Raw genomic sequence first — 72089 nt, forward strand, 5'->3', positions numbered from 1 at the left:
ACTTTTTAATTCATTAAAACTGCATCCACACCGGGTCATTTTTATGTAGATCTAACTGAAGCTCCATAGAAAACCAAAATGAATATTCTTCAAAAGCTCTTTGACCAGTTACTTCATCGATGAGTTTAGAAACTAGAGAAAACTGTCAGCTCCTAAAGCCTAATTTCACAGTACTTACAATAGACTTAAGAGATTACACTGAAAATTGTGTCGCTGACAAAGTGAATACAAGAACAGAGCAATAAATATTTGAACTGTATTGATACTAAAGAGCTACGGAACAGGCACAAGTAGTTTGCATTAGTTTAGTCTTTCAAGGAAGCATTGCAATCACTGTTTTAAGGAAAAGGTGGCTCACTTTAATAACCACAGGCATTGGTCACTATTTAACAAGACATTCTAAAAAAGTAATCACAATTTGCCCGATAGTAGTTTACAAGTGGATGGTATACATTAAGATACAGAGGTAGAAGTTCACTTTTACAATGCTTCACTAATACAGATTACCAAATTATTCAAGGCACAAAATTGTTCGCTTTACAAAAAATACTGTAAAAATGTCATTTGCTGTTCTACAATGTGAGTACAACTCAAAAAAAAAAATCTTTACACCCTTCCATATTCCGCATGTAGAGTTGCTTCAGGCGTTACTCTATTTTTCCTTTGCTAATAATTGGCATATGACCAGCACTTACATAAACAGTTTGTATCTCAGCTGAGTTGCTTTGTCTTTTAGGCACAAGTCCAGTTACAGAAATTTAATACAACAGCTTCCACGGGGGAGTGGGAGAACTCTGCCAGAAGTAAGAATGAGGAGGAAGAAAAGAAACATATAGTCCATAATATTAGATTGGACTCTGACATATAGAGGGAAACAGAACAGAGCATATTTCAAATCAAGTGACTTGAAAAAAGTCAGTTTAAATCACTGACTGCATTCCTAGAAAACCAGATGCCCAGTACAAGTTTGCTCTGAGAGTATTTGAGACATTCACTTGCCTTTGAATCGGCAGAGATTTACAAATTTCTTTTTATCTTTGTTTAAATAGAACACACACAATTGCTACAAAAGAGAATTACACCACAATTTGGCCATGTGTCCTTTAGAGAGCTTGGGTGAACAAGTGAAGAGATGCATTCAGCAACTGTCCTTGAATTTGCTAAAAGGTCATGAGCAGTAGCTTAAATCCCAAGATTTCCCTCCCTCCCCCTTCCCAAATAAAATAGGGAAAGACAAACAATTTCTGAAACATTGCATCTTCTAGTTGGAGGCAGCTCTTACAAACCTTGGCAGGCTGAGGAAGAGATATCACACAGTGCATCCCTACAAGAAGTAGTATGACTAGTTTACTGTACATACAGTGATATTCTAAAGGACAATGGTGGCAGCTACGTTGTAAATTCACTTTGCTTACCTATCACATTTTCCGAGTACTCTAGTCAGTTTTATTTACAGTATATAAAAAGCCATTGATTTTTAGAGTTCAATACACAGGTTTAGGACCCAAGAGAATGCCACAGTAAGATGTTGACATTTGCATCTGTTAGATGCAAGTGCACTTCGCAATTCAGTCATGTAATGTTATCGTATTCACCTCTAAATGTTAGTCCATCCAAAAGAGTGTTAAATTCCATTTTTTGCTTCATTGTTGTTTGTAGCCTGTTTCCTTTGAGCAATGAAAGGGTACATACACTTGTCTGCTCCCAAAAACCGGTACATGCATACAACTGCTTCAAAGGGCAGAATACTGTGAAAAAGAGATTATAAAACTGTTAGAAGGCAGCATAAAACAAAACCTCTGCTTACACTATGTACTTGGTCTCCTTAAAAGCAACATATTGGCTATTGGAGAGGCTTCCTAATAGACTTAAAGGATTTTTATTTCACAGGGATACTTACAGAGAAAATTGAAATTCTAGAGTCCCAACCATACAGGCAAGCAGAAAGGAGGAAGAAGCTACTTATTCACATGCCTCCAGCTTAGACCAGATTTCCTGCTGCTTCTTCACAAGCAGTGTAATAGCTTGTTTTAAAGGGAGCAGGGGGTGCAAGGGCATCACAGAAGGCCTACTAAAAGCAAAGCATCTGCTCAAAGCCACATCAGCAGAGGTCATCAGACATTTAAGATATTCTTTAATGTGGGATTAGTGTTAGTTAATGCCATTCTTTGATCACCAGATGTCTAACTTATATTCTAAACTCAGTCATCCATCCTCAAAAAGAGAGGTCTGAAGTAAAGACACCAATTTCCTTTTTCCCCCTCCAGATAAAATTCCAAGAGGTGACTATGTGATGGATACCTGGCTACAGACCCTCCCCTCCTTCTCACATCCACAAAATATTACTTTTATTTCAAGTATAGTACTCAGGGGCTCTAGTGAAGGGCTAAGATGGGATTTCCTCAGCCCCTGGAAATAGTGGCAGACACTCATTCAGTGGAAAGCAATGCAGAGAATCTAGCCAATAGGAGTAACGACCACCGAAGCACTGAGAAGTAGATGTCCTCCCTGACAGTAGTACTGCTTGTGCAGTAGCCACTGGAGGGCCTTTGATCTAAGTGCTGCTGCCTGGGGCGTGGATTATGCAGAAGCTTTGATCTCCCTGTTGGAAGCTGAAGTGTTGAACGCAAGACAGCCCAAAGGGCCTTTGATGTGACTGTTGCTGCATAAGGCACTGCTTGTGCAGGGAGCACTGAAGCACCCTCTGAGCTTCTGGTTGAAGAAGCTAGTTCTAAAGATGCTGACAGTGGCCTTGATTTGTTGACAGAAGAGACACATACATACTCTCTTCCAGGAAAGAGGTGAGCGTTAAAGGCTCCTCTAGTCTTTAGTGACTGTCCACCATGACAGACTTCAGGCAGAGGAGACCCACTGCCTTGTAAGTGGAATAAAAATCACCACGGTTCTCAGTTTCAGAAGGAAAATAAGACAATGCTATATTTTAAAGGTTCCTCCTACACACTACAGATTTTTTAAAAAAACACAGACAGCTGTGAAGCTGTTCTCTATAAACTAGAACACAAGTGATGTCGCATCAGTGGAATTGAGCCAACTACTGTATTACCCTGCATCATTGAAATGTCAGCCTGGTTACAGATTAAACAGAGTTCCCATCCAAAACCTGTAGTACGTTAGACAGGACAAAGGAGGTAATTCATTTAAATAGCCCTTCCTCCAAACTTCAACTCTGAAAATTGGTTCTGAATGTGCAGATTTTCAGTTTATCTACCATATCTGTGCAAGTCCTAGAGAATCTGCAGGCAGGGCCTCCTACACACTGGTTCCAGAGACAAATAGCTAGAGGTTCCTTTGGTGGAAGTTGCTCATGCCCCATTCCTAGAGGAACCCAAACAATGGAAAGAAAAGTTGAAAAGAAAATAGCAATCTAAGAATGAAAGATACCAGAAGGGTAAAACAAAGATGCATAATACGCAGGATCTCAATTTTATGGAGCTTCCCAAGCCAGCAACCTACACTCATGCAAGCCAAGAGAGACTTATGAATTCTAACAAAACAGCACCTATGACCTGTGTGGGTGGGAGAGTGTTTACATCCAGAAAGTGGACAAGCTCATGCATTTTATTAGTATTCTGTGAAGCATACTGCCAACGAACTGGCATTTCAGCTCTTACCTTTTCATGAAGGTGACCATATACATGAGGCGAGGTGTGCAGATCATTGGCTGGTCTGTAAGGATAGCTCTCATAGCCTGCTTCACACAGTATTCTGGTTTCAAGGGTGGAAGGAAAGGCTCAATTTCTTTTCTGAAATATTCGATTAAGACAGATAAGATACACAAAGGACCGCAGACCTCAGTGAAGAGTTCATTAACTCACTTTCTTTGGAATGCCTCAGCAGGGACAAAGACTTCAATTTTTTTACATTCACTGTTCAGTTACAAAGACTATAGCTCAAAACTTGTGTTGCCTAAGTACAAAAGGACAGAAGATACTCACTGAATACAGAAAGTCCGTTTTTTGAGTCAGGATTACACATCACACTAACATATATTAAAGCAGAGAAAATACTTATTTTAATATGTTTATGGTAGCTACCTTCAAGTACTTTTATGACAGATACAGGGCAGAAGAATTTTACTCACCTGATCCTGCACCCTCTGAACATTCCTGTATCTACAAGATAAGGGCAAACTAAAGTTGTTTTGATTCCGTCCTTTTCAGCAGCTTTCAATTCATGGCTCAAAGACTCATGGAAACCTACAGCTCCAAATTTGCTGGCACAATAATCCTGTGTTGGCAATGAACAAGGCAAAAAAGAAGGCAACTTAAAAAGGACAGAGATGAATCATGTTCAAAGCCAAAGCATATCTGAGGTGATTCTGCACAGATTTTCAAAGCAACCACAAAAGACACCCACCAAATAGAGCATCACATCAACTCATTTATCATTTTACTTTTGAGGCAATTAGCACAGAATCATGAAAGCAGGAAATCTAAATGTAGGAGGGTATTACCTCGGATTCAAGTCTTTGAATCAGGCAGGCTCACATGGCAAGTTACTTCAATTATCAGTTTGCGTAATATTAAATATTACAACAAAGGACTGAGATACCTAATACTACCTTGGGTCAGATTGGAAAAAGCTTGGAAAGTTGGCAGGGCATAGGTGTAAAAATCTTAAATGCTTTATTTTTAAGGTTAGTTTCAACGGAAGAGATAATAGAGATGAATGTATTATTTAATTTTCAGAAGAGGATATTGCTTGTATATCTCATAAAAATACTAAGTTAAGCAACATTAAAAAATAATTGCATAGACAGCACTAGCATTCGAGTTTTCCGTTGGATGTGTCCACCTCTGCTGGTGGTCACACCCACAGTCTAGGAAATTCTTTGTAGTTTTCTCAAGATAGTAAATACTCTAAAAAGCCTGGAGTTACACCAGCTTCATTCATTTCTGTTATGAAACACTGCAGTTTGAAGTCCTGGATTGAGCCTTACCTATATGCAAAGAAGCCTATGCTTATGGGGCAATACAACCATTATTCCGTTAGATACATTAATTCATTTTCACTAACTGAATGCTTTTTGTTCACACTTGTTTGTGCTAATGACCCAAAAAGCAAGATAATAGACTAATCCTAACCTAGTTTTATCTACCAAACAAGTCTCACAAACTGGTGTTCTCAAACAGCTGCTAGCAACTAGACAACCTAATGTTTATAACTGGGAGCCTAGTAAAGCAGGTGAGACCTATATTCTGGAATGAAGGTTGGCAACCATTTCCTCACAGAAACAGGAAATAGAAAACATTTCTTTTGAAAATCCTTGCCTTTCGCTTCAAGCTTAGCACTGAAGATCTTGACAGGAGTAGGTAAGGGGCCCCTTTTAGGTTCCTAAATTTATCAGGTAATTCAAAGATCATTCAGCATTCTGAAATCCTTAGCAGTCCCAGGCTTTCACTCTAAGTGGCAAGTCCACCCGCAAAGCAGGTGAATACGGTGGCTGCCTAAGTCCTGCAGATCCCACTCACAGGGAGCCATGCGTTGATATGATACTGAGCACCATAGCTTCCAAGGATCTTTAAAGGTCTGACTTTATTTTCTCTAGCTGATAATACAAAAAAACTTATCCTAAGCAAGAAGTGCCAAATTTATTGTTAATTATAGTCTACCAAACCTCCACTCCAGCAGTACTGAACAATCCCAAGGAACTTGCAACTGTCACAATGTGTCCATGATTCATTTCCAGCATCTTGGGAAGGAATGCTTTAGTGGTCTACAAAGGAAAAAAAAAAAAAAACAAACAAAAAAACCAAAACACCACACTATGAACATACTACATTAGCAATAAGTGTTCAAAACCTCTCTCTCTGTTTATTATCAAGAATTTAGAAGTAAGATCACTGTATGGGTTTTGAACTTCTGAGTTTGTCAAAAATCTACAGCTTGTTTGTGAATTCAGACAGCAAGGCAGCAAGGATTATATCTCCAGAAATCCTAAGGTTAAAGGATCAATTGAGCTCAGACATGTTTATTTTTCTGCAAGAGACTAGTTATCAGAAGGAGATAATTTGATCCTAAAATGGAAGTCACATTTTTTTTTTTAAGATAGAAAAAGGAATGCAAAGTGTTTAATTACACCATCCAGCACATCTGTGTTAAGACCAGTGCCAATTATCAGTTCTAATTATTGACAGCATGTTTTGGAAGTTAGATATGGTTAGTTTTATTCAATTAACTTATCATCTTGGGCATTTTACATTAAAAGAAATAGTGGAGGCAGAGTTTTTGCTGATGTTACTTTTTACATATTAAATACAGTCAACATCTACTAGTCTAAATTACTTTCCATTTTTATTAGTAGCCATAAGCATTGCTCTAACTGAAAAGACAAGATACACATTTCTATTATCAATTCCTTATTTTAAGAGTTTTAAAATAAAACAAAACAAATAAAATAAACCAAAAGCAAGTCTCAAGGCGAAACTTTGATTCTAACCTCCAATTTTTATGCTTTGATTGTAACAAAGTTTGTTTCTGTTTAAAAACCCAAGTCAGAGTTAACACCTTTAAAAAATTAAGTTTTAAGCAATAAATTGAAGGCATTTGCTAGATCACCTCTGCTAGAATACCTACTTTTGTCATATCTGTTTTCTAAAGCTGACTCAACGCTTTCCTTTTTTAAATAAGTATTAAGCAGAGCACCATATATGCTAAAAAAAAAAATCAATGAAGTAGTAAAATGGTATATGTAGTTACTTCAGCTTATAGGTTGTCAGTGCACTATATGAGATCACTTTTAAATTGCCAAAGAACTTCAGACAATGCTTTTTAATCACAAACATGCCTAGTTAATATATAAATCTATTCATGACGGAGCTATTATTCTATTCTAATTCACTCAGAACCACGAATCCTTAATCCTAAATGTGTAATCCTCTCAGAAACCTTGTCTTCCCATGTAATTTGGACAGAAACTCAGAGCATGCAAATGTCCTTTAAGTATTTGCTACTTGCTTAATTGTTGGTCTGAGTCGTGTCAGCTACATTCTTAAAAAGACGTGCAAGCTACAGCTGAATCCATCTAATTCCATTCTTATGCTGTCTGCATTTTCCAATCACAGACGTCAGGACAGTTTTGCTCTAATGATTTTCACATGTTCTTGTACAACATTTTTGCCTGCAGGTGCTAAATGACTAATCCAGACCTCCTAACACCACACAAAAGAGTGTTTTCACTGGACAGCTGGCAGATGATCGAAGATTAACAGACCTCATGACTCCTTGCCTTTTCTACTGTTGATTCATACAACTCCTAGATTCTGTCATAACTGCCTAACAAAGCTAATTATAAAAAATAATCTGAGAGCAAGCTGCCTTGCATTTGTTTCTTTCCTCATGGCAGGGATCTCTAAACCTATTATATAGAGGCTCGGACAAGAATTTAGTTCTCTGTTAAACTAATCTGTGCCAGGCACACAAAGTTTCAGCCTCTCTTCCCATGTTGCATGGCAACAAAGCCCCGTCATCACAGGGCAGCGCCGTCTGAGAAGGTAAGAGGCTTCGCTCGGATAGCACTGAAGTTTTACAGTGTGTTATTTATCTGCAGCCTGCCTTACACACCCCAACACCAACGATGTGTACACTAGTCCTGGTCCTCCACGCCATCCCTGTAAGAGACCCATGCTCCCAACTCAGTCCTGCTAACAATTTACTCCCCTCCAGAGCATTAGTCAGCTCCATCAGCAGTTTCCACTTACGTCTTGGTTATCTGTCCACATCACATCGGAATGACTGATTGCCACCTCACATTGCCAGAAAGCTTGATAATGCAGACTGAAGCTCTGGCTGAAAACCACTGCAACTACAGAAATGAAGGGGCACTCGCCTTGGAGTTTGTCTTGGGGGAGAGAAGTAGTAATAGATTTTTTTTGCCTACCATCTTCAAGGCATGAATCAATGTTTTCTTCCAAGAGATAAACAACAGGCAAGTGCACTAAGCTTAGCTGGACTGTCTTTTATATTGGCTTTACTATAACACTGTTTTGTTTTGAGTATGATGAACTATAGCTAGGTGTCCATAAATGTCTATATTTATCTATGGCTGAAGAAGAGTAGAATTTTCACAAGTATATATATAGACACGGGAAATAACCAGAGCAACTGCAGAGCAGTAAATTTCAGAAAGCCCAGTCTTATCCACACTACACTCCTTCAAAGCATAAAGATTACAAAGACCGAGCTTGTGGCTAAAGTAACCCTTTTTCACTCAAGAGGAAATTGGCACATGACGAATAAACCCGGTTAAGGTCACTTTTGGGTGACGTCTTCGGCAATTCAAGTGCAGACTGAACAACTCCCGGCAGCAGAACTACAGTCACTTCACGTAAGTCATCTCTTAAAAGGCCATTTACGGCCACATAGGAAAAAACACAGCTACTCTGGTCTGAAGACAATTAGTAATTCATGGAAATCTTTGCGTGAGACCTCAGTGTTCTGAAACAACCTGTTTATAGCAGGTCCCTGTTCTTTGTCACGGGACATTATCCCGCAAATCCGTTCAAAACCTGAAGCTGAGGCAGTCCATAAAGATAGCACAACTATCACATGTACAAAACTTAGCAGTCAACTATCAACATCTCAGCTAAATGGATGACAGAGAAAGTCATCTCGGTTGCTGCCATCCTCCAGCCATCTGCTACAGCTGGGAGTCAGTACTTGAAAACAAGCACTGTCAGAGGCAGACACACCCTATGGGGGGACGCATTTCCAGTCTCCGAGTAAAGGCTTGCCCACTACTCCTCCCAACCTCCTCTTGCTGGGAAAAACAATCCCAAAGTGAAGTTATTCTCTTTCGTGGTATAAGCAATCCCCAAATAAATCAGTGTTCTTACTGAGCTCCTGGCACAGCCCACTTCCTTGATCAAAGCAGCTTCCTCCATACTCTGGTCCCCAGTCTTTCTGCTTGTTACATAAACCAGATCAACCTAGTTTCTCGTTTCTAGTTTCTTTCAGCTTCAGCTACATCTGCCTACCAGACCTGAAGTCTTCTGTGTGCTTGCTGTGCTGCTGAGAAACCAGTTAAGAGTTTGACCGGTTCAGGGGCAAGATGCCTCCTGGGTGGCCTTCCCATCTGGAGTTTGTCTGAACAGGTAGCACAGCCCACATTAGTCTTCTGAGACGATGAGTGGACATGCTAATCCTCCATTAAAAAAAAAAAAAGTATTAGAAGGTACCAAGCAAGATGTGGTATTGTCCATGACATTAGAGGTCATGAACCAGACCCCCAAAATAATTCAAATCAACTCAAGTGATTTAATCAAACTATCTGCTTCTGGTTTGATTCTTTAGGTTTCAATTTTACCTCTCACAGCTGCAGAGGAAGACATTTAACCAAAACATTTAAGTACTTAAAGTCAGAGCTGGGTCTTTTATTAATGACAAACATAATACACTTTTCAACACTGAGGAGAAACCAGTAAGTAGAATATAGTGGATGAAAGGAATTGTGTTGTGATGCATCAGGGTGAAGAATCAGGGAAGTCATGCAGTGTTCAACATCAAGAAATTTAAGTTAAGCACCCTCTTCACTCAGAAGTCACTTTTTCTTTCTTTCTTTCCCTTTTTTTTTTAGAAAAAACGAAAAGCCCCAAAAGCATAATGCAAACATGCATTTTCTAACCTGCAGTATAGTTTAGATACAGCAACTAGGTAGGATAGATAGAACACATGAAGCTGTTCTGAACAGAGTAGAGCTAGTTTTTCAAGCTAGTTTAATCTTTAAGTTTTTTGGAGCCTAGAGATCAATTCCTAATCTTCTAAGCGTTTTCCTCTATGCTTCTGAATATACCAGTAAGAACAAACTATTCCCAGTAACCAAACATCTATTTCATGTGCACACAGCTTTAATGACTTACTTCTCACAAGTGTGAAACTGAACAAGCATTTACATGTCACTTCATAGCTTTCGTAATCTGTTCTCAACATTTTGGTTTACGGCAAATTAACTTCTAACAGTCTAGCACTTCTTCCCTCCCCTTCCCCAAATTCTTTCGTTCCATTCTTAATGAAACAAAACTCAAAAGATTGTGCAACACAAAGAACAGCACAGCTGCAATGTCAAGACAAATTAGTCTAAATACAGCAAATGAGAATATGAAGAAATACTGTGTTTGGGAAAGTGATTTTTTTAATTAAATTTTGGATTAATTATTCTTAAAGTAGAAATCATGCATCCACAGAAAACAATGTTAGCTGTACGCAGCTCAAGACAATGGATACTGAATGCAGAAAGCACACCAAGGTGGAAAAGTACGTGCTACCTTGTATTTAGAGATTTGTCTTTATGTCAAAAAAAGAAATAAAGCAGGTACCAACACGTAAGGTCCTTTAAGTTTCTATTTTTTAGTACAGTAATTTTTTTCATACTTTTTGCCTTCCGTCAATCTTCAACAGCCCTTTTAAACTATTTTGATGGCATAAACAAGCTGCTTTACTGTAAGGCAGAAATTCCTTTATGCCAAAGGAATAGCTCATTTTCCATATAGCCCCTTCAGGTAAGAAGGATAGAGCACGGTTATTTTTCTGGGGCTGATCAAAACAGGTGAGTTTTTACATTGCTATAGTTATCCACAACAGCGGTGTACTGGTATAACAGGTAAGACATTTCCTCCCAAGCCACAGCTATTCCTGACTGCCAGACAGCTGCGTAACAGTGCAAACAAGTGCAACATTTGGGTAAACGCATTGTTTCATCTTCATGTTAAACACTATTCGGCCATACCCAAGAAGCAAAATTGGTGCGATTAGTCAAGGACTCATCCAGACGACTCTGGGAACTAAGGTACCAGAGATTGTAAAAGACTGCTGCCATGCATGTTAGCTAATCCTGTAACTACTACCATGAAGCAACAGAGCCAGTGACAAGAAAATGTTGTTCCAAGTTTTTGTCTAAAATACACTTTATATCCTCTCTCCGCCTCAGCATGGACTTCAGACTTCTTTTCTTCCCATTCTTCTTCACAGACCACAGCAGGACATACTGGAGGTTCTCCTACTCCTGCGCAGGACAGCACATGGCCACTCACTCCACCACGGAATGAAATCCAGAGATTTCCACATGCCCCAATTTCTCTTTCCGTTCCAGTAACTGAGAAGGAATGCATGAAGGTCTGACAAAATAGCACCTCTGACTCTTCTGCAGACAGGCTGTGGCAGCCTTGCCTTAAAGTAGGTTTGTCCAAACTGGGTAGTGTAGCACTAATGCACTACTGTATATTAAAAGGGAAAGAGAGGTGCCTGAAAGGCAGAAAAAAAACACGGCAAGCTTATCAGTAAATATACTGAAGTTATTTTCAGCTACAGCCATACAGCCCAGCTTATTTCAATAGATAATCACTTTAAATACATTTTATAAACACAGAGTAAAACTTCACTTACAGGATTACAGTGAAAGCCATCGCCAAATAGTTTTACAAGAGGCCTTGAAAGTATAACCTAGAACTGTGTAAATTCTCAAAGGAGAATTTATTCAAGTTAGAGACTATAATATCCAAAATGCCTTCTCATGCACCAAAGCATGCAGTTACAAGCCTGGATTTAACCCCTTGTTTTCCTTCTAGCTTTTTTATTTGGTTCCAATGAGAACTGAGAGTAATTACTTGTCATTTGCACTATCATCTCAATCATTTTTCCCATATTATCTCCACATCCTTCTTAAATTCCATTATACAAGCTTCTCTGAAATATTAGGTTAAGGTGAGATTATTAGCTGTGCTAAGACTACATGAAAATACCAAGTCCCGAGATGAACACTAGAGAGACCGCACAGCACAAGCGACATGGCTCTGCCAGTAACGGGCTGAATACAGAAGGTAGACGGAAGTCTGTAACTACTGTTGACCTTGCTAACATAAGGGACCAAAGCTGTGATTTAAAGGAGCTCAGATGTCTCTGCTGACTGTTTTCAACAAGTGCGGGGCCCCTTCTGGATAATTAGCCACTGTCTAAGTAAATATTTGAATAGCTGTGGAAATCAGTGCTATTTTTGATCTTCAGTTTCTATTCTCAAGAAATGATAATGAAAAATACGCCAGAATTACCCAGTCTTCCTAAAATAATGAATTAAAAAAGAAAGTCTCAGATTTCTCTGGATTGTTGATGGGTCTACCCAGATCCTTTCGGAGCACAAAGGAACAGGAGATACACATGACGTCCTCAAGCCAACCTTCCATAGACAGCTGTATTAAAAGCATGAAAGGAAACTATTTAAGGATTGCCCTCAAGTGTGCCTTGAACAGGCCCTGTGTTCAAAACAAAAAAGCTAGACCTTCCAATATTTCATTTCTAAAGGAGTCCCTTAGTTATTTAGCTCCTGGCAGGCAACACAACCTTCAATTTCTCACTAAAGCTTTATTTGTCCTTCACATAAAAACCCACTGTTTTGGGGCCATGGGAATTCCTTTAATATTGAACTGCAACAGCAGTTAATGCTTAACATACATGCACAGTAATAATGTTACAGTTGCCTTGCAACCAGAAGCTCATGAAAGAACAAGATAGACTTAAACAGGAGTCTATAATGATGACGAGTAACAAGGAAGCAAAACCACACCACACCCCCCCCAATACTTTGGATATCCAGCATTTGCGGACAGAGTGAAACTACAGATAAGATCTACCCAGGTTAAGAGGTGAAGGTAACAAAATAAAGTAAATACCCTGAAGAATTAAGTCACAATGAAAAACACCATCAGTTAATTCAAAACTGTATTTGATTTACAGAGAAATAAGCATCTTTTTTCCTCTCTCCAACTCTGCATGAAATACTGCTTTGAAGTACATGAAGTCTTAGCTTAGTAAAAATATAAGCTATTACTTGAATCATTTGGTTTTTAACTCATTATTAATTCGTTTTATAATTAACGTTCCTGTTTTCTCCACCCTCATGACTGACCCATACACATAAAATCCCCTGCTTCTCAACAGACATACTTAATCAGCTGAGAAGCACCAAAGTTGTACAAAACTAGGTTACATCTTATTTACTGAAGTTTGTAAGTAGGTTTGTTAGTAGTAACAAACGTCTGTCATGCTATTTGCTGAAGAACAAGTATGCTACAGTCCATATTTACATTACTACCTTGTTTAGCATTTCTAGTATTTAGGGTCCAGTTACAAAATTTCTTCAATTTTCAAATCCCATAGTCACTATTTCCTGTGAATGGTTCAGTTATTGTAGTGATTCCTCTTACATGGAGTCAACTCATGTTGAGTATATCAGAAGAAAGCTGAAACTGAATTAAGTAGTTTCCTTGTTCAGAACTTAGTGCCACAAAGCTGTTTACAATGGGTAAACAGTAAAGATAAGATAAGTAATGCTATTCAAACAAACAAAAAAAAATCACAGGAAACTAATACCACTAGTTATCTCTCAAACATTAATCATTGATTTCCATTCTTTACTATTAGAACTAATTATGCCATGCCTAGGGCGACTGAACATTGCCTGGCTAAATTGCCTTTTGTACAGTTTGTTAACAAGGCTTAGTTGAAAAAGGGTTGTGTCTACAGACAGTGGGATATGAAAAGTTCTTAGGGAAGGACATTGCTACAGAAACTTTTGTTATTGTTGCCTTATCATGTCACTACATTGTCTCCCCCTCCCCTTTCTTTTAAGGGCTTTATTTCCTGTGATCTTACCCCAAATTGGGTACCTAAGACTGGAGTAGAAAAAAACCTTTGTTCTCCCTAGTCTGAAGTGTAGGTTAAGTACTCAAGAATGCTACCTAAATAATACAATTCCTGCTTCAGAAACTTTCTTCTTGAGACCCAAGGTGGAAAAGGTATCATTACCTAAGGTTTACAGTGGTCTGCTGCTAATCAAACTCCCAGCTCTCTTACCTAAAGCTTTTCTGCATCCCCCACCATTGCATGACTGTAGATTTTGAGTGCACCTTTATCTAGGGCAGGGTTTTACATATAACGCAGCCAAAGATGGCCCTGATTTCTCCTTAAGAACACTTCACTTCTGCTTAGAGAGGCCACTACTTTATATGCTTTTTGGGCGTGAAGAAGTTCAGGTATTCAAGCTGAATTACCCTTGTTATTTCTATACCAGCAAGTGGAAGTTAGAGCCTTTATGTTATTGGTATGCAGTCTCCGCCTTTCTGCTCTTGAGAACTTTTATATTCTTTCTTCCCAAGAGGAAACAGATTTTAGGTTTACATGCTTTTAAAATTATTTCCACCCTCAGATGTCAGGCCTGTTCTGTAAAGTGTCTGATATTTCTAACAACTATACGCCACCGATTATTTCTGTGGAAGCATCTACCTGCCTTAATGGACATGCTTGTATATATACTACCATACATGCACACAACTTGTCTACTTTCATCTGTACTTGCAGATATTGCTTTGTTGATGTATAACGGCTTCATATATATGCAGCAGTATATAACATTGTTTAAATCACTAATTGTATATTTATACCTCTTCCCTCCATTTTTTTGCAAATCTTTGATTTCATATGGCTATGAAAAATGAAGCACGTTCACGCAGGTTGCCCAGAGAGGCTGTGGAAAGCTCCATCCTTCGAGATATTCAAAAGCTGTTTGGACACAGTCCTGGGCCACCGGCTCTAGGTGGCCCTGCTTGAGGAGGGGGTCCTCTCCCACCTCAAACATTCTGTGATTCTCCACTTAAGTCAAGTATACCAACTCCCTGCTCAGCAGCCCATTCCTCTTCCTCTCACAGAGGAAGAAGTTCATAAGCCAGCAGAGACCTTGCACTCTTTGTCCCTATGTTAACTGCAAATTTATCAACACAGAATCTTTACTAACTGGAAAGAATGCCGATTCCTCTGCCATATCTGTCCTGTATCTTCCCTGCAGGAGCTCTTGCCTGTAATAAGTTATCCTGCTCTGTCTGAAACAGTGTCTGTTCTACTTCCATTTCTCCCTCTCCTTTGGTCTCAAGTCCTTTCAGCTGGAGAGAGGATCCAATGAAGCAGTGCAGAGCACCTAGACGAATTTCTTGTGGAATTAACATATTTTCAGCTGAATCCAGAACATACACACACCATACTGTTTCCAAAAATTAATGATGTCCCCCGGCTAGTAGATGCCCTCCAGTAACTACACTCCCTTGCCAGCTTCTTAAGGGTATTCTGAGCCCTCACAGACAATTCTGCCTGCTTTGAATTTTAATGGCTTTTAAAGCTCGGACAGAGCGGTCACATTGAATTCTCGACAGCTAGCAATGAACAGGGAGAAGGACAGTATCTCTGCTTAAGCAGTGTAGAAGTGCAGAACATAAGTTGCCAATGATGTTCGTTGTGGATTTCAAATGCCAAACTAATCTAAAAGCTGAGAAGGATTAGTAGTAGGTAAGATGACATGGTAAGAGGGCTGTTGGAGGCCCCGCTATGTGTTTAGTCTGCCTGACACTGCAAACCAAGGAAGATACAAGTCTAGACTGAAGTGGAACTTGGGAACAAATGTATACGTGCAGACTTCTGCAGCCGGCACAAATTTAAGGCATAACCAAGCATGAGAACTGAAGCTTTCAAAGCATTTATGCTCAAAAGCTGACCTCTCCCCTCCCGCCCAAAGGCATCTTATTAGACAAGTTGATAGTTATTCTCCACAAATATTAATCTCATTATACTCTCAGACTATCATAGCTACCAAACCACAATTACTATTCAATTTAAAGCAAGTATTACATGGTTGGCAGCAGCCACTGAAAAGTAACATGCAGTTTAAAGAAGGTGAATCCTTCTGCTCAGATCTACCATGTCAGCATTTGAGCTTTCCATATACCCAAGACTAACACAGAGCTCCAACATGGCTGTGACAGCCCAGTTACACTCCTGTAAATTCAGGAACTTAAGTTACAGTCCCAGTAGGTAGCACCACCAACCTCTTATTCTTCCCAGGCAGATCTGTCAGTAAAGACAACCTAACGTGCATTTATTCAAATGTCAAATTTGAAATTACTTTAGTGTTTGCTGGTCAAGTGATGTAAGAAGTTAACACTTGGCTACTCCTTTCCACAAAAGCTGGTTTAAGCTCTGTTGAAGTTGAGCGACTAGAAATTCTACTTTGTTTATATACTGACAAATGGCTGTGTCAAAGGATTTGTAGTGTTTCAGAGCTATGTTGACATTAGTGTAACAAACACATTAGTCCCTCACCTTCATTAGCACAAGTTTGCAGCAAATGTCCAACCATTTGGAGAGCAGTTATTTATTGCCAGCTATTTGATAATCTTGACAAAAATGAAAACATGTCCCTATGAGTCAGTGAAAAATCCACACAACAAATTCATTTTACAACATCTATTAGATAAGAGCTCAGAATATTCTATTCAGTGAACAAGAACAGAATCCAACTTCTAAATACACATTTTTCTCCAGCTTGCCATAAGCTTAGTCATCCTCTGGAATATTTAGTAAAACTTGGTATTTTAGTCTGCATGTTTCCAAAAAGTTACTAGAGAACAGTACTGTCAGAACTACTTATGGAAAATATGAAGTCATCATTCATGTTTTATGATTTATGTAACAGAATACACTTTCAAGAATGGCTAAACAGAAAAAGACTGTCTCACATTTTATAGATACCTTAAGGCCAGTACCTCCATAGAACTGCAATTGCTATAGTACTTGCATGCAGATGAAAGCTGAATCACTTTACTCATCCTCTCCAAATCAGTCACTAAGTCACTGTTTTGAATCAATTACTTTATAAAAAGGAAAGTGATTATGCCACAACTGAGTATCTCACAAGAGGAATAAGATTAGAAGGAAAGTTTCCCTTTTCATGTTAACAGTCTTACTTAGTGGAAACAGAAAAATAAAGAAGATATTATAGTTGAATGGAAATTTAGCTTCAAAGTTTGCTGAGGAAACAATAAGACCCTAGAAGGCTCCAACTTACTATGAAGTAACTCACTGAATGAGAAGTAAAAAAACAGAAGGTGTTCCTGTTTCATACTTCTCCCCACCCTCCCAAAAAAAGTCTGCAGAAAATAAATAGTCTTAGCAGGTAAACTTTTGCTTCATAAGCCAACAAAAGCTAAAATGACAAAAAAACTCCAGCCAATACAGTGACCAAAACAGTGGCTAATAAAATTTTCAAAGATTCTACTTGCACAGGCATTTTAACTACACACCAACAAACTACTCACTTTCTTGGGGGTGAGTGTTCAAAGACAGAGAGATACTTTCTTCCTTTGCTTGCCTGTGGAAACTATGCTCGTTTCCCACAAGCTGAAACATGGCTCTGGCTTGTTTTTTCCACATTCAAACAGCGTTAGTACAACTGATTTCCAGAGAAGTCAAACAGCGTGGTAGGCATAGAAATCATTGCTCTCGATGGTACATAACAGCAAACATAGTATCGGTGCAAGGCAAATAAGCTAGAGTTGTTAACACAGCGTTATCTGATGTGTTCAGAAAACTAACTTACCTTTATCTAAGGGTTTTTAATAGTGTATAATTAAAATACTGCAATCTCTTTAGAAGTCGAGTTGTTACATTCAGACTGTTATGCCAGTGGCAGACTTGCTATAGCTTGGAACCATTTATGACTATTTAACTATTTAGAGCCTGTAAATCCTATTCCAGAAACTGTCACCAAGAATGAGGTTTCATTAGATAGCCACAGAGGTCCTGTTCACAGCTACATGGTTTTATCCTATTCCTCCTCGCCCTTTCCCCAACACACACCCCCCACACACTCCCCACACTGCAAGTCTGAAATGTTGACGAGGTGATTCTAGTCTCTAAATAGAAAAACTAATCAACTTGGCCAAGCAAATTAACAGCTTTCCCCTCCTGCCCTCTGGACAGGTTAGTGAGCTGAACCGGCTCACCCAAGGATCAGATAAATACCAAAACTAGTGCAAGGTAAGATGCAGATTCAAGGGGTGGTCCTACGTGACAGCTTACCACCACTAAGCTGCCTTGTGGTTTCATCCCAAGTCAACAGAAATTTTGGACAACTTACTTTTAAGCATACGCTCACGCACTTTTCTAAACCAATGCTGAAAGGGGAGTGCTCGAGAAGCTGTCACACAAGTTCAAACAGATGGCAGAAGTGACCAGCACCAGGGCACATTTAGGTGCAGAATTCAACAGCCAAACAAACTTGAATTTCAAAAGGCTCACACCAAGTCAGCCACCTCGGCTCCGCAGCTGTTCCAGCATTCCTTGGCCTACCATGCCCTCACATCCCAGTTGTGGTAACTCACTCGTGTCAAGTGTTAATTTGACTGACATATAAATCATTATACTAATATAATTATTTACAAGAACAAAGTGTTCATTTAGAAGTGTAAGCACAGATGTAAATCTCTCCCCCATTTGTGACATATCTTCTTTCAAACTAAACCCTCAGAAACTGAGATTCTACCAATCTCTATGCCTACTCACCTACATTGTAACTGCATTTTGAAAGACACTTTCTTTTTTTTAACAGACCAAGAAGCCTAAGACCACAGGTAAAAACATATAGCATCGCCCATAAATCAGCTTCAGTTTGCCTTTGCAAAAAGACCTCTACCATTTTTCACAAAGACAGACAGGTATCAGTAACTCAGTTTTACCATCAGTGTGAATAGCCAGAAATCCTCGAAGGTCAAGGGAGCAAGGTTTATCAAGAGAACGATGCTCTGGTTTTTACATAGAGAAGACTGTGGAAAGGTTTAGTACTAAAGATACATAAGAAAAACCTTCCCTCCTCCCAAAAAAAAGCCAGAAGTGAAATCAAAGCATGAGAAGCATTGGGAAAGAATAACAACTTTGCAGCTGATAAAGATAAAAGTAGAAAAGATTTTAAAAGTGCAGTGCTAAAATGGCAGAGATGGTGCTAGAAAACATAACATTCATCTTTCTTCAACCTGTCTAGTCAGAGTAATTGATGACACTGAGAGCTACAGAAAAGGATCGCTCACCCACACAGATCAGTTAAGACAAGTCTTAGGCAGTGATGGAAACGCTGGGTTAGCAGGACACTTAGCCATATAGTAATTAGGATTGCTTTTCTCCACAGTTGAGCACATGAACATGCCCGTCTTCTAGAAGTCTGCTATAGTTGCTTGGTTATTACAGAAAGTTAATAACATAATGAGATCTCATTAACTTAGACGCTTTTCATAAAATAAAAGCAGATGTTACTTGTAGATAGAAGAATCTCAAACTTTAAAGTCCATTGCTCTCCTAACCTCCACAGACACCATCTTTTAGACTGAGCATGTCACTGAAACAGTGAAGAGCCACTCTCTCCACTTCTGCTGAGGTTAGGCACTATGCTGGCAAAGACTATCGTTCCATTCAAGGTTTTACTGTCTCCCCAAATCCTTCACAAGTAAGAGCATAATATCAGACCAAAGTCAGTGCAGAAGTTTTTGCTTATTCAGCCGACCTATCTCATTCCATAAGAAGCAGGCATTTAATCATCGCACTGATCGCTCATCCAGGACCATTCCTTCAGAGCAGATTAGCAATCCTGAAAGCATTCATACAGTTTGCTGACAAGTCTCCAACCCTCAGAAAACGTCACAGGAGACTGAAGAGTGAGATTACCACAAATGCCTTACCTCTGCAAGCTATACTGCAAATCCAGCTTTATTTTAGATGGCTGTAGAATTGCAAGCCACTAATAATTGATACTTCAAATACGTTTCAAATTGTTTGAGAAGTCTTGACGTGGTCTCTTCAGGACAACTTTCCCTTTCCTTAACAGAACATTCACATTGCTTTTCTGTGAAATATATTACTGTTTTCACCTAAACTCTTCAAACTTCATATAGTTTAGTGCATGGAAGTAACTGGATGATCGCACCTTACACTACCATCTTAGACACCGATCTACAGGCAACAAACAATCCATGGTTCACAATCTGAGAATCTCTATTTTCTGTCATTTGAGAGTCTAAGATCCACGCACCTTTCAAATGGCGCAGCAAATTAATTTCCAAAGTATGTTTGAGAGAAGCTGTCGCAAAAGCTCGGGTGTAACTGAAGCAGTTTAAGGAAAACATGCTGAATGGTCATTTGAGATTTGTTAGCTGATTGGGATGAAAATCAAATACTTTACTTTATTAAAGAGAAGGAAGGGAAATGTATGAATTCAGCTGCTGTTTGAACAAAAGAGGTCAGCATTCTCTACCACACAAGGAAGATGCTCTAGCACAGAAAGTGTATGTAGGAAGGTTGGTGCTGCGAGTAACACCTTCAAAGAATCTTCGATATGATTTTCCAGCTGCCCTGGTGGAAGTGTTGCTAATTAAACAAGTCAAGAGTGCTATAAGTTGTTTTGTTCAGACTCCTTGATATGTAACTGCTCATTTATCATCAAGATACAGTAGACAATGGAGAACCATGACTGAATAGCCTCAATAAACCTCAGGGACTAGATTGAGTAACTCGTGGAACTACTACAGTTCAGTGGGCAGCACTCTGAAATCCCAATTATAGGTGCTTAAATTGATATGATTCCTACACAAGGCAAATGAAGGGGTGTTTTGCATAAGACTAAGACCCACCTACCACCCCATCCCAAAGTGCTTAATTATGCTTGCTGACTCTTCAGATGAGTACGTTGTTTGAAGAGTCATTTTTATCCTCACCCATGTCTACTCTGAAACTGATACAAGATTGCTTCTACAGCCAAAGCTTAGACATCCAGGTTCCTAACTAAGTGGTTTGGGTTGGTGCCCCTCTCCCCCATGCAAAAGGATCAGAAAACTGAAAAACTTTCAATGATTTTTTTGAAAATGATCACTACAACTAAAACATGACTACAAGGCTAGATTACAGATACACACAGATTGCAAGATACAGGTTACAAAATTAAAGATTGCACGCTGGTAACAACTTGACACAATGCTAGACAAGGTCCTAGTAGACCATAAAACAAATCTGTGAGGAAAGCTCTGAGCCAGTAGTCTTGTGCCCACTCAAGCGCCAGAAACACATATCCACCCATTTATTTTCTAAAACTTTTGTTAAGTACATTCCTTTATAAAATGGGAAAGTGCAGTTTTCTAGAGCATGCATCTGGAAGATAGTGTTTTCTCAATTGATAAATTCCCTCTATTTTCTTGAGAAATGAACCCAAGAACATATGAACTGCAGAACCATACCAAAGCACTTATAAGTTTTAAGTACGACTAATATGACTACTTCCGAGGCTAAGTGTATGACTGCTTTTTCCTTCATATTCACTACCCAGCATGCTACCACAGTATATGAAACACATGTGCTGTCCAGGGTAATTTACTGGTGGCATGTAGTTGGAATCATTTTGCAAGGGAAGAGTTAGTTTTGATGACACTCTTTGGATCACATGCACATGTTTTTCTTGAACTTGATCCAACTCATTTTTCAAAGAAAAAAAGTCAGGAACTTGTAGATTAAACTTTTTAAGTAAACTTAGGCATCTTGGGAAACATTATCATGAAATTAAAAAAAAAAAATTAAAGCAGCTAGTTCCACTCATCCAAAATGCTAAATATAGCTAGCTGGCCAATATTCAGTGGAATATTGTGTCTATATTTGATCATAGATACTGGAATCGTAGAGATGAAGACAAAAATCAAACTGTTATGCCAACAGGCCACAAGACTCAGCATGATATAGTTTCAAATAATGTAACTTAAGCTGTCTTTTCTTCTGTAGACAGTGTGCACACTAAATGCAATACTTCCATATTTAAACTAAACAAACTATAGGCGTGAGCTTTATTTAACACCAGGGAGCTTAAAAAGACTAGAATAACAATACGTAACTATTGATACATTATAGACAATTATAAGCCACTCTTATTTTCCAAGGCTGTAGCAATCCTGTCAGTTTAATTAGACTGACAACTACAGCAGCTGCATAAAGAGGTATTTGATTTAGTAACTCTGCATTAACTGTCTTTCCAAGGCAGATTTCAGTTTTAGAAGTTTTAGACTATTTATGAATGCCCTAATTACTTGAGTAGTATTTATCTCTTCCTGTATCAATGTCAGGCCACCTAAAAGATTTGTTTAATTCCTACAAAGACAACTATACCTGCATAACTTAAAAATCAAGTAGTTTGTAAGTGAATGAACATAACTACTCTAGTTAAGACAGCAGTATACAAGTCGTCAAACTCTGGGCCCTAGTCTCTCACTATGTGGATTTTTTTTTTTTTTTTTAATATAAATATGACAGAGCTGGAGCTGAATGCTTTTGCTTCCCCCTTTCGGTAAGTTGAAGAGAACTCCTCTAGGAGGAGAGCTTTAAGCTGAAAGTTTTGGAGGATCCACATGACAGGGAAACGCAGATCACCGTTCTCTCAGAGCTGAATACTGAAGATCTGCTGTACAGAAGGACCTTTATGCCACAGAACTTCACAGACCCTGATCATTGCCTTGCCCCTGCCCTTCCATAAGTCCCATTCAACAATCAAATCTAGAATGATTTCCCAGGTACTATGCTGATGTACAATATTAATACCTACTTATCCAGCAACAGCATTATTCTTCCAGAAGAGAAAATGTTACGAGTAGGTACAAGAATCTCAGATTGTTCTGAAAGAAGAGTACGTACAGTAGTTTTATTAAATCCAGTTCCACGATCTAAAACACAGGATTTTGATACTTCACTTAAGCTTTATTGTAAAACCACAGGAAAGCCAAACTGTTATTCCTATATTCGCTTAAAACTGATTAAGCAACAGCTTTATCTTATACTGTGATTTAAGATTTTTCAAATCTGAATCCTGACATATCACAAGAAGAAAGCTTCCTAGTCTGTAGAAGTTCAGTTCTAGTAATTGACAAGTGCAGCCAAGTAAGTTATTATTCTTGCAACAGACTGTCAGGAAAGATAGTGTTACACTCCTGCTGCAGTTTTATGCATCTGCAAATTATAGTAAACCAGAGCTGGCTTGTTTCAAACCAGGAATGGATTTTGTCCCTATGTTTTCAATATCAGAAGCATTCAAGTTATCACAGCATGAAATAACAGGTTTTTAATACTGCAGTGGATTTTATGCTGTGGAAATTGCTACATGATGCAGTGGTGACATGTTTATATAGAACACTCATAGGAAGGATTATACAAATCGTGAATGTCAGCAAAATGGAAAGCATCTGTTTAGGCTGTGGCATGCTGCTAAGGCTCTCTTGACTGCCAGTTTGTGATATGGTACACAGTCCAGTTGGAGTCACAACAGCAAACCAGTGACAGACTTTCATGTCACTGCCTACTGCAGAAGTTGGGCAGCCTTCAGATCGTAGCTGCTAACATAAAGCAAGCTGAGATCACCTGCATTCTGCACAGAAAGCGGGCAATCAATCTTATTTCAGATGTTTCAAGGGGACAGTACTAGAGCCCCCATTTTAGGTTTCTATATAGAAGCACACTGAGGCTTGATTAACGATCAAGGGATGAGGAAGAATTTCCCCTGTCACACATTAAAAAAAAACAAAACCCCAACAAAACTCCAGAAAGTACAGACGCTTAACTACTGAAGCAACATTACATGGAAGATCCATGTCTTTTTAAGATCCATTTACAGCTTGTTGGACGAAACACCCTCCAAGAATAGTTAAAAGCCTACATAATGCTCCAGAGTATTAGCTTTGCTTTTGGACCACCAGTTTAGCTGACATGGAAAAGACTAGCTGTATAAAACTTCACACATCTAGACACATTGTTCTATTTAAGTCAGCATTGACTTGCATCAAAAAAGTTGGCTTCAAATCAGCTGATTCAGATGATATCTTATGAATTAAGTACTATTACTTTTAATAGAAGTCCACCCACTGTTGGTCAAGCCAACCTTTTCTGGGATCATGAAGGGGAAGACAAGGAAAAAAGCCTTGCCAACAGCAAAAAAATAAAGAAAAAGCAAAGAAGGACACAGGATCTGCAGGAAGTGTACACATGAACAGATCCTCAATTAAATATAAAGGGTGTTGACTGCTCCTTAGAAGCTTAAGCCAAGATCTCAAGTTCCACAGTTCAGATCTAACTATACCTTCTTGGAGTAATTTTCTTTTTTTTTTTTTTAATTTTAAAGTCACTTCACACTGTAACGTTTAGAGATCAATGAAACTGTTACGGAAACCCAGTCATAGAATACTAGACTCTAAGTTTAGTTGTCTATTACTGTAAGAGACTGGGAACACACAGAGGGTGCTTTAAAAAGGTCTCTGAAACAATGTTATAAATAAGTGTATGACTTGGGCCTGAAGGAAGAACAGCTGGAGAATTTAGGATCCTCCCATATTTTAATTCATAGTGATGTCATAATTTAGAGTTCTTGGAAACTTTGTCAATTCGGCATTTAAACCACATCAATAACAGTCATTAAATCTAGCGCACATCTCTGTTTGCTTAAGCATCAATTTAACTTTTATGAAGGGGAACACACAGAGGTCTTAGTTGTAAGAAGTCATATACGCTTTCTCAGAACCTTTGAAATTGCCTTAAAATATACTTTCAGAGTTTAAAGAGTTTTTAAACACACTATCTTGTGTGCACTGAAGTTTAAGCACTCTCTCTGCAAGCTTTACAATACATTGGAAAAAACACTGCTCTGCCATTAAGTGTTTCACAGTGCAGATTTGAAGGGGCTCCTTTAGGGTTTATGAAACAGCATTTCACTTCCATGTTAAAAATGTTAGGTTTGGAAGGGCCTTCTAAGTTTTGAGGATGAAGCATTTTACAAAATTTTATTATGAAAAGGTAAGACCAGCCAAAGAAGGCTTAAGTTGAAGTATATTTCGGATTGCTTAATCCTTTGATTGTTATGCAAGTGTATTTCATAACCTTATTTGAAGGACCAGAGAACAGTTTTAATACTAACAATGGGCTCAGTCTGACAGCTAATGCTAACCCAAGTGTGCATCATGCCCTCCTTCGACATTCCCATTTATGTAACTCCACACTACCGTGGGTTTAAAAATAAACCACACAGGAAAACAAGGTTTAGATAGACAAAAAGAGTAAGATCACATAGCTTGTTCTCCTTGATTAGTATCCGCTAGTTATGGAGACAATATCACCCCAGAAACCATATTAAAGATTTTCTTACTTCTACTAGCAGCCTCCAGAGAAAGCTATGAGGACAAATACACACGATTCCTGAAAGTGTTCTTGGCTTGATTTCTTGAGAAATCTTTTCCGCCTTTCCTCCCAGCCTTCAAAAGGAACAATTTGCCTCCAAGGCAATTCAAACAACATTTCCAGCAGAGGTTTTAAATATTTTTTCCAGAAATGTGCAAGTTTGCTATTGTAACCATCATTAGAACAGCATCTTAAAGCTGCTAACATGCTGGCAGAAGACTATGGGAGGAACGCTGAGGAGTCATTCATTAACAGTAACAACCTTTAAGCAGATTCAGAGGTTATGCTTGCAAAGGATTTCATATCCAGGGCTAGAGAAAAGGGCAAAAGACTTAGAACTCTGAATTCTAGGAGGATATAGTTGATTTAAAACTATGTCAATAATTTTAATACCCACCATCTCTGTTAAACAGAACAGAAAGTTAAAAATAAGAAATCCACAAAGTGGTGAAAGGGAGCAAGTGTTAAGCAACAGCAGTTAATTTCCCGAAATTAACTGACAAAAAGGGTGGCAGAAAGGAGTTTATAGTTACCCAGAAGTGTGCGTGACAGTTGACCATCATGGTCCTCTCAATAAGCTCATCAGGACACTCCAGAAGATGGTGCCCGGAGACCACACCAGCATTGTTAACCAGGACAGACACCTCGCCAACCTCCTTGCGGACCCTCTCGGCTGTTGAATAGACGTTTTCTCTTTTGCCCACATCACAGGTGTATGTGTAAACCTGCAAGTTGCAATGGGGCAGTGCATCTTTTTCTCCATCTCCACCTACTAAGGAATATAGACAAGAGAACGGGGCAGGGGAAATAAAGTTCTTACTTGTATTTTGACATGCAAACAAGTAGTCAAGTGGAAACAGCGAATGCATTTCCATTACAGTAAAACTTCTATTTACTTTGGTGTCACCACTGTACAGGACTCGTCTATTTACTATTGCTGCCAAAGTGCTTTAAAAAAAGCTGCAGGTTTTAAAGCCGCTGTTGCAGCCCAAGGCTACACGAAGCAGGTCTCCGCTCCCCGCCGCGGAGCCCGGGCACAAGGCCGGCCCGGGCTGGCAGAGGCACTGACGGGGCGTTTGACGCCCCCGCGCCCGGCGGGCTCCAGCCCGGAGCCGCTCTCACATGCCCGCCGCAAGTGCGAGCGGCTCCGGGCTGGAGCCCGCCGAGCAGGCAGCCTCGGCTAACTCCCCCCGGGCCGGGGCAGGGCCGGCGGCCGGGCAGGTGAGAGGCGAGGGGCAGCGCCCGGGGCGGGCGGCGGGGACAGCGCGGGGAGCCCGCCCCGGCAGGCCGCCGCTTACCTCTGGGAGCGGCGGCGGCCGCCTCGGCCATCTCCCGGTAGATGTGGCGCACCATGCCCGCCGTCTCCTCGTTGCTCTGCGTGTTGATGTCCCACAGCACCAGTAGCGCCCGGCGCCGGGCAAACTCCAGGGCGAAGAGGCGGCCCAGGCCGCTGCCCGCCCCGGTGATCAGGCACACCTGCCCCGCCACGCTCTTCTCCTTGGGCCGCACCAGCCACTTGGCCGCGGCCAGCACGAAAGCCCACAGCACTCGGAAAGTCACCACGAAGAGCTCCAGCAGGATGTTCATGCTGCCGGACCCCGACCGCGCGGGGGGACCCCGCGTCCCGGCACGGCCGCCCGCGGAGCTGGAGGGGACGGAGCCTCCCCGCGGTGGAGACGGCTCCTCCTCGCCGCCCGGCTCCCCCACCCGGGGCCGCCCCCGCCCGGGACTTCCCGCTGCGGGCAAGGAGGCAGACTCCGCTCCCGCGGGTCCCGTTGCGCCGCCCGGGGCCGGGCTCCCCCTCTTCGCGCCGCTCGCGCTCGGAGCCGGGCGCCGCCGCGGCCCCGCGCCCTGCCTCAGTCACACACGCCGAGGAAGGAGCCCGGACACGGCGCTGCCCTCCCGCCGCCTCCCCGACCCCCTACGCCCGCGGCCCTGCTACTAGCAGTGAACATCTTGCTCGCTCGGCCCCCTATATAGGGCGGGCCGGGCGGCCGGGCCCCTCCCCCGGGCTCCCCAGCCCTCCCCCGGGCCGGCCCAGCCCGCCCCGCATACCGGCGACCCCCCGCCCCCGGCGCGGCCCCTCCTCGTCCCGCTCGCCGGGGCCGCCCCGCTCCGCCCCGCCGCCGGGGGAGGATCCTGCGGCCGCGCCAGGCCTCGCCCGACGGCAACGGGCCCGGCCGGCGCTCCGCGCCGCTCAGGGGCGGGCGTCCCGGCGGCTCCCAGCGGCCAGGGCTCGGCAGGAACCCGCCTCCGGGCGGGGGGCGCGCGGACTACATGTCCCAGGGTGCGCAGCGCGCCGCCCGCCGGAGCGCCATCTTGAGGCAGCGGCCATGGCGGCGGGCGGCTGGGCAGAGGCTGGGGACGGGCGGCCGCCGGCCGGTGCCGCCGGTTTTGCTGGCCGGAGAGGAGCGGCGTGTAAGGGCGGGCCTGCAGCGGCCCTGGCGATAGCGGAGCGTGGGTTAAAAGAGCTTCGGCCCCTCCGCAGCCATGCGCCGGAGAGCGGCGGCGCTGCGCCTTCTTCCCCGTGCGGCCGCCCGTTTTCCGGAGAGTTGCTGGAGCGCTGTGGCGGCTGCCTCGGGTTCAGCAGAAACGCGAGTTGAAAGGTTTTGGGAGAAAGCGCAGACAACCTCCTCCTTCCGCAGACATTGTAGGCGGTTTATTCGCGTGCTGATTTTTATTGCCCCCTTTTGTAATAGCTTTAATGAGGTCAAGTCATACGAGCTTCTGTACTAGCATAAGGTAATGCCGTTTCACAAAAAACCACCGCTGATGCCGCGCAAACCCCCGGCGTCCGCCCCGGTGCCCCGCAGCGCTGCCCCGCGCCGCTGCCGGCTCACAGCGCGCAACGGGCAAAACCAGCGACCGCCGAGCGCGGCCGCCCCTGCCCCCAGCCCCGCTGCCTGCGCTTCCTTCACACCGGGTAACTCTTTGCTGCTCCCAGCTCCACCAGTTTCCCCGCTCCCCGTGCAGGCGCAACGGCGTGCCGGGGCCGGCACCTCCGTGGGCGACTCTGAGAGCACAGGTAGGCGTTCGCCCGGGCCCTCCTGCTGGAAGCGCCTCGGCCCCCGGGGCTGGGCAGGAGGAGCGCGGTTACGAATCACTGGCGGGGCTCGGCCCTGCTTCCCTCGCCCTCCAGGCTGCCGGGTTGTCGGTGGGAAGGGAGCTGAGGAGGGGGCGGTGGGAGGGGCATTTCCCCCACCTCCGCCTCCATCCCCGCCCCGGTGCTGGGAGCGCGGGGCGGGGGGCGGCCTCCCGTAGGCTTTCGGTGCGGGTTTTAAGGCTGCAGTAGGGGAAATCCTGCCTTACACGCGCTCCCTGGCCGCCCCACCACGGCAGAGCACGTTTCCAGCCTCCCGCGGCGAAAGCTGGGTTTGACGGCAGAGCGGCTCCCGCCCGGCCCGGCACACGGCCGGCCTCCGTCCCGCCGGGCGGAGGGCGGCTCCCGGAACGCTCTTACCTCAGGCACTGACCGGCCGCCCCGGCGCCCGCGCCGCGGTCAGGCACCGCCGCGGACGCCCAAAGCCGGGGTCCTGCCGACGCCCAGGGCCCTGCCTGCGCAGGCAGACGGGTTAAGTCGGCTCTGCGCATGCGCCCGCCCTCTCTCTTCCGGTGCTGATCATGGCGGAGAAGGAGTAAGTGGCCGTCCCGCCCCGGCATAATCCGCCGCCATCGGCGGCCGCGGCGGTGCCTGCTCCCTGCCCCCACCGCCGGGACGCTGCCCACCGCCCCCCGGTCACCACGGCTCCGCCGCGACGCGGGAGGGGGCACAAGTGGCCTGGGGCCGGGAGCGGCGGGAGGGTAGGGCCCAGCGCGGCGGGGATGCAGCCGCCGCCGGTCCTGTCCCTTCCGCAGGCGGCGGTTGCTGCCCCGCCGGCCCTCGGTGAGGTGGGGAGGGAGAGCTGGCCTCCAAGCGCCGCTCGTGGGCGAGGGACCCCGGGCGGCAGAGTTTCTCCTGGCTTGGCGGGCGGTCAGTGCTGCGGAAGGGTGCGCGGCTTGAGCGGGGAGTCGTAGCCGGGTAAGCTTAGGGCAGGAGCTCGCCCGGATAATCATGGCTCTACAAAGACTGGTCTTGCAAGTTTTGTCATGTCTAAGAGTTTAAAATTGTGAGTGAGTTTAAAGTCCTATGAAATAAATTTCAGAATACTGCCAAACTAGTTTTTCTCTTAAAGCACCCGTTGAAATGTTCTAGAAAGAGATGCGCTTGAAACAGATTTCTATTACAAATTGGATGGCAGCAAAGTAGGGTAAAAACTTCTTGGCGCTCAGCTGGTCTCAGTCTTTACGCTTGTGTACATAGGTTGTGTGCAGCTCAACAGCTAGTCTGTCGGATTGCTTTGTCTAGTATAAAAGGTGATTTGTTCAGGCTGCATTGAGGCCTGGTGACAGTGGGAGCAAAGAAGATGCCCCAGTGAACTGGTTCGAGGCAGTGAGGCCTGCATATGTATTGTGCTAAGAGTTTGCATTGATTGTCATGTGTTATCTTAAAAGCCCGGTTTCTTCATATCAGCTAAAAGGGTTTTTTTTTTCTCTTTTCATTTAGAGCAAAGAAGGTGCCATCCGTACCAGAAAGCCTGCTGAAAAAGCGGCAGGCTTATGCAGCTATGAAAGCCAAACGTCAGAAGAAGATGCTGGCTATAAAAAAGGTGAATATTTAGGTCCAGCATGTTGATATTTTCTTAATGTTTTGGACTAAAATAGGCTTTTTTTTTTTTTTTGGTCAATAACAAACCAGTTCTGGGCAGAGTAAGGGCAAAGTGTACAGTTGCCTATAAGATTAAGGTTAGTCTTCTGCAAGGCAAGGGATTGTGGCCTTTGTGAGGGATGCATGATAACATTTTTTAAGGTAAAGTAGCACTGCTGTGTAACAGTCTTCCAGATTCTCTAGAATATCACCGAGAGTGATTCTAAACTCCATGATATGGGCAGATGTTCTTTTAATCTGAGTTATGTGTGGGAAGTTCTAGAATACGCTACGTTACTTGAAGGTGATTTTCATGTGTTAAAAGGCATCATATAATCTTAACGTGATTTTCAACTGATTTCAGTTCCGTAAGGCACAAAGAAAACTCATCTATGCAAGAGCCCAAGCTTACCACAAGGAGTACAGGCACATGTATAGGCAGGAGATCCGTATGGCCAGGATGGCCCGAAAAGCTGGCAATTACTACGTTCCAGCAGAACCAAAACTGGCATTTGTGATCAGGATAAGAGGGTAAGATTGAATACAGATGTAAACAATTTTATGTTCAAAAGCATTGAAATTGGCTTTCCTGTTGCCTGTTTGTTTTGAGGGCTTAAATATGCAAATAAAATCAAGCTGTTCACTGGTGGCTTGGAAAGTTGTTGGCAGTAATGTTGTACGTGCACCGGAGGCTTATTTAATTAAGTGCAAAATCATTATGTTGGCTACGTCTACTGTCTTTAGGAAGCCCTGATTTTTCAGAAGAAGGCAAAGCTACAAATACCTGCAGACAGTTGTTCTGTTTCACCTTAATCTCGACAAAGTTACATGCCAGTATTCCCTAATATAAGCTTTGTTTGAAGTGTTTGCTTTGGTAAAGTGTTACAGAAAACTAGCAAAAGGTGCGATTGGAAGAATTATGTTCAGGAGAGCACAAGGATAGTTCTAAATTGTTTCAGTATAATGCTTATTTCAATTATTTTCATTGAAACAGACCCTTTTTAACTTAATACTGAAATGTATAGAGATAGTAAATAATTTACTAAGCTTTCTTTGTGTAATTGGTAAAATAGTGATGCGTTTCATACGGGAACAATACTGTTGTGGTTTTTTTTAACCTGATACTTAGCATTTTATGGGATGTAGATAACTGAGGCTTTTTTCCTGTGTTCTCTAGTACCAATGGTGTCAGCCCTAAGGTCCGCAAGGTGTTGCAGCTTCTTCGCCTGCGTCAGATTTTTAATGGCACGTTTGTAAAACTCAACAAAGCTTCTATCAACATGTTGCGGATTGTGGAACCCTATATTGCATGGGGGTGAGTGAAATGGCCAGTTTTATCAAATCAGGGTGCAAATGTTGAGTGCCTTCTGCATTTTGATACACTAGACTTGCAGGTTTCCCTTGTGTTCAAAATGTTTTTATATCTTCTGTGTGCTTTCCCTGCTTTGAATGGAAAACATGATTAAGGCACTGCTTTAACTCTTGCTAGGTATGATTACACTGTCATACTCGCATTGAGAACTCGGTCTGAGTAAGGTTTGCTTCTCTGTTGCTTTTGTATTTACAATTGGGACACGCTGAAGTGATCTTAAATTGTTAGGGAAGTTTCATTCGGGGATGTTAACTTGGAAGGTGGCTTGCAAAGACTAATAATTCTTTTTCTTTTTTTTTTCTTTTTTTTACTTGACTGTTTCAGTTATCCCAATCTGAAGTCTGTGCATGAACTGATCTACAAGCGTGGTTATGGCAAGATCAACAAGCAGCGTATTGCTCTTACTGATAATTACCTGATTCAGAAACGCCTTGGTAAATACTGCTTCACTTAACAAAACAAAACAAGAAACCAACTTGTTGCATTTGGGTGATTAATGCTAAGCTGGACAGCTGTCCTTATTTGTCTCTGGAGAATAGTAGTGATTGGTTAATAATCTCTACTTCTGTCTTAATAGCTTAATACAAAACAAGCTGGAAGTAACTTTAGTTATAAAGTATTGAAAACCAGTGTAAAGAATCAAATTTTAGCATTTTAAATTTGTAATTTTAAATGTAAACTCCTTGACTTTTAATAGGTCAGTAGATCTTTCAGTAATGAAAAGGTGCTGCAGCAGGAAAGAAGCTTATCATACCTAGCTTTGAAGTTTCAATTCAATATTAGACATTGCTTCTGTCTTAGACCTTCATGGTCTGGTAAACAGAGTTTTTAAACTTCCTGTCAGAAGAACTGCCAGGAATGAAAGCAAATGCTGATGTGTCTCCCATTTTTGGCACTTGATTTGTGTATCACTTCAAATTTGGCTTTGTCATGTTTGTTCCTTTTCCGGTGCAATAGATAATCAGATTCAGAAGGTACAAGTATTACGCTGTAATCACTTTGCTTTTTAGTGTTGTATTTTACGAGCAGTTAACTCATAACATGTCACTGAAGACTCTGGAAAGGCATTAAGAAAACAGACTGTTGCATTATTCAACAGCATAAGTAGTTCAGTGAATTTCCTGAGCTACACATAGCTAGGGTTTAAGTGTATTTAATCTAGCTTTTCTTCAAAGAACACAGTCTATTTTCCTAAGATTCACTAAGCGGGGTTTGGTTTTTGTTGTTCCTCATCGCTGGCTACAAATATTCAACAGTTGAAACTGATGCCTCTTGCCAGATGTAACAACTAAATAATGTTGAGTTGGCTGCAGCTAATCCATTTTAATTGGGAAAGTCAGTCATTGGGTGTCGTGACAGAGTGGGTGCTTTCTGACTTCCTGAAGTTTATAAAAATGAATAGGTATGACAATAATAACTTGATAATTTTTAGCTTGTCACTAACCAGTGGCTCTGTAGCCCTTCTGAAAACAACGTTTCTGAATTTTAGGAAAGCTTGGCATCATCTGCATGGAAGATGTGATCCATGAAATCTACACTGTTGGCAAGAACTTCAAAGTTGTGAACAACTTCCTCTGGCCCTTCAAATTATCGTCTCCTCGGGGTGGAATGAAGAAGAAAACGATCCACTTCGTGGAAGGTGGGGATGCTGGTAACAGAGAAGATCAGATCAACAGGCTCATAAGGAGAATGAACTAATGGTGAGATATTACCAAAGGTTAATACTATCCACTGTTCTATTTCTGCTATGTAGACTGCTGCCATTATTGATGGAACATTCAGGTTTACTCACTCCTGCCTGGGTGGTATAAAGCTACTTGGACAATAGAGTGTTCTGATTTTGTTTTTGAAGTCTTGCTAAAGCTTAAACATTTGTGAAGAAATTAAATCTTCATTGTAGCTGATACGTTTAAGAAGTGTAAACATTACCAATAACTTATTTTTCATTTACCAATAACTTGTTCTAAAACCTTATTTGTGTTTTATGATGGGAAGCCTTGAGATCTTGGCTAAAATTTTCAGCCCTCGTCAGTGAATTCTTAATATGATCAAAGTCTTGTGATTGCAAGTACAGTGTTTTTTCAGATTGTCAACCTGTTTAGGACTGGGAGAAGGTAAATTATTAATTTGGACCATTTTAATAGTCTAAATTTTCAGCTTGTTCACGCTTCAAAATGATTCAATTTAAGCTTTCATGTTAACATGACCAAGGTGGTAATTTTGAAAGACCAGTTTGCCTGTTTGGATAGTCTATCCTTTAGAAATGGGAAGGTTTATTAACACTTAAAGCAGTTTGCTGAGTCCTGAAGTTAATATCTAGTTCAAACAATCTGTCTTACCATCTATTGTTGTCACTCTGCTGTTCCTGCTTTGATGAGAAGTCTCTGCCATTCAAAGCCAAAACACTTTTTTCAGAGTTCTTGTACTTCCCATTGCTTTTCACACCTTTTTTACACACTATGGTGTTGCCCATATCTTACTTTCAATCAAAGATAAATGCCTTTTTGGTGTGACAGATACGCTGGAATTTAAGAAAACTTCGTTGTGTTAGGATGCTTGGAAAGAGTAACAGGCAAAGACCCAATTTTTTCCCAGACTGATTCCTCCAAAAGCAAGGTTTTTTTGGTTGGTTTTTTTGTTTGTTTGTTTTGGGTTTGATTTGTTTAGTTTTGGTTTTGGTTGTTGTGGTGGGGTTTTTTTTGTTTTGGTTTTGGTTTTTGGTTTTTTTTTTTTTTTAGAAATCAGATGTGCAGTTAGGAATTCCTAACTTCCAGAGGGTTGGTTAATAAAATTGGTGGGTAGTGATGTGATTTTACAGCTTGAAACAGGTGCAGTTACTGTTTGGATGAGGCCTCAGAAATTAAATTTTCTGAAGGGAGGGAATTCTTTTTTTTTTAAAAAAAAAACCTTTTAAAAATGTTTTTCTAGCCAACAAGGCATAGCAAGTTGAGCTCATCGAGGTCTGCTGTCTGTCCAAGGAGCTAAAAGAGATCTATGAAATATCTTTCCATTTGACAGCTTTTTTCTTGAAACTTTCTTGTAGGCTGTTCTTCCTCAATTTCCACTCCCTCAAGCTTTTTGCATGTTGCTTTGTTGTTTCCATCTGTGAAGCAGCAGAGTTTTAAAGCATTGGTTGCGTGGCAGGTGGAAACTTGTGCTTTAGGAAAATACTTGCTTACTGGGGACAGTGTTCTTGTAAAGCTTTTTAACTGAACTATGGGAAGAAGTGGCTAACTTTGAGAAGCAGAATTGCTGTGATGTTTGGTGCCTGGGTGATTTTATGTTACTCATACTAGCATTCTTGTAGAAATTTTGCTGCTGGTGGCACAAACTGTTACAAGTGCAGTACTGGCAGATGTTTCCCTTAAGTTAGTGCATGAGGCTTCATAACCAAGATTGATCAAAACTACTTTCGCTTTATGCTCCTGTCAGGTTTCTGAGCGTAAGATGGAAACTGCTTTTTTTAATTGAAACATTGCAGCTTTTCTGTCAGCGTAGACCCTTTCTCCCCCATCTTCACTGAGAAACATCAGAAGTATACTGGTGGTCTTGAGTTTTCAGGAGCCTTCCTACAGGAGGGAAGCTTCTAGTTCACTATTGCATGGCTATAAATGCCTGTGAGTAGTATATTGGCAGAGAAACTAGAGATACTCAGGTGGTTGCTCATGTTTTTCATTGGACTTTAGCTCAGCATCCCGTGTAAGTAGCAAGACATCAGGGCTTTACTCCATCTTTCAATTTAGGAAGTGACCTTCCAGTTTCTTACTTTATGCTTATAAGCAGTTAGTTGTTCTGCTTGGACTGCAAACAAACATACCTCTGGTGTAAAGCTAAGGTAACTGATTGTTCTCGTCTCCTCCACTTTCTATTCCTGTTATTTTCCTACTGTTCTGAATAAAGTCCATGTTTAAAATACAAGTAATCTACATGTAGAAAATAAAAGAACGTTGCAGTTTCCACTGAGGTAATGGGCAACTAGAGCAGTAGGTTCAGATGAGATATTGGCAGTACTCTTACTGTCATTGTGAAAGGCCATATATCTGAAGATGAGTATACTTTTCTCTATATGTAGATGGTTTCCTGATATTTGTCTTTATTTCTTCTTATTTAAGTGGTAGGCTCAAATAAATCAAAAAAAAAATGACTTCCAGTACCAGTTCCTTCATATAGATTGGGGAGAAAGAGCGTAATACTTGATACTGAATTTTGACAATTCAGCATTGGCAAGATACTGAATTTCATTACCTCTGAAGCAAACTTTACAGGAACTGGTCTCAGGTCTGCTTTTTGCTTTCGTTATGTAAACAGTCCCTGAAATGTGCTGAAAATAGGGTTACTACAGCAAAAGTTAGAATACGCACAATGCCTCAGTATGTCTTTAAATATCACGTTCCCTCCTGCTGTCGTCTTAGACAAATAGGAAAATAGGTACCAATAGTTCAAGGTAGAAATGTTTATCCTGTTAGTTCTGGCACTTGAAATCTGTGTTTTGAGTGAAGACATGTTAATATAGAAGTTAGTTGTTGTGTGCAAGACTATTGAAGTCTTAAATCCAGTGAAATAAAATCAGTATTTTCAGCCCAAATTGTAAACTGTAGAAATGTATTAATTCTTCGGGTGGCCAAAGTAGTTTCAGATCTGCACATGTCTAATGATACTTTTTTTTTTTTCCCCTTTCAGATTCAGATGCCCAGCTGCAATCTTTCAAACTCTGGTCTGTTAATAAAACCATCTTGCACAAAAAGTGTGTCATCTCGGTTGGTCTCTTTTTGTGATCCTCATCTCTAGTGGTGGCGGTTGCTAAGTTAACTTTGGAGTAACCTGTTTCCAAGAGCCATGTATAGTTTGAATTAGCAGTATATAGATAATACTGTTTCGCCTTCATTTGGAGAAATAAAATCTGGAAGGATTCATGTAGGTAACAGATCAGGTTTTGAGTGGCAACAATTATTTATTTTTGTTGTGATTAAAAGTACAGTAAATGACAAACTGAGCTGTATGCCGTTGAGTGGACAGGATTCCTACTTGGTTGTAGTGCACCAGAAAGCTGTGTGAGAAGATTTTTCTATGTAAAGAAGAGGCAAGGGTAAATCAGTTCTTAACATGTTAAGATCCTGATTTTAAGATCATAATAATTACTTCCAGCTCTGAACATCTTCAGGTATTTTTTTACCAAAGGAAAAATGAAATACTTTACAAAATAGCAAATAATTTTCCACATTTCAGGTAATTACTCAGCTTTACATAATTTGTTTGCAGTGTTTTATTTCAGACACTATAGAAGTGGAGACCACAGGATTCATGAGGATATGAACAGTTGTTGCTAATGTGTAGGTCTAGCAGAGTACAGATGAGAAACCCAGGGACTGGAATATGCATAACTCGGCTTGCATTCAAACCCGCTTCTTGTGTTGCGGGCACTTCGCTGAAGGAGCCTTGGCCCGCTGAGACATTTGGTACAACAGATCAACAAGTTGTGTCTGCTATGACTGAAATGCTTTTCTCAGTTACAGGCAAGCTGTATTTACATACTTCACCAATGAAGGATGTCCATTTAAAAATCACTGGCATTGATTTTTTTTTTTCCAATTTGTGCAAAAGCTTATTTCTGCATTTTAGTTTGAATAAAACTTTTTTAACAGTTGGGTCAATCTGTGTTGCCAGATACTTGAACAACTGAGTTCTAAAACTTAAAGTGAAAATGCCCCTGCTGTGAGTCGAGCTCCAAAATCTAGTAACACAGCTTCTTGTGTCTAAATACAAAAGTACCAACGCCTTTGTCCATTTAAACTAGTAACTGCACTAAATCAGAAGAACTTAGTTCCTTACAGCTGTTCAGTGCAAGTAATTAGACTGGAAGTACATGGTTGAAAAGGGTTTAATGAGTGAATGAGGAGAAAACCATAAAAGTACTTCATTTGTTAGGCATCTTTGTAAAGTGATAAGCAGTATGATTTACAAGGAAAAAACGTTTTCATAAAGTTGCTGGATGAAGGGAAAAAATCCTACAGTGAAAATTATAATAATCACTTCGCACTATCAATGGGAAACCTCAGTTCTTGTGTTGAGCTTGTAAGAGAACAACCTGACTCCTTTCAGCTTAAAACTGCACCAATGGGCAATGAAATTCAGATACTGGCGGGAAGTACCTGACAAAAGTTTTGTTGACTTCAGCATCTTTCTTTGTTTCAATTGGTAGATTTCTTCCATTACTTTGCTACAAGTTTTTCAGTTTTTTCCCTTTGACTCGTACATATGTTCTAGTATATGCGTAACGGAAAAGCATTTCATGGATATGATGAAGCCGTACAAATGGATAGCAAACTTTGTATGATAGGTATAGAGAATAAAAGATTAACTCATGAAGTTGATCAGTGCAGTGGGACCTTGTTTGTCTGGTAAGAATGCCCTGTAAGTCCCAAATTGTATTTAAAGGAATACATGCACTAAGTGTTAGTGAGGAGAAAGTTAATTTGGTTTTCATGGTACTCGAGCAACTGATTTTTCTTACCTGCCTCTGAAACGCACTTTCAGATAGCAGCTGCAAAATGTTAATACATAGTGTGGGAACTAACATTAAAGCATAGCTGTGTTTAAGCCGATAATCCTGCATAGTTGGTCACCTTTTATACTAGCATAGCTTTCAGGATTTTTAGTATTGCTCTTCAGGCATGTCCCATAGCAGGCAATTACAGAAAGAGCTCATGATCTGATAGGTAAGGTCAGAATTTGCAGTGGAAATGAGGCACGATCCACTTATTCAATGCATGAGTAGTACATTTTGGAGCATTTATGAGGTAATTTGAGTTAAAAATGTAGCTGATGAAGACAATCACTTGGTCCTTAAACAATAAATAATGAAAATCCTTTGTCAACATTCTATGATAAAGTTCAGGTTTTTGCGAACATGCTGTTACTTTCTCACTGTCCAGAACTGCCAGCTGCTGACACATTCTGGAATAAAATTTCTATGAACTCTTACCCTCTTTCAGAATGACCAACATCTTCCTTTTTTTCCTCAGAACTGAAGCCAGAAGCTTTACCTAATAGCTATTGGAGAAGCGACGGGAGACTGAAACGCTAGCAACTCACAAATTTTTCAGGCATGCTAAGCTTTATAGGCTTTACAGTTAATTGGTATTCCTTTCTTTGCTGGTGTCCAGCTCATACAGCCTGTTTCACTATCACCAAGTGTAAAGTCATACATCTGGAAACAGAATGGGAGCCCATCCCAAGAATCAGTGTTTTGAGAGAAAGTTAGGAGACGTGATGGATAGTCAGCTGAACATGAGCTCCCACTTGGCCAAATGCAATTCTTGGATGCATTAAAAAGGGAATATCAAATGGTATGGGGGAGGTAATACTACTTTTGTTCCAGTAGTGCTTACACTAGTGCCAAATGCAGTATCCAGTTCTTGTGCCAAAAATCAAGCACATGCCTTAATAATACTCGGAGAGCTTACTTTAAAGGCAGACATGGTTACGAAATGAGTCTCTACCTATAATTACCTCCATGGAGAAAAGTAGTTTGATAATAGAGAATTCTTTGATCTAACAAAGCTATAATAGGATGAAATGTCTTGAAATTGAAGCCAGATAAATTTTGGCTTTAAGCAAACAATTTTAATGGAACATAATTAGACACTGGAACACTTAACCAGTGGTGTGCCAGATTCTTTGTCAGTGGTCATTTCTAAATGGAGGTTTGGGTTTTTTTCTTCCTTTAAAGCACATGCTATACTTCTAAGAGATTTGTTGAGGGTAGTCCCAAAGCCTCTCTTACTCAGCAGAAGCTACTAAATGCAGGCTCTTCAGGTACTCGAGGGATACAAGTTAGAGCCTTGTTTTAAGATGTCTGGCCACCCAGAGTGAAGTTCAGAACGGTGGTGGTGGGTGTTACATGCTTCACGAGGGAACTTGGACTAATGCAGCACACAAAGTGGCAAGTCACCTAAACCTTAGCGTAAACGTTGCTCAGGAGAGGGATGGTAGGACCTCACATACTCTTTAATGGGCTTTGCTGCTTCTGCCCATTTGGAATCCAGATCTCACAGCTCTCTCCTGAGGACTGGGACCCATGTGTTTTAGAGAACTAAGCAGGGCTTACTGTCAATTCTGAGTCCCCAGCAAGCAAAGTAGTGTCCCTGCTTCGTACAACAACTGGTTTGCTCACACTGAGGAAACTAGGTGCATGGGTTTTGTTCAAACCATTCCTTCCATCTCCTGGTTTCCAGAAGACCGTCCTTTCCACAGAACTGTAGGTGAGAAAATCTCTGCACGTTGCTCCTTATTGAAGCTGTGCCAAAGTCTAAGGCAGGGAGAAGTTCCTGATTTTAGCTTAGATTAGGAAACTGCAGAGCAGACAGAGATACGAATCTGAAAACGGTCAAGCACAGAGGGAACAAAATTTTAGTCTCCCAAATCCCAGGCTAAATGTTCTGCTCAACTAGTTTCATTAGGTGTAAGTTGTAGTGGGAATTTCTTTGTCTTCAGGGATCTTTAACGTGGTTGTGCCAGTTCTTTTTGTGAAGTTCCCGTTCTTGGCATGCTTGTTTTTTTCTAAAAGCTTTTGTACCATACCAGACTACTCCAGGCATCTAGGATCTTTGCTCTGCCTAAATACAGGTTTAGATCTAAGTAGATCTTACATGGTGCAGTTTTTCGTGACTGAAAAGTGTGAAAAATCAAGTACTGAACTCATGAATTGCAAGTGCTAAGAAAGAACAAAGGTGTTCAGAAACAATTTTCTACACAAAGTTTCCATCATTTTCCAGTCTGTCTGTAGGTGATCACAACAGCCATTTCTAGCCTGATCCGTGAAAACAAGAAGTACTTGTGACCTTGGTTATATTGCAAAGAGCAAATTTTCAAAGTTCAGAGCTGTAAGCAATTTTTACCAAATTATTTTTCTAAAGATAAAAAACTCCATGAAAGCAGGTTTTTATCTGCTAAGTATTTCTTCATATAAACTACTCATTGCCCCAAGTATCTTTCATTATGAAATAAGTAGGTACTTGGTTGGAGGAAAACAATGAGAAATAAGGGAGTGTACAGTCATAGGGCCATGGGGTCTATTCAGGGAAGAAGCCACATGCAAAGTAAAATCTAGGGTAGGGGAGGAAAAGGGAGCAGAGGGAGGTGTAAGCAGCAGTATTACTCTTCGCTTGCTTAGCACTGTTTTGGCAGCGCAGAGAGGCTGTAAATCCAGTTTAACTAGCCAGCATGCCACATGCTCTACATGCTCCCCATCCTGAGTTGCTCTGGCAGTCAGAGGCGTTCTGTACAACTTAACTGGTCCTTGGAGTCTGCCTGCAGCGCTGGCCGTCTCCTGGTGAATGTGTGCTGCCCAGGGCCTGCAGCAGTGCTGTGAAGCGCTACCCATGGCACGTTTCCCCTCCTACCGCACCTTGTTAGGAGCTATGCAAGCATTACCGCACTCTGCCAGATCTGATGGCATCTGTTATCCACAATATTATGCTCTTTTTTTATTGCACAATAAAATTCAATTGAAGTTTTCAAGTCTTGATCACTCTGAATATCTCATGTATAGAACACCACAGTAGTACCTAATAATTTCAGCACAATGTTGTTTAAAGTTTTGATACTAATACTGTGTATCACACATCATTATAACAACGCCTCCAAGATAGACAGAAATAAGATACAGCGAGCCAAGACAAGTAGGAAAATGGGATTCACGGAAGGCTCTAAGCCTCTCTAGTTCTAGTTTGAAAAGCAGGTAGACTCCTTTTTTTTTTCCTTTAGCTTCCTTTGCCAGGTATTATGTAGCACAACCGAATTGTAAGAGAACAAGTCTAACTAAATTGTAATACTGGCACTTTTTTTGTGGCAATCCTAATTTTATAATCTTAACTTCTTTCCTTTAGCCTGAAATTCTTTTTTTTTTTTTTTGCTATTCTCTCCTACTACTGAAATTTTTGTGAAAGGAGAAAGAAAAATTGCGTGGGGCTTTTCTTTATGTAGATGGTCTACTAACATACCCCCCCTTCTGGAGAGAAGACATCAGGATTGAAAGCAGCATAAATAGTGGGTGACAGTTCAGTTGGTTTTAGTTAGGCATAGGAAGTGTTAATTATGTGTTAAGAAGAAATTAAATTAATCATGTAGTAGTGTCTAGCTCTATAACATTCTTTACTCTAGAAGACTAAAGGAACTGGAATGTAAATGTTGCGTTTATTTATAACCCAAAGTGTTGAAGGTGAGGAGGTTTTAGCTCTGACTCGAGTACAGCGTTAACTAGTAGATGAGGTTACTTTCATTATTATTCTGGGTTAGTTCTAATGATTGCTTTGTCAGTTTAGAGCCTGGTGGTCTTCTGAAGCTTCTGCATGATCTTTGCTGTTTTACTTCTTATGACTGTCTCTGAAACTATTGCTCTCAAGTAAGTGTTTTGAGGACATGAAACTTGGTAGACAAAAGTCCTAGAAAAAATCCCACAACACTCCTTTAATCCTTCTATTTGCTTTTACTTACTGTATAAAACTAAAAATTAGCTGGCTCAATGTAGAACGAAGTGAATGACTCCAGAGAATATGTATTTTGAACAGTACTTCCAGGCTAGCTTGTTTCCAATACCTTATGAAGAAGGACTGAGTTAACTGCCTTCTAGCCTCTCTGTCCTAACATCTGGCTTTCTGCTACCACAGTGTTCATTTCCACTCTGTTGGATTGCAATCCCTGGCTTTCCCAAATGAAGGGTAAATGTTTCTAACTACTGTTCTACAGCTTCCATTTCTAAAGCCTTTGTATGACAGCATTCTTCTTAGCAGACTTTGAAGTACTTCACCGCAGATATCAGTACTACGCTCTTTCTGCTGGGAGAACAGGCCTGCATAGACAACATGACTTGCCAAGGTTTACCTGGCAGACTGGTAGCCGAGCCAAGACTTAGCCCGCAGGGACAGGAGGGGAATCTACAGCCTGGAAGGAAGCCTCTGAGCAGTGTCAGGGAGCCGGTGGCTGTGGCTGAGAATGGGATTTGTGCCAGCCGGTGTACTGTGACCAGGGAGGGCTCTTGAAGCCAGGTCGCTGTGATCACAAATGGGGAACTGAGGAACTACCATTAAAACTACCATTATGAAACTGCGATTGCTTTCTCCCTCCCCACAACTCCCCAGCTGAACCATCCTTGCAGGCAGTGTTGGGACTCACTGTCCAAAATCCTGTCCTGGATTTAGTCTTCTCAAACATGAATCCCTGACTCAGGTTTTTAAAGGAACCTGGAAAGGTGAAATAGTCTGTGCTCTTTTTAGCAGGTTAGTCTAGTGCACTTACCTGGGAAGAGGTTGTCTGTGTGTACTCAATAATCTTCTGTGACTGAGATGGGTTCAAATTCACATCTCTCAGTCTGCAGCAAAAATGAACTACACTTTTTAGAAGTTGAGTTTTTCTGAGTAATGGCTCTGCTTTCTTTTGAACTCAGTGTTACATATGGTCTGAGTTATCCTACTGGCTCGAGGATCTTTTGGTCTATAGACATCTATCGTGGATGTTAAATAAATTTAGACTTGATATAAATACAGAGATTCTTTGCCCTGCCAAAATGTTCATTACCCTGGACAGGCACAGTAGGAGAATTTTAGGAGACAATTTTGGCTCCTGTAATCCTGCAGGACTAAGCTTGCAGGTACGCTTTAAATACCAATTCAGGTACCTATCTGCAAAGAGAACTGGGTCCAGAGCCAGGTCTGAGCCAGCAGAGTTTTCAGTTGGAGTGAGGGTTGGGCTGGACCAGCAGAGGGGCAATCTCCTTGGACTACTCCCTCTTAGGTCTGCTCTTTTTCATATATTCAAATGAGCAAGGCCCTCTTTTGAAACTCAGTACTTGCTGCTTTTTGTCTAAACTGGCTTCTTTTCTTCCAGTTTTTACCCCTGGGTTCTGTGAAAACTTAAGCTGTGAAAAAACAGGGAATGGGAATGCAATAATGCTTTAATTTCTATCCCTTCCCTTAACAGGCTTCTTTTCACCAAGCCCATTGATTCTCCACTATACAAGTAATCTAGATTAATAATCAGTTATGTTGGAGATATAGCCAAGACTTGAGATAAATTTGCAGAGTTTTTGTTCTGGATGCTGTACTAGCACTTTCTGCAAGACTGTTGTTGTACTGAGGAAACTATAAAATGAATGGAGCTTGTAAATCAAGTGATGGCACATACGTGTGATCTTTAAAATATAATCTTAGTGAATCATGTTACATTAAAAACATTGATATGTAGTTAGATTTAAATGCACCTTTTGTTAAATGCTTAGATTATTGTTGGTTTTGTTCGTTCCCTTGTGACTTTCTTTTCCTCTTTCACAAAACGTGTGTTCTTGAGCAAAAGGGGCTATTTCTGCCTCAATTATGCTTTTCAGAATGCAAATCTTGATTCTAGTGTTTAGTTTCTTACCATGTTTTCAATCTGAGTCTTCCCGGACCAAGATTTTGCAACGATAATATACTTCTCTTAACTTTTGCTCAGAAGCTGACCTTTTGAAGTGAATATATTTTTTTTTCCCAATGATAAGCTGTCACTTCTGAAAAAACAGTAACGATATTCAATTTTTCTTCCTGTTTTTTATATGACATGTTTTAACAGTATAGGTAAATGTGTGTGGGTAACAATTGTTCTACGTGGGAAATGGAAGGAAATCTGTAGGAAAAGTCTGTGTATCCCTGAAGAAAAGCAGGACTTTTTTCCAGCTGGGAATCAGGATGATGAATTTCTCCCTCCACAGATTATTTTTCCCAAGGACTCCTGTTACTTAACCATCTGCAATGTCTCCTCTTGAAGTGCTGAACTTAAACCTGTGTATTCATAGTACAGAAGTACTATGAGTAGCTTCTGGGTCTTTAAGACCCTCAGGATCCTATCGAGATGCCAAAGTCAATGGTGCTGACAGCTCTATCAGACAGAAAGGCTCCTTCTGTAGTAACACGCTGTGGAAATGTTCCTCCTGGTTAACACCCCTGTACACAGCTACACATAGCTGAAGGCTACAAAGAGGCAGTTGCTCTAGTGTGTTGAAACTGTTTTATTTCAAGCAATTGTGCTTAGATAGATCCAACAATACTACTATTAGTTACATGAAATTTCATTAAAATTGCATCCAGAGCAGGCTTTGGTTGGGAAGAGAAAATAGCCCCCAGTCCAAAAGCTGCCCATTATCCAGCTGGAGCCTTCACAAGTGGAGTACAGTTCCTGTAATCAATTTATGGTTTTGGATGCTGCTGAATACCTAATGATGTATCAGAGCACACGTGGGCATGGTGTGTTGGGTTGACGGTTGGACACGATGATCTTAGAGGTCTTTTCCAACCTTAATGATTCTATGATTCTATGATTCTATGATTCTATGTCAAGCTATAACCTCTGCAGAAAGCTTTGGTCACTTTCTAAGTTCACTTAGACAAAAAGAGGCCCTTTTAAACATGCATGTTTTTGTAGGGTCCACATTCTAGGAATGGCTGGGAAAGACAGGGCACGTGGTTTAGAAACAGTAGTAATCTAAGCATTAAAAATAGTTGTAGGTACTCAACTCCACGTACCTTTTGGTCTCTTACACAAAGCCTGTAGGGACATGGCAGGTGACTGTACCACAGTCAATTTGTAAATGAATCTCTAGATGGAGCCAAAACAGATCTAATGGGTGAGTTTTGCAGACAGAGAAATGACCTTAAGATTTTCTACTGAAGGCCTACAGCTATGAGAAAACATCTAATTCCATAACAGATCTTTATATCCACCTGAATACTACTGAAGTTCCTTACTGATTTTTTTTAGGGTTTAAAGCCTAAAGAATTGCAGTGCTCATAGTCTAAACAATTGCATATCAGGGCATTTTAGTACACATTAATGGCTGATGTAATGCTAGAATCCTTTATCTGCCAGTAAATCTGCACCTGTGCATCCATTACATATACAAAATCAGTATGACAATCTCATTGTGCGTCCTCCAGTATTGGCCTGCACATTAATAATTTTCTAATTGTCAGCATTGGTAAGTGCCAGTCATGCGTGTTCCCTTTTGGTGCTGTATTTATGGTGTGATATCAGGTTTGCCAGTCATTTACTTGCCCACTGTTTCAGAAAAGCATTTACCAGCTATGTTATATGTATAGGCTTAAGAATCCCAACACTCTTGTTGCCTGAAGTGCCTGGTGATAGTTTAGGATAGACCAATGCTTGAAACCCTTCTTCTCCTTGAGAAAAGAAATTGCAGAGTGCAAATATAATACTGAGTAAAAATAACCCTTTATTAGTTTTGTATGTTATTCTTAATTATTTCCGTAATGTAGACCATATCGTAATAAAAAGACTGTTTGAAGTTGCTTTTGCTTTCATTTTTCCCTCATACAACTTCATAGAAAGGCATGGTTTCACAGACTCACAATGGTAACTGCTGTATCTGGAAGAGTAGGAAAGCATCTATGTTAAAACTGACCAAATTAAAACCAATTTTATGAGCTATCAAGTTCCTTTTTGGTAAGAACCTCCTCTATCCTGCTGACTCACTGGACCTGAAGGTAGCTGTACTATGGGACAGCACCTTTCCAGCCAATCCTGTAACAAAACGTAGTGAGTTTGTGCCATACTGTGTTAAGACTAAGAGAAAACTACAGCTTTCAAAAATACAGCTTTCTGCATTGTCCCTGAACAACTGCTTAGGCCACATGATCTCGGGTGGATGCTCCCAGCCTCGCAACTGCTTTCTACCTTGGCAAAAAGACAAGATCCCAGCAGTGACTGTGCTCATAGATACTGCAGGATACCCAGTGAAGCAAGCTGAGAACCATGCGCATTGCCTTGAATGGAACCCAGCTGGCACTAATTCACGGTAACTGCCCCTGTGATTGCAGAGACTACAAGCAACCCTTAGTTGCTCAGTCAAAAGTCCCACACCACCTCATTTTATTTCTGACTTCATTGCATGAGATAACTTTTCAGACAGCAATACTCACATACTGAGTGACCCAGAAACTTTTTGACCCAATTAGTAGATGATCCTTACTCGTAACATGTGACCAACGGAAGAACTGCAAGTGTGTCCATCTCTCTGCGACTCAGTTGCAGCGCAGGAACTGCCTTTGCTCAGTCTGTTGCTGATGAAAGGTGTCCATTAGACACAAAATGGGAAAGCAATTATGGGAACTTTGTCAAGGTAATAAAACCACACTCTGTTTCACTGATTTATTCCTATCGTAGTGACCTGCAAAGAGAGAATGAGGTAGATCTGGTTAATGTATACAGAGAGCGTCTTTGCCATTATTTGCTGTTGAATGTGGATAACTGCACTAGGTGATATGGCAGCTCTAGTTCTATGACAGTATTCGTCTATGATCCCTGGCAAAGCACCAAGAGCCAGATAAACATTCACAGTGAAACGTCAAATAGTAGAACTTTATCTCTAGCCTCAGAGCAACAATGAAATGTGATTTATGTGAACAGAAAAGTGTGCTCTATAGTGACAAGGAGCTAACTTTAAAGTAAATGAGAAATTGGATAACTAATAGAGATGAATCATGAAAAAAAAATAGGTTGGAAGGAAGCTCTTGAAGTCAATCACCTGCTCAAAGTATGGTAATTTCAAAGTCAGGTCAGGTTGCTCAGAGCCTTGTCCCTTGAGTTTTGAAATTTTCCAGGGATGTAGATGCTAGCCTTTCTCCATGATACCCAATTACTCTCATGTAACTCTCATGTAATTTTCCCTCTTGCAGCTTATGGCAGTTGCCTCTTGTTCCTTTTGCTGTGCGCCTCCATGATGATGGAGTCTGGTTCCATTCTCTCTAACCTCCATTTAGGTACTTCAAGATTGCAATTAGAATCCCCTCTCTCTTCTCCTTTAGCTTTCTTTTCTCTGGGATAAACAAACACGTCTCTCATCATGTATGTGCCACCCCTCTGAATACCTTAGTAACGTGCTAGATTTTCTGTTTTGTTGACATATCTTCTTGGGAGGCCCAAAACTGGACACTGTACTCCAGATGTAGCTTCACCAGTGCTAGGTAGAGGGAAATAATCCCTTTCTTCAGTCTACTTGCCATGCTTTAGCTAACATAGTTAGCCTTCACCATTGCAAGGACATACTGGTGGCTCATGCCTACCAGGACCCTCACATCTTTTTTTCTGAAGAAATGCTTCTTAAATCTAGTTTAAAGCTCTTCTCACTAGAATAGCAGGTCTGTTGGCAAATATGCCCTTGCCCCAATTTTTCAGATGGATCCTATCTTTTCTTGGCATTTCTTCAGACTCCCATGGTCATCGAGGCCAAAACCGTCCTGATGACACTGACCAAACAGATACTGAGCTGCATTTCCACTCATGCCTGAACTGTTCCCCTTGATCAGCAGGGTTGAGAGGAATGCCATGTGGAGCTCCATACCCTTTGCCGTTGTCTCCAGAGGACTGCAGTAGTCTCCTCAAGGTCTGCACTAGTAGTATAGTACCATTAGTGCCCATGCGGAAGAGCAGCAAAGCATAACATTCCAAAGACCAAATCACTCAGCAATTTACCCACACTGTCCCAAATCCAGGCCCTGGGCAAGCAGCAACCCTCTTGAGACAGCAGCTCCATGCAACAGATGTGTGCTTCTGTTTCCCACAGAAGGCAATCTCTAAGCGCTATCATCCATTGCTTCCTGTTTTAGCCCTGGTTCCCACCTGTCAGTCAGGCATGGCTGGCCCAGATGCCTCTACCATCAGAGCTTGCTCTTTGTCTTGTCAGGGCCCTGTCATTGCTCCCCAGCTGAACAGCTGCAGTTGGTAAAAGAGCTCTATCTTGCTGTGGAAGTCACAGTATCCATCCCATCTTCTACCAGAAGCATAGCTTATCATAGAATCACAGAATCATGGAATTATTTAGGTTAGAAAAGACCTTTAAGATCATCAAATCCAGCTGTTTTAACCTAGCACTGGCAACTCCACCACCAAACCATGTCCCTAAGCACCACATCTACATGTCTTTTGAATACCTCCAGGGATGGTGACTCAACCACTTCCCTGGGCAGCCTGTTCCAATGCTTAACAACCCTTTCAGTGAAGATTTTTTTCCTAATATCCAATCTAAACCTCCCCTGGTGCAACTTGAGGCCATTTCCTCTTGTCCTATTGCTTGTTACCTAGGAGAAGAGACCAACACCCACCTCGCTACAACCTCATTTCAAGTAGTTGTAGAGAGTGGTAAGGTCTCCCCTGAGCCTCCTTTTCTCCAGACTAAACAACCCCAGTTCCCTCAGCCGCTCCTCATAAGACTTGTGCTCCAGGCCCTTCACCAGCTTCGTTGCCCTTCTCTGGACACGCTCCAGCACCTCAATGTCTTTCTTGTAGTGAGGGGCCCAAAACTGGACACAGTATTCGAGGTGCGGCCTCACCAGTGATGAGTACAGAGGGATGATCACTTCCCTACTCCTGCTGGCCACACTATTTCTGATACAGGCCAGGATGCTATTGGCCTTGGCCACCTGGGCACACTGCTGGCTCATATTCAGCCGGCTGACCAACACCCCCAGGTCCTTTTCCTCTGGGCAGCTTTCCACTCACTCTTCCCCAAGCTTGTAGCGTTGCCTGGGGTTGTTGTGACCCAAGTGCAGGACCCAACACTTGGCGTTGTTGAACCTCATACAGTTGGCCTCGGCCCATCGATCCAGCCCAGATCGCGCTGTAGAGCCTTCCTACCCTCAAGCAGATCAACACTCCCGCCCAACTTGGTGTTGTCTGCAAACTTACTGAGGGAGCACTCGATCCCCTCATCCAGATCAGTGATAAAGATATTAAACAGAACTGGCCCCACTGCTGAATGTGGGGGAACACCACTTGTGAGTGGCCACTAACTGGATTTAACTCCATTCACCACAACTCTTTCGGCTCAGCCAGTTTTTTACCCAGCAAAGAGTATGCCCAACCAAGTCATGAGCAGCCACTTTCTCCAGGAGAATGCTGTGGGAAATGGTGTCAAAGGCTTTACTAAAGTCTAGGTAGACAACATCCACAGCCTTTCCCTCATCCACTAAGTAGGTCACCTGGTCATAGAAGGAGATCAGGTTAGTCAAGCAGGACCTGCCTTTCACAAACCCATGCTGACTGGGTCTGATCACCTGGTTGTCCTGTATATGCTAGGTGATCGTACTCAAGATGATCTGCTCCATAACCTTCCCTGGCACCGAGGTCAGGCTGACAGGCCTGTAGTTCCCCAGATCCTCCTTCCAGCCCTTCTTGAAGATGGGCGTCACATTTGCTAACCTCCAGTCAACTGGGACCTCCCCCATTAGCCAGGATTGCTGATAGCTGATGGAAAGTGGCTTGGTGAGTACTTCTGCTAGCTCCCTCAGTACCCTTGCATGGATCCCATCCGGCCCCATAGACCTGTGTGTGTCTAAAAGTGGTGTAGCAGGTCGCTAACCATTTCCCCTTGGACTATGGGGGCTTCATTCTGCTCCCCATCCCTGTCTTCAAGCTCAGGGAGCTGGGTACCCTGAGAACAACTGGTCTGACTATTCCTCCCTCTGCACAATGTGGGGCTTGGGCTCTTGCTTCTTTTTGCAAAGGTCCTATCTTCTGTTCATCCTCTCTGAGGCTATTGTAGGCTCAGCTCCTCTGTTGTTCCTTCAACTGGTTGCTCACCTGGTGACTTGACCAGGGCCCACTTCCAGCAGGTGACACTGCTGTAGCTCCAGCTGTGTTCTCAGGGAGGAGCACCCAGCACTCTTTGCAGCCTGGGACCTGTATGGCTGCTTCCTCCTTCCAAGTGCTGTCTGGAGGTGGGCCTCTCACAAATGCATCTCATAGCTTCAACTTCCCATACTAGGGAGACAGATCACATGTCACACACATGACTGTAGACAGTCACCTCACAAATATAGGTTGATTGCAACCCCTTTTGAATTGCGTTGGTCTTCATTACATGATTGCATGCAGCGGCTTGCCATTGTGTGTCAAAGGGACCTCAGAATCCTGCTGTGTGGCCTCCTACCTCTTTCCCTGTGTCTTCTCATCCCTCTAGTCTGTTCATAGCCCTTGCCTCTAAGAATGAACCGAGATTGTGTAGGCAAGGACACTTTTGTTTTCAGAATCGCTACAGTGTTTTACTGCTGAAGTTTAATGACAGTAAGTAAAATATGGGTATGCTGGGAGAGAAAAGAGGTGTCAGTTCATACTACTGTGAAGAATTGAATCCCACTGCGTTTAAAGGGTTGCAACTGTATGTTTCCTAATTTTCTATGTGCCTGGCCAGAGATCTCAGGCTATTACTTGCAAAAGCCTTGAGAACTCACAGTAAGAGCAATGGGATCTGCATTTTTGCATATGAAGGGCTATTCATTGCAAGTACTTTGAATAAACCAGATCCAGAATGCCTCAGATTAGGCAACCAAAATCAGCAGGTATTTTGAAATGCACTCTCTGTGTGGAGCAGCCCCTCATCTGCAACAACAGTAAAATAACTTGCTTTGGGAGACACATGCGTGCACTGTAGTGAGGAAAACTCATAAAAGAATTCACAGCTCTGTCTTCAGAACAATATGTAATAAATCAGTTTGAGGGCCACACACTGAGTAACAAAGGGAAAACAGTACTGAATTGTTGTTCATTAAGTGAGCATCGTTCATCTGATGCACCAAGGGAGGCAGGAGTGCTGCTGGATAAAAAGCCTGACTATATAATGACGCTACAGCTTATTCTAAGGGTCAGTGAAGGAAGAACATGAATTCCATGATATAAACTGTAGTATTAGCACATTATGGAGAGCTTAAGCTAGACATAAACTTCATAATCAGGAAAGTTTTTGCCTTTTTGCTGAATGCAGACCAACCTCAGAATACCTCATACCACTTTCTCAATATACAGCACAGCAACACCCTGCACTGTTGCTTTTTTAGCTGTCATTTCAGAGTTACATCACTAATTGTTTAACAGCCTTCCCTGCTCAGCACCATTTCCCCATTCATTTTTCCATCCTTCATGCTTTAAAGACCTTAATTCATCCGAGGAAGATGATGACAGTGATGAAAGCATAACTATTCAAAAGGAGGCAGTAAGATCATCAGACTTGTCAGCTGGAGGAGATGCTGGCTTTCTGGGGGCTAGCATTTGTGGCTTTGTGTCTGTCAAACTTGGTCACTTTTATGAGGCTGAAAGCCTGACCTTAATCTTTTCTGCCTTCTTGCTGCCTATTTCTGAATGGTTACATTTTCATAATTGTCATCATCTTTCTCTAACTTGAGTGAACTTGAGTTATCTATCAAGGATGAAGGATGGAAAAAGGAGGTAATGATGACAGTTAGCAATCTGTGACAGATCGTACTGAAACATCTCAGCTGCCAAAAAGCCAGCATCTCCTCCAGTTGATAATCCTCCTTCTGACTTTTCACCTTCCACACCATATTCGCTATCCTCATGTATTTAAATTGTACTTAAGTCCCTGTATGCATCTTCTTTCTATTACATTCATTCTTATGGGAAAAATTGCTTTGCTGTCTGCTGACTTGCTAATCACTGCACTTTTTAGGAACACAACCTTCACGGATAGAGGGGTAAGGTTGTATCAAAGTACCCAGAAGGATAACTGCTTTGTGACGTTGGAGTAGATGAACATAGTGTTACACTAGTATTTGTCACCAACCTCCTAAGTCTGCTGACACAAGGAAGTAAGTAATCTTTTATAATTTCAGGCAAAGTGGACCCGTGGACCAGTTCAGTTTAATCCATCAGTGAAGGTGGTTTCAGCTAACCTACTTAAATTTGCCAGTGGAGTAGGGAGCATTCTTACACCTACTTTTATAGAATCATAGAATCATTAAGGTTGGAAATGACCTCTAAGATCATCGAGTCCAGCCGTCAACCCAACACTACCATGCCCACTAAACCATGTCTTGCAGGAACCTGTAGAGGTAGTAACCTCCAGATGGTGGGCAGTGATAACCAACTAAGGGCAGTACCACTATAGCTGAAAGTGGACAACTTCCTAAGGATCTATAGCAATGATCCTTTGAAGTTGGCCTTTTCTACTAGTATGAAGCAGAATAAACTATAGCGGGAATAGAAATCCAGTTTAGATTGTGTTTTTTTTTCTTAATGGATTAATAACAGTCCAAAGACAGGAACTGAATGCATTTACCTGCTAATGTCAGGTATCCAGCTCTATGAGTGTTACAAAGACTCATGAATCCAGGTTTCCTTTAGCACTCGAGGTCACAGTGCTGTGGGGTCTCTGCTGGCTCCCTGTCCTAAGGGATAAAGGAATAATATACATTGTAAGTGTCTCCTTCCAAAACAGAGGAATACTTTATTTTGGGACACACAAGTACAAGTAAGAGAAGCCACTTCCCATCATCTTCACACCACATGTTCTTGGAGAACTCAGTATTTTGTAAACATTTTTTTCTCCTATTCATATTTACGCAGGAGAAATGTAATTAGAGGTTAGGATAAAGAAGGCTCTAAGCAAGCAAAACAATCCAGCAAAGCCTTAGAACTAGCTTTAGTAATTCTTGCCGTATTTCTTGTTCCAAGAAATAAGCAACTGATTCTTTACTAATATTGCACCACAGGAAGGGTGCAAGAGCAACAACAGAGATCTTGGGCTGATGTCAGTGTTTTCCATGACAATAGTTTGCTTGAGGTAGTCTTTCTAGCAGTCAGGTCTTATTGCAAGATTTCATCTATTACTGGTGAGAAAGAAAAGAGAACACCCACAGACACTCTTCTGGGAAGTGGGCAAAATGATGGTCTGGTTTTCTTCCAGCAAATAAAAAACCAGCAGCTAGATTTCAGTCTGCTGTAGAGATTTCTCACAGGCAGATTCTCCCTCAGGGGAATCAGGTTAACTCCTTTTGCTTGTTCAGTGTTTTCTTTTAAAAACTGTATTACTTTACACAGGAAATGTTCAGTATTTACAAAATACTCCTAAAAATGGCAAATTTGACATTTTTGTACTGAGACATACAATAACCTCTGAGTATCTAGAGTAATAAGGGCTCCATTACTTCAAATTATGGAGAAAAACTTTGAAAACATGGTATCCAAGAGAGAGGTTATAGATAGTATGACACAGACGCCTCTGAGTAGCTCTGCATGGAGGTGGTTCAAGCTGAGCTGATCTTTTTAGTGTTAGCTCTGGCTTAACATTGCTACTTAGAAGTAGATGTTGTACAGAAGCCCTGCTGGCTCTTCCTTGTGCTTCCCCAGTACTCCAGGGAAGATTTATTAGTTTATGCAGAATCCCACACTAGGGCTGGCTTAGAAATTCACACAATGGAGGTCACAAGTAAATAAGCCTTCTGGAACCTAAAGACCAAGGGAGATGAGCACAGAGGTCTCTTGCAGAGTGACTCTCACCTGAAAGTGAGGATTGATGCTGAGACTGACCTGTTAGAGCCCAATGCAACCAAACTGGACTCATGCAGAACCCTTCTGCACTGATAAAGCCTACCTCTGCAGTATCCTTCTCTGGCTGTGTAAGGAACCAGCTCAAGGGATAGCTACACCAAATCTGTAACCATGATGGTGCTGAAAGCCGAACAACTGTATTAATTTATGTGAGTGCTGCACCAGTAAGCATAGACAGAAACAGGTTGGCTCTTAATGACACCAGCTCTGCATCTGGGACATGGTTAAAATCTGTACCACAAATAACCTCGATAACTGAAGGCTGAGTTCAGTGACGAGTATTGCATATTTTTACGGTGAGCTTTAAAATATTACTGATGTTTCACTGAAGTTCATGCGTGTAAAAGCTACAAAGCCCAAAGAACTCAAGACTTGCATGTCCTAGGAGAGACCAGCAAGTGTCATCTGCAAAAGCAAGACACAGTGAGGTCAGCTTTATACAGATATGGCAAGAAAGAATGAATATATGTGTCACATCACTTCTTAATTATCTTTGAGTAGTCTCTCTGGGTTGTAGATTAACTATACCATAGACAAATGCCAGACTGATTGAAACTACCAGGATTTATTAACTAAGGACGGAACTGTACTAGCATGACTACACTGCTGCTAGGGCAGGTTTTCAACAGGTTAATCCCTGGAGCTCCAGAAACCCACAAACAATATCCTACTATTGCCCCATACTATTCTTTGCAAGAAGTTTCTTTTAACAAGAGGTTATAAAGACAAACTTTACCTAGCTATTGTATATGAACAATACATATCAGTAGATGGAGAGGAAAAAAATAACCCTGACAGAAAACAGTTATGATGGAAGAAAGTGGAAGACAGGCAACAAAGGATAACCAGATAGAGGTGTGTTATTTTGCTTTTTTTTTTTTTAAAGTGTAGGAGGGAAGAAACTGTGAAGCAATGAGAAAGAAACTTCACATTTTTTAAGGCTTTTTCCCTGTAGGATTCAAAAATATTTCAAGTAATATTTGATTCAAATGGAAGCCCAACTGTTCTTAAAAAAAAAAAAAAGGCATTTTTTTCCAATAAAATAATTTTCATTTAAAGCAAACGGAAGTGCTCTAATCTTTAACAGAAAACCCTTATTACGGACACACAAGCTGAAGTCCTTCCCCACACCCATGAAGACCAAACCAAAGCAGCTCAGGATGGTTTGTCATGAGATTGTCACCTAAATACACTTTCCCCAAAGATCCTCCATTTTGGGTATTCCCTCCCTCACATTCTAAACTTGGGAGTGAAAAATTCCAAGTTTCTTTTTTTGGCATATTTTCCTACCTTTCCTCCTTTCACACATGCTGCTCTCTCTTTAATGAGATAAAACACAAGTCTTAAACAGAGTTTAATGTGTTGGTGTCTTTCTAAAGCACTTTCACTGCCTTACTTATTCAACTAAATCTAAATGCTGTTGCCAGTTATTTATTTGGGAATAACTCAAAATAGAATGATTCAGCTTATGCAGCTGGCACAGATTCATGAAAACTGATAGGCTGAACTTGATCAGATTTTTATCAGTTAAAATATATTAAGCTTTTTAAAACAAAAAAAAATGCCTAATATAGGTCAATGCAAAAGCCCATGTAATGACAAGGAAAAGTTATTTTTGGATATTAATGTATTGTCTATCAATTCTAGATTGTCCTTGTTTAGCAAAAAACAGAACAGGCATGCCACAGCACTTACGCATGAACTAGAGCTAGTGCTCTTTAAACAAAAGAATCAGCATGAGAGCACTAAGCATATTCTAAAACTAAAATCATTAAAAACGCTGTTGGAGTCTTAAATATTTAATTTAAGGCTGAATCTAATTCTAGCTTTCAGAGACTCAAGACTGTTTACCAAATAAGGCATCAGATTGCTTAGTTTCTTTGAGATAAGCCATTTATTTCAATATTAATTAACGATAATTCAATCAACCAAAACTTGACATATTCAGAACCAGCTGTTCAGAATTATAGTCCACAATTTTCCAGATTCCAGCAAGAAAGGTAGGAACAAAATTATCTTTTTGTTTTCGATATTGTCTATAATGATTACAGAATAGCAACTACAGGAAAGAACAGTTCTACCTCTCTGAATGAAATATATGAGAAGGAGCATCCTTTTATTGCTGCAACAAAAATGATGTCATGGGCCACATGTTCAAAGACTGGTTACATATTCAAGAGTTTTCTGAACCTGCGAAGGTTCATTCTGTGAAGGTCTGCAAAGTCATACATTCAAACCCCAAAGAAACACTAGCGGAAAACATTAAACAGAATATATTTGACTTGGACTGGAGCATAGCCTAATGTAACTATCTATATTTCAATTGGTGTTTTGGATTTTAGCTGACAGAGAGACTTAGTTAAACTCAGTTAAATGCAAGAAAGAGTTCCCTATGACAACAAGAAAGAGAGAAGAATATGTCTTTCAATTTTAAGACCCTTTGAGCAGCAACTCTATTCGAGTCCTTGGATTCAGACAGACATGTTCTTCAACTACAGTTGTACAAGCTAATAAAATTTTTGGTAAGGTCTCTAAAAACAGAGTCCTGACCAGATAAAGTTGTGACGAACTGTCACAAAACAAGTGTTATTCTCATTTTAACTGAACTAGGCAGAACAATTAGTTATTGAGGAAATACTCCGGGAAAACAGAATAGAGTTCATTATGTATACAACACATTGGCAAGACATCAAAACTAAAATGTCATGAAAACTTATAGCAATCTAGGCAAGTAGAAAAAAAAGTCTTGTCAAAGAACTGATACAAGTAAAATTCAATATGTTAGAGAATGACCATATCCACTTGGAAGATTCACCCTCTTTGAAACAAAACCAGCTGAAAGGACATGAAAACCTTGAGATACGTGAGGCAGTTGATAAAAAATTAAAACAATACAATACAGGTTTTTCAAATTATAAAACCCAGGCCTGGTTAGCCAGTCAATCTCCTTTATTGGCAAAACTTCCCTAAGGCTAATTTTGAGAATCATCCATAAGTATTCCATTTAGCGACATTGCAAGAGGAAAGAAAAATACATAAAAAGAAAAAAATCCCCCAGCTTTAACAGCTGAGTCATGAAGATACTCTCTCAGAGAAGGATAGAACGTTCATAGCCTGATTCCTGAATATGTTTCATTGTAATAATGAGATACAAACAACAGATTGTATGGACATTTATATAACAGTTGGCAAGGTATGACAGCATCATTTATGTAGGATCAGCTTAATTTACATAATTTTACCTGTTCCATTCACTTCCATGACCCATAGATGATGACCTGAAATGGAATAAAGATATACTTTCTGACTTTACAATAGAACAACTATTTTGCAAGCAAAATGTAACTTCCATGCTGGCAAGACCTAATGATTTATTCACCTTCTTTTGATAGTAGTTGACATCTAGTACTTCAGAGAGAAGCAAAAATTTATCTTCCCAACACTAAATTACCTAGCTGCAGATCTTTTTAGTCAGCACATTATCCAGCCACTTCAAAAATTCAGCCTGTGCCTAAATTTGGGATGTCCTTCAGATCTCTGTTCCACAAATTAAGCATTTCATTTTGTACTAATGTGTTAAAAATAATCTAGGTATTTTGTGGAGCGATCCTTTCTTCTAACTTTTTATCTGTAATATTATACATGAATGAAAATGAGACTGATTTACTATGTTTTTCATATTCTTTATGTATCACATCGATGTTCCTTCCTGGGTTCTATAATATAATAATTGTTTACTGTCCTCAGAAATACCACCACATTTCTAAATCATTCATTCAATAAAATTGCTTAGCAAACATGTTTACCATCCACTGATTTGTTATGTAGGCTTGTCTGAATTTAAAAAATGCTGAGCACCTGCAGCTCCTACAGACTTCTTCAGAAATCAGAAGCAAGCTTCATTTTTTTTCCTCCGAAGACTGACATCCACACAGTGAAAGTTGGCATATTTGTTTCCTCACAATTTGGCACTGCGTGTTAAAGGAGATGAAAACATTATCTTCCTAAACAGTTAAATTTAGGGTGAAATCTTTGACAGTTCTTGAAAGGTCTGAATGGCTTTCAAGGCAACTACCACATTTTGTCAAGTTTCAGAGTTGGTTTGCATATTGTGGTATTTTTGTGCAAATCCTGCAGCATCTTCTGCTCAATTGTAGGAGACAGATAAAGAAGTTATAACTAAATAGAATGTTTCTTAAGAAGTTTGCAGATCAAAGATACAACCCAATTATTTGGCAATAAAATAGTTATTTGATATCATCGGTGTGCAACACTTAAGGACTACTTTAGTTTCCAAGCAGCTATCCACAGATAGTGAACATTTAACAAAGGTATTAGTTCATTGTTTTTCTACCCATCTCATCTGAAATACCATCTTGAGCCATAAACATCTACAATATAAATTGGGAAGCATATATCAAATTAAAACTCAGTTCCTCCTCATTTTCAGGCTGAATGGTGTTATATGTAACAAAGAAAATTCACAAGAGGTTTGTTTTTTGTTGTTGGTTTTTTTTTTTTACCTTACATTGCCTGATTATTTACATCTCTTGGTTTGGAGAACTAGACTGCTGCCCTTACAATGGATTTGGATAAAACACTGGAAACATGGAGGGGGAGAAGGGGGAGCGGGGACAGAGCATGCCACTACTAACCAGAAAGTATGGAGAAAGAAAGTATCATTAATAGTTAGAAACGAGATGATGGATGCCACTCAAAAACTACATGCCAGAAATTGCCTTTTTGTGTGTTAAAAGAGTTTGGCAAGTGAGACATTCAAAGACCTGGAAGAAAACCAGGAAATATCAGATTCCTAGTTGTGCACAATGTCAAGTATCACTTCACTAGTTTTCACTGATAAATTCAGAGAAACATTTGACACTCAGACAACTTTTAGACAATTGATGGCTTTTGAGGAGGGCTAGGACAGTATGTGTCCCATGACAGACAGCATGCTGCACAGACAGATGCTAGCAGGGGACTTAAAAATTTCAGTTCCCTCTCACCAACATTTTTGTGCCTGAGTAGGAACTTCATGTAAAAAAGATTGCCTAGTTACTTTGTAGAAAATTAGGCATATAGTTAGGATCAATTCTGAATACTCAGGTTAAGAATATTCCCAAAGCTAGATTTAGGCACAGAAGGTTGCTTGCTCTAATTGATGAAAAGCAGATACATTTGTAGAATTTAGTTTCAAGTTCTACAGACAATTCAAGGCAGAAGAACCTTGCTACCCCCTTAGTTAATTTTAAATTTTTTTTGTGAATATTCTTTTTTTGTGATGATTAAAGTCTTTACTTCCCATTTGAGATTCTAAGAATTCTTCCAGCATGGCTGCAACGTTTTTTTATTGCATTATGCAACCAGCTGTAATCTGTGATTCTATTAGAAAGAGAGTCAAATGTCTATTGTCTGGTCCTTGTACAGTACAATTCTTACCGTTTTTTCCCCCCAAGATTTCTTTGTTTCCATTTTCACTAATACTGTCATCTCCAGAGAAAGCTTCATAAATACAATCTGTCTTACACAGATAAAGTTATGTTGAGTTGTGCTGGTTTCCCCAGATATCTGGGGTATAAAATTAAAAAACAAAAGAAACCTACCTAGCAATTATTCTTCTCAGCACAGTCTTGAAAAACTCAAGACACAGGCCATTTGCAGACTGCCATAAATAGACGGAAGGAACATACATACTACAGAGGGAGCATTCTCTTACCATCTATGCCATCAGTGTGATAACCATAGTTGTGCAAGAGGTAGGGAAGCTCAAAGCTCCAAGCTTACCGCAGAATCACATGTAGTGGATTTTATATGGGAGAAACTATGCCACCCAGTGGAAGTTTAAAATTAAAGAAGAAAAAGTACTGGGGGAGAAGAAGGGGGAAAAGGTTTCCCTGACATTTCAAATTCAGAAATGCAAAAACTATTTAGCTAAACAATTTACCAGCAAAAGATAAAAAAATTATATGAGGAAACGACTATAATACTCATAGCTGAGACCAGACAAAAAAATCTTCATGTTAATTAAGACTTCCTAAAGACATCTAGCTGGAACTTTGAAGTTCAGTCTGCCATTAGCAGACCTGCTGGAATATGGTGCAGCATCTATTAGCCTGGGGTTTCCCTTCCAAGGAAATTACTAGGGGGTAGAGAGAGAGAGGACTAAGTGAGCCTGGTTCATTACACAACACAGAATCAAGGTACAGGTTTAGGGCAAGTCCAGACCCAGTGGGACACAGGCACATCCAGGGCCACCAGACATATCCAATATGATTTGCTAAAAAGAACAGTCTCTATCAATATAAAATATTGATCTAAAATATTAAATATTGGTGTAAAATATAATATATATTTTACATCAATATAAATATTGATATAAAAATACACAGTCTAAAAATACTGAATCTAAAATATTGAATACGAAATCATTATATTTATGAATTACTTACATTGGTAGAGTTTTAAGAAAAAAGTATTGAGTACCATACTGCATAGAAATTTTTGGATTTCAATAGCAAGAAACTCTTAGTTCCTGAAGTAACATTCTAAAGAACTTGTTTCTTTCCTGTCAGCTTGCCCACATTTCTCTTTTCTTTTTCTTTTGTAATTGTTTTGTTCCTTTCCTCATACACAGTTCCATATTCTAATGAAGCCATTTCACAAAGCCTTTACAGGTATTCAGGCGGGGCTTCATTTAAAGGATCTGGGTAATGGTAGTTATCTAAAAGGGAGAGCCCCAAACCAGGAACTATTTATTACATCATACCAAATCAAGTACTTTGCAAAATAGTTATTTCTCATTAGTATGACCTGGAACTTCCTTTTGTTCCTTTAATGGATGACTAATCTTATGCTGAAGTTTAGTATTATGATTTCAAATTAAATCTTAATATTGGAAAACGAAGTTATAGAAAAGCTGACAGAGGTAATTGTATTTCATGAATGAGGCAGCCTACCTAAGTTATCATCTCAACAGAGTAACTGCTGGTTTTGACTGGTGTAGAGTTAATTTTTTCCATAGTAGCTAGGATGGGGCTATGTTTTGGATTTGTGCTGAAAACAGCATTGATAACACAGGGATGTTTCAGTTACTGCTGAGCAGTGCTTACACAGAGCCAAGGCCTTTTCTGCTTCTCACCCCACCCCACCAGCGAGGAGGCTGGGGGTGCACAAGAAGTCGGGAGAGGACACAGCTGGGACAGCTGACCCCAACTGACCAAAGGGATATTCCATACCATATGTCGTCATGCTCAGCATATAAAGCTGGGGGAAGAAGCTGGGGGAAGAAGAAGGAAGAGGGGGGACGTTCAGGGGGCGTTTGTCTTCCCAAGTAACCGTTACGCGTGATGGAGCCCTGCTTTCCTGGACATGGCTGAACACCTGCCTGCCGATGGGAAGCAGTGAATGAATGCCTTGTTTTGCTTTGCTTGCGTGCGTGGCTTTTGCTTTATTTATTAAACTGTCTTTATTTCAAACCCAAATGAGGTTTCTCATTTTCTCTTCTGATTCTCTTCCCCATACCACCGGGGGGAGTGAGTGAGCGGCCATGTGGGGCTTAGTTGCCAGCTGGGGTTAAACCATGACAGTAACTCCCTAGAACCTTGAAGTAAAGACAGAGGACAAGCAAATGCTTTGAAAAAAAGTACTCCTATGAAAATGCAGTTAAAATATTTCCTGCAGACAAAATAAAGAGAGTTAGATTTGAAGCCTCTGTATTTCATTTTCTCCTATCTCTATTGCTTTGCAGTCATCTATGATCACATTAAAAAAGCTTATTTTGCCAAAGCATTTAAAAATCCAACAGTTGACATTTTATTTGAATATATTTTTCATTCATGTGTCACATTCACTACTAGCCTATAAGACACTACTGTCAGTGCCACTTGTTACCCATACAGTTAGCAGAACTGCTATTTGGACATCATGCAACATCCAAAAAGCACCATTTCAGGCTCTTGCTAGTATTTATTTTCTTCTTCATATTCAGAAATACATGTATTCCTCTAATCCTGTCATACCTAATCCTGTCATATTGTAGTGGTGTACTTATTAAAGTATCACAGTGAGTAACCAATAATTTTGCATTTTAATACAAATACCTACACACTCTCCCAAATGTTGCCTACCTCATATGCAAAATGTGAAAGATTAAGTGATGTGTATGTGTATATCTAGAAGGCACACTGAGTGCTAAATACCCTCATTACTGTTATCATGTTTGACATTTAGTTTCTTTTTCTATATAATTTCTAATAGAGATTATCATTTTGATTATTCATATACTCAATCTTGTGAAGAGAACAGTGGGAAAGCTCAATGATAATCTAAAAAAACCTCTTTAAAAAGAAATTTATATTTATACATTTGAGTCTTCTCTTTTACACATTAAATTACATTCAAAGTGAATTTCACAGTATTGAGTCACATAAAAAATATGTATATTCACAGTATATTAAATATATCATCCCTTAAATGAATACACGTAATTATTAGAATCGGGGAAACGATTAGAAACAAGGAAGAAACAATGTCAAAAAGCTTATACCACAAATCGATGGTCATTGCAGTTATTATAGAATTATGTTTTAAATAAGGAGCTGATTAAAGTAAGAGAGACTCTTAAAAATATTATACATACCTTTCTTATCAAGTTTGTGGCAGGGTTCTTCTGGGAGTGAGTACAATCTAGAAATTTTGGGGTTTTTTCTTGGTCCTATAATTGCAAGAACTTCTTGTTCTAAAACAAGAAGTCTTAAAATTAATGTACTGTGTAAGGGCATCATACTTAAACATAAAATACAAACAGAGATGCCTGCCTCTTTGGGTGTAGCTGCACTGTTTCCTCCAGTGCCCATGGCAAAGTAAGAAGTTCCTGTTTTCCTTCCTGTCTAGTTAAGGGATTTCACTCCTGTGCTCCTATGTCTCCTAGGTATGTGCTGAATCTGTAAGACAGTCTTAAGCTTGGTGCCAATTAAAAACCTCCCCAGCATTTTTTGACAATTACTTCATTAATGTATGTCCATGCCATAAACAAAAAATAGTTGCTTCGACTTTCTCAGTTGGGATAAGCTTCATTTCCTTTATTTTTCTGGTGGAGTGCTTAGAAGAGAAAGGATTTTGCATGATGGCCAGTATGACTTCTTATCTATATAAAGTTGCAACCAATTTCCTAGTCAAATTCCAGGCTGGGAAGTTACACTTCAGCAAACTGCAGTGATTTCTGTATTGCTAAACAGAGTGTTAAAGCCAAACCAAAGATGACAGAATTTTCTACGGTATGTTTTGTATTAGCAAACAATGCTCCACCATGGCAATAACAAAAACTATTTTTGTAGGAACTCATCTTTCAAAATACAATTCTATTGTATTTTACACAGATTCTTTTTTCACCTTACCCTTTCCAAAATTTTTCCAACTCTTAGGATGCAGATATACAGCACAGCAAAAGGGAGGTTGACTGGCACTCCTCTGACCCCAGTCTAGAGAATTAAACTCAAGCTATTTGCTATTTCTCTCCCACTTTCCTGCAGCGGCCTGATATCTGATATTCCCTTCCTATATAATAAAATCTTTATTCCCCCGTATGCTATATGACAAATTACTTACTTCCAGTTTTCCATCTCTCCCCTCCACCATGCATGCCTGCAATCCTCCCAGTGCCCAACTTCCAGGATTCTTTTGCACCCACCTGCAGATCTATCATCACAGACACAACTCCCACACAGAGAGAAGCAGTCTTTCTGAAAAAGTGGTATGAGAGGACCAGATTTTTATTTTAACTGCTATAGTGAAGAAAACATGTGGTTGTGCTCTTTTTCACCATTATTCCCTTTCCACCAAAACCAGAATGGATGACTTGTATGGGCACACACTTGTCAGTTATTTCACAGTTTATCTTTATTACAAAGAACAGCTTTGAAGTGTAAACTGTTCTATTGTTTCAGTGGGTGGAAACCGAGACACCGAAGATGAAGTCAACATTAGATTACCTAATGTGTAAAACAAGCACGTAAAAAGAAGAGGTTTTATGAAGACCATAAGAAAGACTAACATATGCACAGGTCCTGAAACACGCACAGGGGAAGGAATGTATAAAGGCGTAGCAAGACAGTGTGTTCTGCTTCAAAGGAATGGGTAATAGTGAACTCAGCCTTGAAAGACATCTAATGAATAGACAACAGGACAGTTGTTTGCCTGCGAATTATCTAAACCCTGAACACTCCTGGTAGAAGCAGTACAAAGGGTGAGAAGGGCTGAGCTCAACTAGTTCGATTTTGTTGGGTAAATATTATGAGCACAACAATGGCTTCTTGTAAAGGAGGGAACTGAATCTCTTTGGATAGTGAAGTTGGTATAGATGATACTGGAGAAGTTATTTTGCTGCTACTTGGAACACACGGGGTCTCATAAATGTATCTTATCTGTTTTTAAAAAGCTAGGAATATTTCTGCCAAGTGGCAGAAAGGACAACAAATTAAAAAACAAGCCCCCTCTTTATAGTAGGATCCGAACTAGTCAAAGGAACATTCTAAGAAATGGCAAAAATAAGGGAAACTCTAGTCTGCTAATTAGACCACTAGATTTCAAGCCAGACCTCAGTCTTGAATTGATGTTAAGACTATGGAAAAGTTTTGTACAAGACAGAAAGCTACTTATGTACTTCACATGAACCTAACTGACATTTTAATGAACTGAGTGATGCTTGCATAAATAATTTAATGTAAAGTATAGTAAGGTTAAAATAAGAAAGGAGCAAAGCTGGCTAAAAAAACTTCTGCTCTCCAACCCTCACCCCTGCTGTTTGCCCCCTCTCCTCCATGACGATCTGACAGAAGTGAGTGCAGTGAATTGGGTCAGGGAACTGATCTGGAAGAAAAATGAGAAAACGCTCTAAAACTAAAAGGCGGAAATACATCAGGAAAGATAACTGTCCTAAGAACAGGTAGATCTATATGTCCACAGACATAGATGTTCTGTTCTTGTCAAAGCAGAAACTTTTTTTTTTTACACAAATCACTCGCTCAGCATAATGCAAAACCATTACTACCATTCATAGTTATGTACAGCTTATTAAAAGAAGATCCTCATTCCATAAGGTTCTGAAGAAAGAATGAAAGAACTGCTGAGAGTGCTCCATCACTTATTCCAAGGCCGGGTCTATCTTTTACTCTTTTGTCAGGATGGCTCTACAAGGATATACTATGTAGGCTATGCTATTCCAGCAAAACACTTTCTTATGTAAACTGCCTGTAATAATAAAAAGAAAAAATCCTATTATACTAGCAAAACTACACATAGAGCAAGCAGTGCAGTTTTGGCACTATATCTGCAGTTCTACCAGTGGCTTCTGTTGACGTAACAGTGTGTTCAGTGACATGAAGAGACAATCTCATGAAAAGACTGTACTGTGTAACACTGAATTTTAATTTACACTATAAATTGGTGCATAGAACATACTGTGGAATTTGTTCTGTTTTGGAAGGGAAAGGCAGTCTTTTTTGATCTCTTCACTAACTCAAGAGAAACATATTTTCAGAATTATGTATACACTGTAAGCGCTATTCTGTAAACATCATTCAAGAGTAATACAATAATATAACCTACATATTTAGCTTGCTATCCTCTGGACATAAAAATGACTGAGAATGCAGGATTAAACACCTATAAAAAGTTGTGACAAATAGCAAAGTTGTATCATTCATGCTGCACTTTATCTGTAAAAAACTGCTGTGTGCATATATATATCCTAGTATACATAGTATACCATGTTGGAAATGGTTGCAGAGCACCAAATCTTTTTTTCATCTGAAGTACAGGAGATGGGATGACAGCTCTGGAGTCTCCAAGTAAAATTAGGTATTGCAACACTTTCCTCATTCTGTCTCATGTGAAAGGCTGAAGTATATTCTGCTTAAAATGAATATTTACAGATACACATGTAGAACATTAGCATCTGATCATAACTAAGACATTTGATATATTAAAGAGCATTAACCAACTAATTCTTATTAAACTCCGTCTATAAATTTGAAATCAGAGGCGTGTTATTTGGAGAAAAAACATTCATGTAATGGTCTTAAAATGTTAACATAGTTATGTGAAACCTTTAAAAATAGCAGGAAATGCAAGACATTAGTAATTTGAAGTAGCACTCCTCTGAATTCAGCTGCTGAAGACCTAGAATGTGTAGGAGACTACTGTACCTTTTGCCATTAATTTCATGCCAAACACACTGCTCCTCTGACCAGTGTTGCTATGTGATCACTTCCTACCTTATTTTCATCAAAAAAAAAAAAAGAGCCAAGTTAATATAAATCATAGAATCATAGAATAGTTTGGGTTGGAAGGAACCTTTAAAGGTCATGTCCAACCCCCCTGCCATGGGCAGGGACATCTTCAACTAGATCAGGTTGCTCAGAGCCCCGTCCAACCTGACCTTGAATGTTTCCAGGGATGGGGCATCTACCACTGCTCTGGGTAACCTGTGCCAGGATTTCACCACCCTCATTGTAAAAAATTTCTTCCTTACAGCTAGTCTAAATTTACCCTCTTTTAGTTTAAAACCATTCCCCCTAGTGCTGTTGCAACAGGCCCTGCTAAAAAGTTTGTCCCCATCTTTCTTATAAGCCCCTTTTGAGTACTGAAAGGCTGCAATAAGGTCTCCCTGAAGCCTTCTCTTCTCCAGGCTGAACAACCCCAACTCTCTCAGCCTGTCCTCATAGGAGAGGTGTTCCATCCCCCTGATCATTTTTGTGGCCCTCCTCTGGACTTGCTCCAACAGGTCCATGTCTTTCTTGTGCTGCAGGCTCCAGAGCTGGACGCAGTACTCCAGGTGGGGTCTCATCAGAGCAGAGTAGAGGGGCAGAATCACCTCCCTCGACCTGCTGGCCACGCTTCTTTTGATGCAGCCCAGGATATGGTTGGCCTTCTGGGCCGCGAGCGCACATTGCTGGCTCGTGTCCAGCTTTTCATCCACCAGTACCCCCACGTCCTTCTCGGCAGGGCTGCTCTCAATCCCTTCATCCCCCAGCCTGTATTGATACCGGGGGTTACCCTGACCCAGGTGCAGAACCCTGCGCTTGGCCTTGTTGAACCTCATGAGGTTCACACAGACCACTTCTCGAGCTTGTCCAGGTCCCTCTGGATGGCCTCCCATCCCTCAGGTGTGTTGACCGCACCACTCAGCTTGGTGTCGGTAGGTTTCTGCTAAACTGGCTTGTTTGGATCAGTCAGGGAGTGATCAGGGAGTGATCAGGGAGTGAGCAGTTAGGTGACAGAGGAGACACTGAAATTTGAGGTAGGTAATTAGCCAGCCCACGCAGAGCCTGATTACTTTGTAAGGAGACAGAGCTGGTTGTTGCAAGGGAAAAGCAAAATTCATATTAAAAGACTCCTTAATGCTGAGGAATACACTTGGGAAAACACAGCACTCGGTTCTCATTACCAAATACTCAGGAGGAATCACAGAATCATAGAATATCTTCAGTTGGAAGGGACCCATAATGATCATCGAGTCCAAATCCCTGCTCCTTGCAGGACTACCTAAAACTAAACCATACAACTAAGAGCGTCATCCAGATGCTCCCTGAACTCTGACAGGCTTGGTACCGTGACCACTTCCTTGGGGAGCCTGTTCCAGTGACCGACCACCCTCTCATAGTGAAGAACCTTTTCCTAATGTCCAATCTGAACTTCTCCTGAAGCAGCTTCATTCCATTTCCTCATGTCCTCTCACTGGTCACCAGAGAGAGGACATCAGCACCTCCCCCTCTGCTGCCCTCCTTGAGGAAGTTGTAGACTGCAATGAGGTAAGTTTCTTTAAAAGTGAACCACACTCCAGTTCATAAAATGACAAGTTTAGCTATTTACCTTGTTTCGTCCTTTGTGTCTTTAACAAAGCACTCCTCCAGCTACTCTCAAAGGAAAAGCACACAAAAGAACTTCCTGATGCAGTCTTTTCAGTCAGATTCTATGACCAGAAATAGGATCTGATGGTGCTTTTTGTTCTTTAGATGCCCAAGATGAAAATGATCTGTTTCAAATATGAAATTCAAAAAAATAGAGTAGATATGCATAAATACTTAAATTTATTGGTTTTTTTTTTCAAAGGGACATATCATATTGCTCATATGTGCAGACATGTTGGGCTAGGGCTTCTCAAAGTCCAATTCTTCTCAGATTACTTTTAAGTGTGTTGATTTTGTTTTCCAAAACAATGTATGTCAGTAAAAACTAAAGGGAAGGAAAAGATGTGGGAAGTATGTGAAGAATCAATTGTTCTTGCCCAAATCCACCTCCAGAAAATCCTTATTTATTTGCTTCCTAACCTCATGAAATAAAAGAGTGGATATGTGTATCTACTCCAAACATGATACATGATAGTACCGATAAATGCAGTAGACAGACAGAAACGGTTTCACACCACACTGTAGTAAGCACGTCATGTTTGTTTTGCTAGCCATCCAGCTCTTTTTTTTTCCTAATAGCTGATGCTATAAATTTTCTCAAGAAGTCAAATGATTTGTGGATCACAATTACACAAGACTGACATTGACGGGTGACTTGATTTTACATTTTTAAACATGAAAATTGATCTGATAATGTGTATTGACAGCTCAAGCAAGGGGGGAATTTGACATATTTTAAATGAAAAAAAAAGTGAACTTATCAATAAAATTTTCCTTCTACAACTGACCGCTTTTCTGTACACCTCTGTACTCTCTGGATAAGTAATTTATATGCCACAAATCCAAATGAAGCATAATTGAGTATATGATTGCTATGAATACGCCGTGAGTATGAATGAACTGCATTGATTCAGAACCACAACAACCCTTCCCATGAAAACTTTCTGTAAGATGAAGTTTTCTCTCCTGTCAGTACAGATTGTCATTAAAAACATTGAAGAAAAGATTCAGAATGGTAGGATGCTGGTGCAATAATCAAAAAAAAAAAAAAGTGAGTTTGCAAAGAATGGTCTTGTGGTTTTAGCAGAGAATGATAAAAAGCTTTTGAAACTAGCTAAAATAATATATAAAATCAGTTGTTCTTCAAAAACAGCTTCTTATACTGTCAAACATCCTGAAATCTTCTGGATATCAGTTTTGTATTCTTTATGAGTAAGACCTTCTCTGAGGCTGACTGTGCTTTATATTGTTTTTACTGTAACGCCAACATACTGTTCCAGCAAGAACACAGGATGCTGAAAGACAGGATTACTCCAGTTACATATTGGGGAAAGAATAGACCAGCACAGAAAATGGTGATAAAGCAGCCATTAAGGTGATTTTGCATTACCTTCAGACATTAAACAAATAGTTAGAACACTGGCATGTTAATGGAAAACTGTTTAAATTAATAAAAAGAAAAGCTATTAAAAAACTCATAATGTCAAGAAATTCTTTAAGCTCTTAGTGATGGGAAACAGAATCATCCGGTGGAATGCAAACAAATGTTTCTGTCAGCTATAAAGAGATCTGGTCTCCATTACCAAGGCTATCATGACATCTTGTATTTGTGAGGTGGACTTTTGAAGAAGTCAGGTGTCTTTGTCAGCAACATGTGCCTGCCTGAACTGCAGGTACCACTTGGATCAGCTCTATCCCTCCGCAGTGTCCATGCTGCTTTTGATAGAAATGAGTCTTGCATTTTTAATCATGTTGCCTATATTACAGAAACTTTTGCCTCTGACCCACGTACACAGTAACACAGAGCCCTTGCAGACAGAGATGAGTCAGATCAATTAGGGCCGAACGTCTCTCTTTTTAAATTCCAAGTCTGCCTGAACTGATTGCAACACCAAGGATCCAAAAAACAAAGGAAAGCAGTGAAGAATGCAGATTTCTGAGCTATACCAAAATCAATGAGAGTTCTCAATTCTTTTAATGAGACATGTATTTCATCATAGTCTTTGAAAAGGTCTGTCAGTATTTTCTTGAGCCTTAAAGAAGTTAGAGGGGAGACAAGAATGGTGACAGCAACACAGGCAACATCTTCCTCAAGGTTTTAATATGCATTGTGCTCTGTACTTGTTTAATTTTGAAAAATGCCTCAACAGAACAAATGCCATTTGTGATTTACATTAACATGAGAATGTCCCTGGAAATGGGTACCTGCACACATACAGAACTGGAAAAAAGAAAGGTTCTGCCTCCTCACCAATCCAAATTTATAATTGTATTTAAAAAAAAGAAAAGAACAACAACAAAACACTCAACCTGACCCTACTGTGTTTTAGATCTAGCAAATGTGCAGTCATGGATGAACTGATCCAAGAGAAACCCTTGCTTGGAAGAGAAGAAACAGAATTAGTTTCCTCTGCCATGGACCACATAAACAGACTGATCCTGAAACCACACGGTCACTAGGCTGGATGAAAATGAAATAGGGGGAACCGGCTGCTATGCCCAGAGCAAGAATCTGCAGATGGAGGGCAAACAGCGGGCCTGTTCCTTCTGGCAACAGCTCACTGTCACATTGTTTTGCTGTAACATGAAACCACAACCTCGGCCTGAAGGACATAGTGCAAAAAATCACATGGTGTAATAAAAGCATCTTTAAATCTCTGGAATTATATCACTGCTATTTGAAAAGAAGATTGCAGGAAGAAGAGAGAACCTGGAAACAGTAAGAAGCAAATAATCCTCTTCTGTATTCCCCTGAACCAGAGACCAGCGGCAGCATGAGACTTAGACAATCCTCCTGTCCACAGATTAAGGTGGGACACACTAATAAAGCTAAATCACAACACAAACCAATAATAATGCTGATCCAGCCTTCCCCTGATTTGCAATACTAAGCTGCCTCTCTCACTACAGTGGTGTGTAGCAGAGAAGTAGCCTGATGATATCTGGCTGCGGTATCTGGCTGTAGCACACCAGAGCCTTCCTCCCCGTATGCACTTAAACCAGCTCTACTACAAATATAGCCAGTCTGGCATGAGTGGAAACTCTAATTAAAAAAGAAGATGCTCTTTGGCTTTTTTTAAAATCTACTTAGTTTGTGGGGAGGTATCGTGCTGTTTACACTACACACCATAATAAAAGGCTTACCTTTCAGGAAAAAATGAAGACCCTGGGTGCTTAACTTGTTTTGCATATGATTCTGAAATGCAAAAGGCAATAAAGACAAAATTTAGAAACTGCCTTTAAGTATAAAAATAAAACACTAACCTTAATAATATCTAAATTTAAATGTTAGTTATTTTTTAAAGTGAACTCATCACCAGCTTTTCCTACACTCAGTCAACAGACTTTAAGGTTTTTTTTCTGAAGATCCTTCTCTCGGTGACTACATACCAATTTCTTTCTCAAATCCCCTGGGTTTCTGGTTGTGCAGATGATATTTCCCTGCTTGACTTGGCCTTCCAGGTTGTGCGTTGTGCTGTACACCGCGGCCGTGTCTCACACTCCTGTAACGGGCTGGATTTCCTTATTTCACACTGACGTTAAGGTGTTCTGGGTTTCTACATACAGCTGTATTTAGATGAGGCTTTCTATGCCAACCACTTTTTTTCCCACTCTCCGTTTGCTGCAACCAAGCTTCGAGTGGCTGTTCAGGCCGCCACGCGCCGAGGCAGGGCCGAGAGGCAGGCGGCCTCCGCCATCCGCGCCTCCTCCTCCTCAGCGGCCTCCTCCCGCTGAGGCCGCTGCCTTCCCGCCATCGTGTGCCGCCCACGCTCTGACCCCCTCGCCCACTGCCACGGCTGCTGTGCCTCATGGCTGCTGACAGGGCCCGGGGTTGCTGAGCGGCTCAGGTGAGGCGCAGCAGCCATGGGGATGGCCACAGCATGGGCTGAGGCGCTGGCCGCGGGCGTGAGATGTCAGTGTTCCTGTCAGCAACTAATAAACTCCCTCACCTAACAAGCCATGTCCTGAGAGACCCCTGTGCAAGGTGGGCACATTAGGACATGACTGGTTTGGGGTTGTGTGGAGCAGCCTCTCACCTTTGTAGTCCCTTGTTTTCACAGGTCTGACTTCTGCAGACCTCCTCGTTCTAGCCTCTCACATTAAGAAAAACCATCACTGAATTTGCCAAACTCGTTTTTGTTTTGTTTGTTTGTTTTGCACTATCTGCCTAGCCTTCAAGCTTAACCCCGCAGTCCTTTCTATATCTAGCATCTTCCCCCATGCCACCCCAAAACTTGGTCTTCTGTTTGCCATAACCCTAACCCGGTGATCCGCATGAATTCCCACTTTGGGTTTGGGTTTGTGTTGGGGACAGTCTATGAAGGGTTTGATCCTGGTGGTGCTTTCTTACTCTCCTTTACAGAAGTTGCAAGCCAAGATCAAGAATTGTTGTGGGATGCTGGGATGAAACTGGGTCTGGAATAATGGTGTTTGAGTCGAGGTACCATTGAGGTCATAAGTGCTGTTGAGCTGGTAAGTATTATTAGAGGACAGTTTATACAATTTTAACAGGCCCAGTAATCTGGTTTTTTCATTGTTTTCCCCATTTTCAGATATCCAAGAGATTTGTAGCATCTTACATATAGACAAAATGATGTGCCCACTATCACAAAATACTCCAGAGTGAGATCTGAAATTCCAACTACTATCTCCTAATTCACAAGCT

General features: G+C 40.9%; 2 protein-coding genes across 6 annotated transcripts; one reads left to right on the forward strand and one right to left on the reverse strand.

The window, feature by feature from the left end:
• Positions 1-244: 244 nt before the first annotated feature.
• On the reverse strand, positions 245-26964 carry RDH10 (retinol dehydrogenase 10). Of its 3 annotated transcripts, XM_075141653.1 has the most exons (7): positions 26373-26964; positions 25608-25846; positions 5639-5737; positions 4103-4248; positions 3633-3764; positions 1596-1748; positions 261-794 (listed from the first exon to the last, which is right to left on the reverse strand). In XM_075141653.1, the coding sequence occupies exons 1-6, from the start codon at positions 26659-26661 to the stop codon at positions 1625-1627; spliced, it is 1029 nt and encodes a 342-aa protein (XP_074997754.1). In that variant the 5' UTR covers positions 26662-26964; the 3' UTR covers positions 261-794; positions 1596-1624. The 3 variants fall into 3 exon arrangements, with proteins under 3 accessions (XP_074997755.1, XP_074997753.1, XP_074997754.1); XM_075141654.1 differs by having other exon boundaries at positions 245-1748; positions 25608-25843; XM_075141652.1 differs by having other exon boundaries at positions 245-1748.
• A 602-nt stretch (positions 26965-27566) lies between these two features.
• RPL7 (ribosomal protein L7) lies at positions 27567-35874 on the forward strand. 3 transcript variants are annotated; one of them, XM_075141656.1, is made up of 7 exons: positions 27567-27724; positions 29618-29720; positions 30123-30289; positions 30936-31073; positions 31455-31564; positions 32620-32830; positions 35811-35874. In XM_075141656.1, exons 2-6 carry the CDS (start codon positions 29679-29681, stop codon positions 32826-32828), a joined length of 666 nt encoding a protein of 221 aa, XP_074997757.1. In that variant the 5' UTR covers positions 27567-27724; positions 29618-29678; the 3' UTR covers positions 32829-32830; positions 35811-35874. The 3 variants fall into 3 exon arrangements, with proteins under 3 accessions (XP_074997757.1, XP_074997758.1, XP_074997756.1); XM_075141657.1 differs by lacking the exon at positions 27567-27724 and adding an exon at positions 28024-28099; XM_075141655.1 differs by lacking the exon at positions 27567-27724 and adding an exon at positions 28156-28709.
• The last annotated feature ends 36215 nt before the right edge of the window (positions 35875-72089 follow it).

The sequence above is a fragment of the Calonectris borealis genome, chromosome 2 (assembly GCF_964195595.1).
Source record: "Calonectris borealis chromosome 2, bCalBor7.hap1.2, whole genome shotgun sequence".
Classification (NCBI taxonomy): Eukaryota; Metazoa; Chordata; class Aves; order Procellariiformes; family Procellariidae; genus Calonectris; species Calonectris borealis.

Excerpts from the sequence above, each read along its gene's own strand:
- RDH10 (XM_075141652.1), bottom strand. The coding sequence starts at position 26,661 with ATGAACATCCTGCTGGAGCTCTTCGTGGTGACTTTCCGAGTGCTGTGG. Across the intron at positions 25,847-26,372 it reads GGCCGCCGCCGCTCCCAGAG|TAGGTGGAGATGGAGAAAAA; the intron begins GTAAGCGGCGGC and ends TATATTCCTTAG. Across the intron at positions 1,749-3,632 it reads ATGGTCACCTTCATGAAAAG|TATTCTGCCCTTTGAAGCAG; the intron begins GTAAGAGCTGAA and ends TCTTTTTCACAG.
- RPL7 (XM_075141655.1), top strand. Across the intron at positions 30,290-30,935 it reads TTTGTGATCAGGATAAGAGG|TACCAATGGTGTCAGCCCTA; the intron begins GTAAGATTGAAT and ends TGTGTTCTCTAG. Across the intron at positions 31,074-31,454 it reads GAACCCTATATTGCATGGGG|TTATCCCAATCTGAAGTCTG; the intron begins GTGAGTGAAATG and ends TGACTGTTTCAG.